Raw genomic sequence first — 72,089 nt, 5'->3', positions numbered from 1 at the left:
TACACAACCTTCTTCTTGTAGACGTTGCTGGGCCTGCAAGTGCACAGGTTTGTAGGACAATAGCAAATTTCCCTCAAGTGGATGACCTAAGGTTTATTAATCCATGGGTGGTGTAGGATGAAGATGGTTTCTCTCAAACAGCCCTGCAACCAAATAACAAAGAGTCTCTTGTGTCCCCAACACACCCAATACAATGGTAAATTGTATAGGTGCACTAGTTCAGCGAAGACATAGTGATACAAGTGCAATAAGGATGGTAGATATAGGTTTTTGTAATCTAAAATAATAAAACCAGAAAGGTAACTAATGATAGAAGTGAGCGTAAATGGTATTGCAATGATAGGAAACAAGGCCTAGGGTTCATACTTTCACTAGTGCAAGTTCTCTCAACAATAATAACATAGATAGATCATATAACAAGCCCTCAACATGCAACAAAGAGTCACTCCAAAGCCACTAATAGCAGAGAACAAACGTAGAGATTATGGTAGGGTACGAAACCACCTCAAAGTTATTCTTTCGGATCAATCTATTCAAGAGTTCGTACTAGAATAACACCTTAAGACACAAATCAACCAAAACCCTAATGTCACCTAGATACTCCATTTTCACCTCAAGTATCCCTGGGCATGATTATACGATATGCATCACACAATCTCAGATTCATCCAACCAACACAAAGTACTTCAAAGAGTGCCCCAAAGTTTCTTCCGGAAATTTAAGAAAATGTGTGCCAACCCTTATGCATAGGTTCATGGGCGGAACCCGCAAGTTGGTCACCAAAACATACATCAAGTGGCACGTGATATCCCATTGTCACCACAGATAAACACGGCAAGACATACATCAAGAGTTCTCAAATTAAAGACTCAATCCGATAAGATAACTTCAAGAGGGAAACTCAATTCATCACAAGAGAGTAGAGGGGGAGAAACATCATAAGATCTAACTATAATAGCAAAGCTCGCGATACATCAAGATTGCATGAAGTCGAGAACACGAGAGAGAGATAGAGATCAAACACATAGCTACTGGTACATACCCTCAGCCCCGAGGGTGAACTACTCCCTCCTCATCATGGATAGCGCCGGGATGATGAAGATGTCCACCGGTGATGGGTTCCCCCTCCGGCAGGGTGCCGGAACGGACTCCTGAGAGGTTTTTGGTGGCTACAGAGGGTTGCGTCGGCAGAACTCCCGATCTACTATGATATTCGATGTTTTTAGGGTACGTAGGCTTATATAGGCGAAATAAGTCGGTCGGGAGGTGCTCGAGGGGCCCACAAGGCAGGGGGCGCGCCCTATAGGGGGGGGGGGTGCCCCCAATCTCCTGGCCTCCTCGAGGGTCTTCTGACGTGAACTCCATGTCTCCAGGATGATATTCTTCCCAAAAATAACGCTGCCGAAGGTTTCATTCCGTTTGGACACCGTTTGATATTCCTTTTCTTCAAAATACTGAAGCAGGCAATAAAACAACAATATGGGCTGGGCCTCCGGTTAATGGGTTAGTCCCAAAAGTAATATAAAAGTGTATAATAAAGCCCGTAAGCATTCAAAACACATAATAAAATAGCATGAATGCTTCATAAATTATAGATACGTTGGAGACGTATCAGCATCCCCAAGCTTAATTCCTACTCGTCCTCGAGTAGGTAAATGATAAAAGAAAGAATTTATGAAGTGTGAATGCTAGAAGGTGCACAAGTTTGATCAATGATAATTTGAATCACTTTTTCTAGCATGATAGTATGTCATAATAGTAGTTCATCTCATAAAACTTCTCACGATAAAGTAACAAGCAATTCACATGTTTAAAGCATAGACCATAAACTTTCATGAAAAGTAGCAAACTTCATTCTCAGTCATCAAACAATTGCAATTCATCTTATTTTCAGGAATAGCAAACTCCACATACTCAACTATCATATAGTCTTCTACAATTGCTAACACTCACGCAATACTAATGGTTATGGAGTTTCAATCGGACACTGAGAAAGATAGGGGCTTATAGTGTTGCCTCCCAACGTATTCACCTTTGGGTGATGTCAACAATAATAGTTCATGCTAACTTACATCCAATTGGATATATATATCAGGATCTTCCCAACACGAGGTGCTTGCCAAAGGATAAATCGAAAAAGGGAAAGGTGAAGATCACCTTGACTCTTGCATAAAGTAAAAGACATAAAGTAAAAGATAGGCCCTTCTCAGAGGGAAGGAGAGGTTGTCATGTGCTTTTAGGGTTGGATACACAAAATCTTAATGCGAAAGAACATCACTTTATATTGCCACTTGCATGTGCACCTTTATTATATAGTTCGTCGCTTTTATTGCTTCCATAACAAGATCGTACAAAGCTTATTTTCTCCGCACTAATAAGTCATGCGTATTTAGAGAGCAATTTTTATTGCTTGCACCGATGACAACTTACTCGAAGGATCTTACTCAATCCATAGGTAGGTATGGTGGACTCTCATGGCAAAACTGGGTTTAAGGATATTTGGAAGCATAAGTCGTATCTCTACTTGGTGCAAGGAATTTTGGCTAGCGTGTGGGGGAAAGGCAAGCTCAACATGTTTGAATGATCCATGAAAATATACTTTAACTGAGATGTCAGAAAACATAAACCATTACGTTGTCTTCCTTGTCCAACATAAACTCTTGAGCATGTCATACTTAATGAATGCTCCCCATTATAAAAGATGTCTAGGATAATATATTATATGTGGAATCTCTCTTCCTTCAATATTCTTTCATGAATTGTTCAAATGACCAATAGAATGCTTGCTAACCTTCAATAAATTTACAACCTCTACTCATATGTGAAGTCATAACTCCCCATGGGATAAGCAAATGAGACATATATAATTTCAGATTTATGACATTCAACTCATTCAACCTTTTACTCATAGGATATAAGTGAAGCACACGAGTAAATGAGAAACTACTCCAAAAAGATATAAGTGAAGATCAATGAGTAGCTAAATAATTATGTAACAATGCGAAGACTCTCTCTCATTAAGAATTTCAGATCTTGGTACTCTAATCAAACAGCAAGCAAAACAAAATAAAATGACATTGCAAGGATAGCACAACTCATGTGGAGAAGCAAAAACTTAGGCTCAACCGATACTAACCGATAGTTGTTGCAGAAGAAAGGTGGGATGCCTACCGGGGCATCCCCAAGCTTAGATGCTTGAGACTTCTTGAAATATTATCTTGGGGTTCCTTGGGCATCCCCAAGCTTGAACTTTTGTGTCTCCTTAATTCCTCTCATATCATCGTTTCTCTTTTTACCAAAAGCTTCATCCACAACAAACTCAACAAGAACTTGTGAGATAGGTTAGTATAAACCAATGCAAAACCTTATCATTTTCTAGTGTGAAAAATCACTAAAATTATTATTCAACATTTAATACTAAATGCCTCTGCATATTTAATACTCCTATCCCCAAATAGAATCATTAAACAAGCAAACATATGCAAACAATGCAAACATAACAGCAATCTGCCAAAACAGTACAGTCTGTAAAGAATGCAAGAATATCAATACTTCCCTAACTCCAACAATTATGAGAAAAATACTACGCTGTATAATATTTATCAGAGCTCAATATGCAAAAAGTTTCAACATTATACCATTCTCTGACTTTTCTAGGGAATTTTTGCAACAACGGTAAACTTTCTGTTTTCAAACAGCAACATGTATACTAGCAAAATAAGCATGGTAAAGGCTATCCTTGACATTTTTATTGAAAATATAGATGCAAAACACTATTCTAAATATCAGCAAGAAATACTAAAAAATAAAATGACGCTCCAAGCAAAACACATATGATGTGGTGAATAAAAATATAGCTCCAAGTAAAGTTACCGATGAAAGAAGACGAAAGAGGAGATGCCTTCCGGGACATCCCCAAGCTTAGGCTCTTGGTTGTCCTTGAATATAACCTTGGGGTGCCTTGAGCATCCCCAAGCTTAGGCTCTTGCCACTCCTTATTCCATAGTCCATCAAAGCTTTACCCAAAACTTGAAAACTTCACAACACAAAACTCAACTGGAAATCTTATAAGCTCTGTTAGTGAAAGAAAACAAAACCACCACATAAGGTACTGTAATGAACTCATTCTTTATTTATTTTGTGTTAAACCTACTGTATTCCAACTTCTCTATGGTTCATACTCTCCGATACTACTCATAGATTCATCAAAATAAGCAAACAACACATAGAAAACAAAATCTGTCAAAAACAGAACAATCTGTAGTAATCTGTATCAAACGTATACTTCTGGAACTCCAAAAATCCTACCAAATTAGGAAGATCTAAGAAATTTGTGTACCAATCCAGATCAAAAAGAATCAGATCATAAGCACGTTTCTGTGAATTAACAACACTAATTTACTGGGTGCAAAAGTTTCTTATTTTCAGCAGGATCAACACAACTATCACCGTAAGCTATCCTAAAGGTCTTACTTGGCACTTTATTGAAACAAAACCTATAAAACATGATTATTACAGTAGCATAATCATGTGTACACACAAAAACAGTAAGGATAGATATTGGGTTGTCTCCTAACAAGCGCTTTTCTTTAATGCCTTTCTAGCTAGGCATGATGATGACAATGATGCTCACGTAAAAGATAAGAATTGAAACACAACGGGAGCATCATGAAGCATATGACTAGAACATTTAAGCCTAACCCACTTCCTATGCATAGGGATTTTTTGAGCAAACAACTTATGGGGACAATAATCAACAAGCATAGGAAGGTAAAACAAGCATAGCTTCAAAATTCTCAACACATAGAGAGGAAACTTGACATTATTGCAATTCCTACAAGCATATATACCTCCCTCATAATAATTTTCATTAGCATCATGAATGAATTCAACAATATAACCAGCACCTAAATCATTCTTTTCATGATCTACTTGCATAGAAAATTTACTACTCTCCACATAAGCAAATTTCTTCTCATGAATAATAGTGGGAGAAAACTCAACAAAATAATTATCATGTGAGGCATAATCCAATTGAAAACTAAAATCATGATGAAAAGTTTCATGGTTATCATTATTCCTAATAGTATACAAGTCATCAAAATAATCATCATAGATAGCAACTTTGTTCTCATAATCAATTGGAACCTCTTCCGAAATAGTGGAATCATCACTAAATAAAGTTGACACTCTTCCAAATCCACTTTCATGTTCATCACAATAAGATTCAATATCCTCCAAAATAGTGGGATTACTACTACCTAAAGTTGACACTCTTCCAAACCCACTTTCATCAATATAATCATCATAAATAGGAGGCATCCTATCATCAAAATAAATTTGCTCATCAAAGCTTGGGGGACAAAATATATCATATTCATCAAACATAGCTTCCCCAAGCTTGTGGCTTTGCATATCATTAGCATCATGGATATTCAAGGAATTCATACTAACAACATTGCAATCATGCTCATCATTCAAAGATTTAGTACCAAGCATTTTAATGCACTCTTTTTCTAGCACTTGAGCACAATTTTCCTTTCCATCAAACTCACGAAAGATATTAAAAAGACGAAGCGTAAGAGACAAACTTAACTCCATTTTTTATAGTTTTCTTTTATAAACTAAACTAGTGATAAAACAAGAAACAAAAAGATTCGATTGCAAGATCTAAAGACATACCTTCAAGCACTCACCTCCCCGGCAACGGCGCCAGAAAAGAGCTTGATGTCTACTACACAACCTTCTTCTTGTAGACGTTGTTGAGCCTGCTAGTGCACAGGTTTGTAGGACAGTAGCAAATTTCCCTCAAGTGGATGACCTAGGGTTTATCAATCTGTGGGAGGCGTAGGATGAAGATGGTCTCTCTCAAACAACCCTGCAACCAAATAACAAAGAGTCTCTTGTGTCCCGAACACACCCAATACAATGGTAAATTCTATAGGTGCACTAGTTCGACGAAGAGATAGTGATACGCGTGCAATATGGATGGTAGATATAGGCTTTTGTAATCTGAAATAATAAAAACAGCAAGGTAACTAATGATAGAAGTGAGCATAAATGATATTGCAATGATAGGAAACAAGGCCTAGGGTTCATACTTTCACTAGTGCAAGTTCTCTCAACAATAATAACATAGATAGTTCATATAACAAGCCCTCAACATGCAACAAAGAGTCACTCCAAAGCCACTAATAGCAGAGAACAAACGTAGAGATTATGGTAGGGTACGAAACCACCTCAAAGTTATTCTTTCGGATCAATCTATTCAAGAGTTCGTACTAGAATAACACCTTAAGACACAAATCAACCAAAACCCTAATGTCACCTAGATAATCCATTGTCACCTCGAGTATCCGTGGGCATGATTATACGATATGCATCACACAATCTCAGATTCATCCAACCAACACAAAGTACTTCAAAGAGTGCCCCAAAATTTCTACCGGAGAGTCAAGAAAACATGGGCGGAACCCGCAAGTTGGTCACCAAAACATACATCAAGTGGCACGTGATATCCCATTGTCACCACAGATAAACACGGCAAGACATACGTCAAGTGTTCTCAAATCAAAGACTCAATCCGATAAGATAACTTCAAGAGGGAAACTCAATTCACCACAAGAGAGTAGAGGGGGAGAAACATCATAAGATCCAACTATAATAGCAAACTCGTGATACATCAAGATCGTGTGAAGTCGAGAACACGAGAGAGAGAGATCAAACACATAGCTACTGGTACATACCCTCAGCCCCGAGGGTGAACTACTCCCTCCTCGTCATGGATAGCGCTGGGGTGATGAAGATGGCCACCGGTGATGGGTTCCCCCTCTGGCATGGTGCCGGAATGGACTCCCGAGAGGTTTTTGGTGGCTATAGAGGCTTGCGGAGGCAGAACTCCTGATCTACTGTGATATTGGATGGTTTTAGGGTACGTAGGCTTATATAGGCGAAAGAAGTTGGTCGAGAGGTGCTCGAGGGGCCCACGAGACAGGGGGCACACCCTATAGGTGGGGGGGGGGGCACCCTGTCTCCTGGCCTCCTCGAGGGTCTTCTGACAAGAACTCCAAGTCTCCAGGATGATATTCTTCCCAAAAATAACGCCGCCGAAGGTTTCATTCCGTTTGGACTCCGTCTGATATTCCTTTTCTTCGAAATACTGAAACAGACAATAAAACAACAATATGGGGTGGGCCTCCGGTTAATAGGTTAGTCCCAAAAGTAATATAAAAGTGTATAATAAAGCCCGTAAACATTCAAAACACATAATAAAATCGCATGAATGCTTCATAAATTATAGATACATTGGAGACGTATCATCGTACATTTTGATCTTCCATCATATATGAACATTTTACTCCACCATGTGAACATATATATTGTCGTCTACCATATGGACTAATTCGAATCAATTTTCCTTATTTGAATACGATTTTTGTCAAGTTATATAATAATTTAAATATTATCTTGATAACAAAAAACATGCATATAGCAGTAATCATATTTCACTATGAACTAGATGTACCATACACTCTCCAATTCAAATATTTGTATGCATTTTATGTTAATTCAAATCATAGTACATTATTGGTCTAGGTAGAGAGATCTTCGGGATAATCTAAACCCTGTTTTCATATGTATAATTTTTTGCTGAATTGGGACAAGTTTGGGTATAAGCTTCTTGCAAAACCGGAGATTCTCTCAACAAGCCTCATGGTTCCGAGAGGGAACGTGTCACCTTTGTGTGCGACACGATATACGCTGCCTCCCCCTTGATTTTCTTTACAGAGGCAACATAGAACTATGTGAGTTCCCTGTTAAATTTTGGAATTATTTCTGGTTCGTTTGGCCTTTTTATACATTAATTGAGTTTCTGGACTTTTAATGTGCATAATCTAAATATGAACTACATGCACATGCTCCGGTGCACCAAAGTTGGTTGAAAAATAATTTGTGTGTCCTTGGTTGAATTTCTAGGTCCCATGGAAGAAATGAGAATGAAATTCAAACATCCGGGCATCGTGACTCGGCCGAGAACATCGAGAAACTTAGATTTTAAATTCATGTAAATCCAAAACTCGCCTGGAAATCATGAAACTTGGCATGGTGTCATGTCATGGCACTAACATGTTGTGGTAAAAAATTGGGTCGATTTGGAAGCTCGTGGTTCTAAGAGGGAACGTGCCACCTTTGAGTGTGAAACGATATACGCTGCCCCCCCCCCCCCCCGTTGAATTTCTTAACAAAGGCAACATAGAACTACATGAGTGCCCTGTTAAATTTTGGAATTATTCCGGGCTTGTTTGTCATTTTTATACATTAATTGAGTTTCTGGTCATTTAATGTTCATAAGTCAAATTTGAACTACAAGCACATGCTCTTGTGCGCCAAAGTTGGTTGAAAAATCACATCTGTGTCCTCGGGTGAATTTCTAGGTCCCATGCAAGAAATGAGAATAAAATTCAAACATCTTGGCATCGTGGCTCGGCCGAGAACATTGAGAAACTTGGTTTTAAAATTCTTGTAAATCCAAAACACGCCTGAAAATCATGAAACTTGGCATGGGTGTCATGTCATGGTACTACCATGCCATGGTAAAAAAATTAGCCGAATAGGAACAGATTTTGGTATAAGCTTCTTGCAAACCGAAGCTTCTCTCAAGAAGGCTCGTGGTTCTGAGAGGGAACGTGCCACCTTTGAGTGCGAAACGATATACGCTGTTCCCCTTGAGTTTATTTACAAAGGCAACATACAACTACACGAGTGCCTTGTTAAATTTGGAATTATTGCGGCTTCGTTTGGCCTTTTTTACAAATTAATTGAGTTTTTGGTCATTTAATGTGCATAATTCAAATTTGAACTACAAGCACATGCTACCGTGCACCAAAGTTGGTTGAAAAATCACATTTGTGTCCTCGGGTGAATTTCTTGGTCCCATGCAAAAAATGAGAATAAAATTCAAACATCTGGAAATCATGGCTCGGTCGAGAATATTTAGAAACTTGGTTTTAAAATCATGAAACTTGGCATGGTGTCATGTCATGGTAGTACCATGCCGTGGTAAAAAAATTGGCCGAATATGAACAAATTTTGGTGTAAGCTTCTTGCAAATCGGAGCTTCTCTCAAGAAGGCTCGTGGTTTTGAGAGGGAACGTGTCACCTTTGTGTGCATAATTCAAATTTGAAATACAAGAACATGTTCCAGTGCACCAAAGTTGGTTGAAAAATCACATGTGTATCCTCGGGTAAATTTCTAGGTTCCATGCTAGAAATGGGAATGAAATTCAAAATTCTGGGCGTCGTGGCTGGGCTGGAAACATTGAGAAACTTAGTTTTTTAATTCTTGTAATTCCAAAACACGCATGAAAATAATGAAACTTGGCTTGGTGCCATGACATGGCACCAACATGTTGTGGTAATTTTGCAGTCCGATTTGCGATGGCGCACACATTAACAATCAACAAAGTCATTTTGGAACAAGTGTTGTCACGTTACAATCGGAAACACAAGTATTATTGAAACCGTGGGCGTTCTATTTACTACCATTTACGTGCCGCCACACATCCTCATTTTTTATTAGCTAGGAGGCACCATGCAAGGTAGCTATTTGAGTACGAGAGGCGTGCGATCAGACCCCTGCACGTGCTTATCGGGAGGAGAGCCCTTTGACCTCCATCTATCGTCCACCTCTCTCCCAAGGTCTCCATTAATGGAGCCCGAGCCTCTGTTTAATGGCGTGGATATGTCTCACTCGACTGATATTTAAGAGAGAAAAAAGATAATGTGAAAGCACAGATCTTGATGTAAGATTCGACAGACCTATATAGCATCTACTGCGACTTATAGCAAGACTGACGAATATATAAGGATGATTAATTGTCTTACATAATTATAAAGATAATTAAAAGCCACATGCGGCTACGCCCAAAATACACAAGGGCAAAAGAAGAAGGATGACAAGGATCTGGCTCGCTGATCTCTACTTTCTTGATGCGTTGCTACAGGCCGCGGGAACTAGTCTCCGCGGCGAGCGGCGATGAGCTCATTTGTGTCCTCAAGACGCTGCTTGAGATAATCCACAGATTCCTCCACCAGCCTTTGGCTCTCGATGCGGAGCATGTCATTCTCGTCCATAAGTTTCTTGACGTTGACGCCGGTCCTCTTCAACAAGGCATTGGTCTCCTCCTGCTGGTCTGCACTTCGGACGATCTTCGCCCTCAGCAGGTCGCGCTCGTCCTGGAGCCTCTCATTGCCCTCCCTTAGTTGCCGGATGACGCCGGTAGCCTATTCAAACGAGGCTTTCAAGTCGTCCTGCAACCTTGCACAGCCGGAGATCCGATCCACCTGGCTACGGATGATCGCATGCATGCGCCTATAACAGTCGTCGCTGGCCCGCGAGAAATTTTTCCAGGCCACCACGGTGCGGCGGGACATCTCTGCTGCATTCGCGGCGCGGCGGGACATCTCTACTGCTTCCGCGGCACGGCCGGGCTAGTCTGCTGCATCAACGGCGCGACGGGACCTCCGTGCTGCTTCAGCAGCGCGGCAGGACCTCTGTGCTGCTACTTCCGTGCGGTAGGACATGTTGGCTGCTTTCGCAGCGAGGCAGGACATCTCTCATGCTTCCGCTTCCATGCTCGCCTCTCCCTGGTGGCAATCTCTTGACCCAGAACTCACGCTGGCCATGGCAGACACAAGGGAAGGATGCTGAATGACTTGTTTGTTTTTGTGGATGAGGAGTTGAGGAGGAATGTGCAGTCATCTTGGCATACTAGTATTTATAACCGAGTACTAATACGCTCCTAAGTGGGAAACCGTTTAGGTTGTGATCAATGTGAACATGTTTGCAATTCAATATAGCGTGGTACTAATACGCTCCTAAGTGGGAAACCGTTTATGTTTTGATAGGTGTGAACAGGTTTGCAATTCAATATAGCATGGAGTAATTTGGAATGTGAGGAGACGCAAGCTCAATATTTATTGACGGTTCTAGTTTCGAAGTGCGGCACTATTCCCGGATGGCGTTACATGGGCATGTGTTCTCGGCTATGGTAGTTCTTTTTTCTACTACTGTGTACGTGCAATAACTGGCACCGTCGTATACATATCTTACAGTTAATGGGGCGTTCGACAGGAATAGCCGCGTGGCATGTTCACAAAAAAGGAACAGCCGCGTGGCGAGCTATAGGCTAGTCTTTTTTCAGACGCATTAAACCTATCTCTCGGCAATTCTCGCATGCACCATCATGCCACCCACAAAAACTTGTGCTCTAAGTTTAATATGTTATACATTAAGAGAAGAGGTGCACGCACGCACTCGTCCTCTCACACACGCATATTTTTTTCTCGAAAACGAGGATGATGACCCTCAGCCTCTGCATCTGGGAGTCACACACGCATCTGTAGCTACGAATTGTAGTGTTCTCAACCATCCGATTGGCTCTATCATGGATGTACCTATATACTAAAACATGTCTAGATACATCTATATTTTGACAAATGGAAGGCATGTATTGTGGAACGGAGGGAGTGCTTGTCATCAAAATGGATAAAAAGGGACGTATCTAGAACTAAAATATGTCTACCTACATCTCCTTTTATCCATTTTAATGTCAAGTAGTACTTCTTACCCAAAGGGACTTTATATCCAACAGACACAAAATATTCGTTCGACTGTTGGAAATTACTGATCTGATGTCGAAGTAATTGCTGCATCACCACCAAAACTCACCATTTCTTAAGCTAAAGTAGACCGAGGTAATCCCTGTATTAGCATATTACTAAGATAAACAGAAGGCACTGTAGAAACATTTAGGACATGAGCTTGTCAATGTGAATGTGGAGGGACACCAGCTTAGCCCCATCCAGCAGCTTGGGTGGAACTGTGAAGAAGGTTAGCTCCTGCACGGCGACGTCGCCAGCATCCTTGCTGCTTGTCACCTCCATTTCCACCTAGACGGAGTCGGTCGTGCCTTTAGGCTCCCCCGGCGGGCCGTTCGCCCATAGCTTGGCCATGTAGTGCGGCAGTGGGGACGCCCCCGCTCTGATGCAGATGACCGACACGGCGATAGGCGCACCGATGTCGAGCACGCCGCCGACCAAGAAAAATGCACGACCGTCCTCCTCCGCGAACAACAAGAGTCGTGGCTCCGACAGTGGCACTTGCAGCTGGAGCACCTTGCTATACTGGATCATGTGCACGTGCATGGGATGCGCGGTGCTAATGTGGTGGTAGAGCGCCGGCGGCGGGCCTTCGTAGCTGCAGACGGGCATGCGGCATTTGCAAGGAGCGAGTTGACACACGCTCTGGTGATCGGCGAGCTTGTGGTAAGTGATGTAGAGCCCACAACCTTCGTGCGGGCACAACACCCTCACCAACGAAAGGACGGCGTCCACCGCGGTGTTCCACACGTCAAAGCCACCACCGCGCTGGCACTTCTGGCACTGCCGCTGGTTCTCGGGGCGCTCGACGCGGCAGCCCGCGCAGGCCAGGTGCCCTTCCTTGCACTGCAGAAATCAATCGAACAACACATCAATCAAGAAACCTGCACCTTGCTCAATCAGCCGAACGGACGAGGTGTATTCGAACCTCATACACTGGAGGCATCAAGGGGCGGAGGCACAAGGGGCAGTGGAGCACGGTGTGGTCCATCTAGACCTTAGAGAGCTCCATCGCCGGGTCCTTTTGCGTCTGCATGATCTCGCCCTCCTTGTGCACAACCATCTCTTGCTTGGGCCGGGGCATTACAAAGCTTTACTGTCACATATTTTATACTACTTCAAGGTGCATTAAATCAACACATGCAAGTATCAAAAGGAGATTCACGTCATGCATGCATGCGTTGTAATTAATGCATCGGTAAACACAAATTATTGAAATATATCGAGTGTAGTGCTTTGATGTGTTGCATCAACTCATACATCAATGAGAAGTTTGATTATCCTCTCCCTCGCGGACTTAGCTGTACCTGCCTTTGGCTGTATGACAAGTTGGCCACCCACTAGTCGGGCCCACCTGTCATACACGCAAAGGCAGGAGCGTCCCTCCCTCGCCAATGAGCATGGTGGCTGGCAAGACTAGGAGAAGCTTTCGCTACACGCTGTCCCTCCCGCACGCGGTGGACATGCAGCAGTTCAATCAGTGTCAGATGGCCAGAAGCGTACTGTAGTACTCCTCTAGTGGAGTAGTACTCCATCATTTTTCGACTTCTCGAAGAGGCGTAGAGCTAATCGCAGCCCAGACGCTCGTGTGGCAGTTTCATGTGTAGTGTAGTCTAGGATAGCGTGTACCGTGCCTGTAAGCTTAAAATCGTTGGGGTCGGCTCCATGCTATGTGGCCGTCTCGAAGTTTAAAAAAAAATTAAAATAGTCTTCTGGCCCTACCTGTCACCCTGGTTATTGTAGTTTGCACGCTCATCTGGTCAAGACAGGAATATATATTTTAATTTGTGGTGGGTAAATGTTAGAGGTTGCAGCAAATATATTGTACACTTCGGGTCTTTCAGCCAAGTTTAGAGGCAAGCATGTCGGGCCAGTTCTATGATGTGTCGCGTCAACTCGTACAACGAGGAGAAGCTTGATTTTACTACTACACGCCTTCTCCCTCGCCCATGCGCGTGGTTGCTCGCAAACGAGGACAGGGTTTTGCTTATAGTACTTCTACAACAAGTTATCCCTCCCACTCGCGGTGGACTGATATGCAGTGTAATGCCCCGATTCCGATGCTCTAGATGCCTTCCTTATTTTAGTTGTTGTCGTGTGATTTTTATGTTGGTACTTTGTCATGATTGTTTTGCATATTTATTCCAATATGTTTATGCCATGATCATGATTAGTGTCATTGTCATATTTTGCTTCTTGCATCGTTCATCTTTTATTATATTGCATTGTGCCATCCTTGTTTGCTTGCCATGGTCATCTCACTTGCTTTGTTCTATGCTTCATGATGTGATTTTGCCTATGTCATTTTGTTGCATTTGCATCATGATCATCCTTGTAGTGTGCATATTCATCGTGTGCACATTTGTTGTGTGCTTGTTATCTTTGTGAACTCCTTCTCCTCATCTTCTTTGTTGTTCCATCTTGCCCTTCCATCTAAACCATCATCAAGTGCAACACCCCATCACTAGCCTCTTCCTTTCAATTTTCACACATTTATTGCAAGTGTCATTTTCCTGTCGTAGTAAAAATGTTCACTTATTTTCTGTAAATCTTACATCATGCCTGCACCCTCTCTGCCAAGTTGCAGCTCTTTGTAAGTTGTTTTGGTTGGGCTAGAATTTAACTCAAGTTTGAATGAAATTCAAACTTGTTTTAAATTTCTGTCTGTAAAAATATCCTAACAAATTTTACTTAATTATCCATTGTACCAGCAGTCCATAAATATTTTCATCTTGGCCACTACCCTATCCAAACTCCCTGCATTTTTCTCTCTTCTTTTCTGTTTGAAAAATAGGGAAGAAGGTGAGGAAACCAGCAGCCCAGCGCAGCTGCAGCGCAGCCCAACGTCACCCGCAGCCCGGCTGGGCCTCCCCTCCTCTAGGCCAGCCTAACTCCCTCTCCCTCACGGCCACCTTCTCCCTTCCTAACACCGTCATCCTCCTCCAGAGACAGAGCGCTCGCGCCGTTGCCGTGAGCTTCACGGACGCCGAGGTCATACCGTCTGCCCCCTCCCCTATATAACCCCCTCGGCGTCCGCACCCACCCTAGGGTTTCCTCATTGCCGCCGCCACCTAGGGGTCTCTCCCCTACCCTCCTTCTCCTTCCTCGTGAGCACCCAAGCGAAACAGAGAGCGCCGTCTTGCTCACCGGTGCGCTCTCGGTCAAGTCCAGCCGCAGCCAAGGCCACGACGCCTGCATCCTCTCCTTTCTCTGCTTCGTCTTCTTCAGGGACCAAGCAACATTGCCTCGATCAGCGCCGTCCCCTTCGTCTTCTTCCTCTACGGCAGGAGCTCATCGCCGTCGGTCATCCCCAAGCTCAATCTACTCCACCAACCAACCCTATGTGAGCACGATCACCTCCCATGCATGGTCCTCCTCTCGTTTGCCTGCTATAGCCGATCCACCGTAGCAGCCCGAGGCGCACCACCGCGGAACCCCGTCGTCGGCGAGGAATCCGTCCACTTCCCGTTGCATTCTTGGTACGAATGGGTTCGCCCCGTTGCGTAGCTTCCATCCGCGCCCTCCGTCGCGTGTTTTGGTTGCCGGAACAGCTCCGACGAGCTCCTCCGCCGTCCTATGACCCCCAGCGCCGACACTTCCTCTGTTATGCTCTTGCCTGAGCACGTGCATGCTCACGACTCCAGCAAGAAGCAGCTGCTCGCTCACATGCTCCCACGCAGTTTCCACACCCTCACCTATTTCCGCACCCCCGTTGTCGGCCTGTGGTCGCGAAGGTCGCCGTCTTGCTCGCCGTTGTCGTCATCCAGTTCCTCTGTGATCCACGAAGAAGAGGGCCTGGCCTTTGATTCGGTTCAAGTTCACGCACGCCCTTGTTTTGCATCAACAAGTAGCAGCATCGCAATGGTTAGCGCTCTGCTCCTCTATCCAGGAGGTCGTGGGTTTGAGTCCCAGGCGCGGCACCCTCTTTTGATGTGTTCTTTTATTTCTTTTGCACACACCACAGCCACATGGGCCGAATCCTCATCTGGGCCGCTGCACAGTGCTGCTTCGGGCCCGTGCATATTTTTTTACCAGCCTGTGTATTTTAGCATTTTTTCAATGCATTCTTATTTACAGAAAATGCCCCTGTTTTGAATTGTTAATAACTAAATATGCATGCATCCGAATTATACAAATTATATATGTAAAATGCTTAGAATTTTATGTGGTTTCACAATATGCAACTTTCATCCTTGTTAAAATATTTAAAATTTATGTTTGCATTAATTTGCATAAATGCCATGTTAAAATGGTTTATTTCATAACTAAATAACCGTAGCTCGGTTTTAAATGTTCTTTATATGTAAATGGGCTAGAAAAATGCCTAGTTTAACCTACTGCACTTCATTTTCCTGTTTAACAACAATGAAAATTGTTTTAGGGCAGAACAGTACCAAATTCGAAATATGCGTATGGGGATTTTCCAGAATTGTTGTTTGTTGTTCCGGCCTCATTTAAACTTGCCTAGATAGGTAGTTTTATTATGCTTCACCTCTTGCCATGTTAACAACATTTAATATTGTTGGGTAGCATAAACGAGAGCGAATTAAATAATTAGATGTGGTGTTTCGTCAATATGCAACTCGTTGCATATTGAGCTCCACTTAAATTGTAGTATTGTTTGTTGCACTTTGCCATGCCATGACTCATTAAACCGGACATGCATCATACTTGACTGTGCATCATGTCATGGTTATGCTTGCGTGTTTACTCTGTTGTTTGCCTCTTTCTGGTTGTGCTTCTTCTTGATAGTTCCTGTTTCATTGCGATCGTGAGGATTCGTTCGTCTACGCTTGGTTCGGCTTCATCCGTTCGTCTTCTTCATGGACTCGTTCTTCTTCCTTGCGGGATCTCAGGAAAGATGATCGTCACCATAGATCTCACTACTATCATTGCTATGCTAGTTGCTTCGTTCTATCGCTATGATGCGCTACCTATCACTTGTTCTTCAAGCCTCCCAATTTGCCATGTTAGCCTCTAACCTTTTTCACCCTGCCTAGCAAAACGTTGCATCGCTATGTTACCGCTTTGCTCAGCCCCTCTTATAGCATTGTTAGTTGCAGGTGAAGTTGAAGATTGCTCCATGGTGGACAAGATTATGTTGGGATATCACAATATCTCTAATTTAATTAATGCATCTACATACTTGGTAAAGGGTGGAAGGATCGGCCTTATGCCTAGTGTTTTGCTCCACTCTTGCCACCCTAGTTTCCGTCATACCGGTGTTATGTTCCCGGATTTTGCGTTCCTTACGCGGTTGGGTGATTTATGGGACCCCCTTGACAGTTTGCTTTGAATAAAACTCCTCCAGCAAGGCCCAAACTTGATTTTACCATTTGCCTCACCACCACCTATGCCTTTCCCTTGGGTCGGCCAACCCGAGGGTCATCTTTATTTTAGCCCCCCCCCCGGGCGATGTCCGGCGCCCCCTGGGCAACAAGGGTCTATGCCAACCCGACGACTGGCTCATCCGGTGTGCCCTGAGAACGAGATATGTGCAGCTCCGATCGGGATTTGTCAGCACATCCTAGCGGCTTTGCTGGTCTTGTTTTACTATTGTCGAAATGTCTTGTAAACCGGGATTCGGAGACTGATCGGGTCTTCCTGGGAGAAGGAATATCCTTCATTGATCGCGAGAGCTTATCATGGGTTAAGTTGGGACACCCTTGTAGGGTATAAACTTTCGAGAGCCGTGCCCGCGGTTATGTGGCAGATGGGAACGTGTTAATGTCCGGTTGTAGATAACTTGACACTTGACTTAAGTAAAATGCATCAACCGCATGTGCAGCCGTGATGGTCTCTTTTCGGCGGAGTCCGGGAAGTGAACACGGTTTTGGGTTAAGTTTGACATAAGCAGGAGTTCAGGATCACCTCTTGATCATTGTTAGCTTCACGACCGTTCTGTTGCTTCTCTTCTCGCTCTCATTTGCGTATGTTAGCCACCATAAATGCTTAGTCGCTGCTGCAACCTCACCACTTTACCCCTTCCTTTCCCTTTGAGCTTTGCTAGTCTTGATACCCATGGTAATGGGATTGCTGAGTCCTCATGGCTCACAGATTACTACAACAACAGTTGCTGGTACAGGTTATGCAATGATCATGACGCGAGAGCGATGTTACTTGTTTTGGAGTTTCTTCTTCTGCTTCTTCTTTGATTAGGGGATAGGTTCCAGGTCGGCAGCTTGGGCTAGCAGGGTGGATGTCGTTTGATCTTCTGTTTGTGTTTCATCCATAGTCGGATGTTGGTCTTATGTATGATGTATTGTTGTATTCGTGTGGCATTATATGCCTCTTGTATGTATCCCTATCTATTATGTAATGTTGATGTAATGATATCCACCTTGCAAAAGCGTACCAATATGCGGTTATTTCCTTGGTGGGACCTTCGAGTCTCTTTAGGATAGTATCACATATTGGGCGTGACATGCAGCAGCGGATTCGACACTGTAGAAGCAGTAGTAGTAACATCATTGTTCGTCTTCTCAAAGAGGCGAAGAGCCAAGCGCAACCCGAACGTGGCAGTTGCGAACATTGGAGCACGCATATTGCCTGGCTCTTGCATGAGACAAAATTGCTATGTGAGCCTACTATTGTACTAGTACGTACTCCCTCCGTCCTTTAAAGAGTGTACTTCCAACTTTGTTGGAAAGTCAAACTTTTTTATGTTTGACCGTATTTATATAATAATAAATCAACATTTATGCCATCCAATTAGTAGCATTAGATTCATGATAAAGTATACTTTCATCATATACCTATTTGGTTTCACAAATATTGATATATTTTTGCACAAACTCGGACAAACTTTGAGATAGTTGACCATCCAACAAAGTTGGAAGTACACTCTTTGAAGGACGGAGGGAGTACGACTACTTGCTAGTATAGCCCTGTAAACTAGAAAGGAGCATTTGCCTTTCTAGAGATTTCAACAAGTGACTGGACTACACCAAGACAGAGTACATATGGAGCAAACTGAGTGAATCTGCACCGTAAATAAATACGTAGTTCTATCGTTTTCCTCTCCGAGGTGCACAATATTGAGTATACTGACTAGTCTCTTTTTGACACGCATTTACGTTTTTTTGACACAATACAGACGCAAGCGCTCATATACATGCGCATACACTCACCCCTATGAATGCACACACGCACGACACTATCATCTTGAAATTTACAAAGTCACCATAGCCACCTCGTCGTCGACGGGAACGTCTCCTGACACGCGATAGACGCGAGTGGCAGTCGCCTCCATAGGTGCTTGAATGCCAAGGAGGGAGAGGGTAGCGGTTCTCGACACGTTGAACCATCAATGATGCATCCTCAATTACATGCAGTGGGAATTAATTGGAGAAGCAGAATAGAGCCAGCACGATGTGAATGCAACAGAGTTTGGACTCTCATATAAAGGCGCCCCACCACTCCAATCCATCTACTCCCAAGTCTTTGCGCAACACTGCTCACTCCAATCCAAGACCAAGTGAACAAAAGCCACAAGCACCTATTGAGGCGATGGACGCCAGCGGCAGTTGGCTGTGCCAAATCATCCAAGGTGCCGGCCTGCGGCCCCGCACCGCGCAACATTTCCAGATGGTGCTGGCGACCGCCGGCATCGTAGGCCTCGTCGACGCCGGCTTCGCCTCTCGCATGGACGATATGATGGTCAACTCCGTCCGCAAGTTCACCGCTGTCAAGAAGCACGCGGACAACCTTGCCATACCGCTCCAGCCCGCGCGCCCGGGCTCCTCATTGCCTGCCACCCTCATTGGCCTCCATGACGACGAACTCTTTCAAGCCCTGGTGGCCCTGCAGGTGCCGGAGATCGCGGCGAAGAATGTGCACCTCGAGGCCACGCTCGCCATGCAAGAAACCATTGACCTGCACATCCACGTCTATGAGAAAATCGTCTACATAGGCCACAACAAGGCAAGCGAGGACAGAAAGACGTTGGCCTTCTTCCAGTGGCTGGAATCGTTGGACGCCATTGTTCAGAAGCACGTCGACCTGGCCACGAAAGCTGCTGCTACTTAGGCGCCGTTCGGTGGGCCAGCGCCCTGAGTCGAGGAGGTGGACGTCGTCGATGGATGCATCTCTTCTTCTTGCCTCCTGTAACCAGCACTGCATCGCTTTGTGGCCTTAATGTTTTATTAGTATAGTACTCCCTCCGTTCCCAAATATAAGTCTTTCTAAAGATTCCAGCAAGTGACTACTACATACGGAGCAAAATGAGTGAATCTACACTTTAAACTATGTCTACATACATCTGTATGCTGTATTCCATTTGAAATAGTATCTAAAAAGGCTTATATTTAGGAACGGAGGGAGTATATGGCATTTTTATTACAGTCGTAACGTTTTCACTGTGAGGTGAGGCCGCAGTTGAGCAAACCCACCCCACCCATCGGGCGTCGGTCGAGTTTAGAATTAGAAGAGAGAAATGAGGGAGGAGAGCTAGCTGTAGCACGGACGCTATTGTCAGATGGGACTCGTGTTGATAAATAGGAGTACTGAGCACTCGTGCCTCTTCTTTTTTGAGGGAAAAATTAGTCATATGTCTAGTACCACTAGTTGGGTGCGTGCGACCTATAGCTGTCATCACTTTAGGTCTCCTTTTCAAACCGCAGCTACGCTTCATAGTACATATTTTTTCACGCATTTATCCTCCTATATGTACTCCTAGGCTATTTCCACGTGCTCCCATTTGCTGACATGTGGGACATAGAGCATCTGGGTCATAGTGCATGCACGACTCGGAGCATATGCCCGGTTACTTTACATTTCAGACCTCACGAATTACATGCAAACCCCCCATAGAAGAATAAATAAATGAATGAATTACTACATGAAACCGGATTATTTTCGTAGAAACTGGAGCACGTTTATTAAACTTTGGACATAACATGTTTATAAGAAATGACCAGACCTAAACCAGTCTAAGGGCCTCTTTGATTTTTCCCGCAAAAAAGGGCCTCTTTGATTCACATGATACTGAGAACACAGGAATGGGGAAAGTATGATGTCGATGAACCGAGACAAGGAGAACTCTAACTCAGTTAGAGGTTAGAGTTAGATTCTAACCCTGAACTAACTCTAAACCAAAGAGGTGTATGGATGCCAGGGTTAGATTAACAATAAATTCTCTTTCTCAATCATTTGACTACTTTGGACCCTATTTCCTGCCGGATTTGGTGTGGCCGGCTCTTCTGTGGCCTCCTCCCGCTCACAATTGACATAAACGAACCATCTTTACAAATCAAGCATGCAAAACATGATAATTTTTACTTTGTCCATACAAATGAGATATCCCACTTAAACTTACAAGTCGTCAATCAAGCTTCACAATAAAAACACTCCATGAAACAAAGCATGAGCTAACTCATCACGGAAGTCATTCACGATAGGGAGGGAGCCCGGAGCCCCTCACGCGCCGAGGGAGGAGCTCGCCATTGTTGCTCTGGAGGAAGGCTCTATAGAGCCCAAGCTCCGGGAACCCCTCCAACGCTGGCCCTTGCGAGTTAAGGTCGACACCAGCATGGGTAGCAGGGCAGCTTGCCGCCGACTGGGAACTTAATCTCTGGGCCTCTAGAAATAATGCAAGCCTGAAACTAAAATACCCAGAAAGGTGAACTGAATTTTTGGGCCTCTAGAAATAATGCCAGCCTGAAAATGAAATACCTAGAAAGGTGAACTGAAACTTTGGGCCTCTAGAAATAATGCAAGCCTGAAACTGAAATACCTAGAAAGGTGAACTAAATCTTTGGGCCTCTAGAAATATTTGTTACCTCCTCAAGCAGCATCAAACAATTCCATGTGTGCACCACAAATCTATACCAAGTTTGATCAAGATTAGCGCTAGAGCGAGCAAGATCAATGATAAGGCTGTGAGACAGAGAAGGAACGAACAAACTCACCCCTCTCACGACCTCCCTGGTAGATGTGCCACCGCCGCGCACGACAGAGGGAGAAAAACGACCAGTGAAGGGGGAGCAGGGCAACCTTCGAAGGCCGGAGGGAGAGGGCGGCCGGAGTAGGGAGGCGGAGGCCAGAAGGAGAGGGCGGCCAGAGGAGAGAGAGGACAAGCGGCGGTTGGGTGGGCAGCCCTATGGGGAAAAGAGAGGAGACGTGCGAGAGGGGGGGAGCGATCTGGTGCGGGTAGCAGAGATTTTTTTAGTTCTCTTTTAGTGGGCCCAAGGATAACTAGCCAATTAGAACCTCTCCACCGGGCTACTTTTTTTAGCTGGGTTAGAGCAAACTAGCTCAAACTAACCCCTCGTGTTTCGGTAATTTGAGGCTATTTCAACCCAAACTAGCCCTAGCTCTAACTCAGGCATCCAAACAAAGAGGAGTGGTACTGTACATGCTACAGTGTGGACCGTAGCACATTGTTTTTTATGGCCATATCACCACATTGTTTTTTACTGCATGTTCACTTGGCTACCGTGGTTCGCACTGCTGGTTCACTAGGCTGCCATAGTTCACACTCCTCCGGCCTGAGTAGTAGTAGTAGTATATACCGCATCATTCTTTGCTCCTTCTTACTACTCCGACATGTGGGAGAGCCAGCATTCGGGTCGACGTGTCATGCACCAGAATAGGGCGCGAAACGGAACGGGGGCATCACCCCGGTTGGAGCGGCAGTAATTCATGACTATAGTGAGTGGTCATATCACAAGTGTTTCCAGCTGTAAAGCACCGTCAAATCGCACAGCCCGACCTTTCCAGCAGTATGTTTGAGAATCTGCCACTTGCTCACCCTCCTCGCCTCTCTATCAAACCGCCTTCCCGAAAACTACCGCGCGTACTGCCCTGGAAAAGCCCCGCCCTCAACTTTTAACTACGCAAAAATAGTTCGAGCTTGTTTGTTCTATATTAATACTTACTGTATGTTTATTCACCCATGGGGTTGTTCAATGAATGGAGGGGCAGGGAGCACAAGTGAACTACACTAGTACTACTAGTAGTAAGTAGCAGTCGTAGAGTAGTCACCTTAAATAGAGAGTTTATTTTCTTTAATGCCACGTACATAAATTGAAACGCTTGTTGTGGAGAGAAAAAGATAATCACTCCACTATATATGTATGCAGGGGCCTACGCGCTTGCTTTACTAGGGTTGCTCTCTTCATTCTCTCATCCTCTCCAGATCTAAACAAGACAGCGGTAGTGACATTTTCTCTCTGCTCACCGCTGGTCACAGATCCGGCCGTATCCCTTTGACCGGTGTGTGTAGAGGACTAAAAGGTGCATCGTTCATGTGGTCATCACCGCCGAGGGAGGAAACCCATAGCTGTCGGTGGGGCCCGATCCTCTGCACGTGCTGTTCTCTCCGACACATCGCCGTCTCATGAGGTCCTCCGACCCTTCTTCCTCCCTATCGTATTGTGCGCAGATCGGACCTGCTGCCGTCGACATCGCGACGAACCTCAGGTACAAGTTCTTCTAAAATGGCCTTGCTCTACTGCCCCAGCTCCCAACGTGTCAGCATGTGCATCTTTTTCTTCTTCCATCAGCTCTTCCAAATCCACCTAAATTTTGTATTATTAGAGGTAAAGCTACTTCATGCATTCGAATATAGGACTTGATTCAAACAATAAAGAAAGGGGGGAAAGTCGTAGCATGAATCTAGAACTTGATTCAAAGAGGAAATAACAGGGGGAAAGTAGTAGAGACCAGGTACCCAACCGGTCTCTTGGTTGAAAAGGGAAATAATGGGAAAACTACCCGGTCTCTTGGTTGAAAAGGGAAATGATGGGAGAACTCAGTACAAACTGGATAAGGAATAGATCTATTATTGGTTGAAAAATGGACAAAAAGTGGCGGTTGGTGGACAAGTCAATAGAGTATGTCCATGATTAGATTAGCTGCCCTCACATAGTAAAAGGTCTCCAGGATTAGATTTGCTGCCCTCACATAGTAAAAGGTCTCCAAGATTAGATTTGCTGCCCTCACATAGTAAAAGTTCTCCAGTATTAGATTTGCTGCCCTCACATAGTAAAAGTTCTCAAGGATTAGATTTGCTGCCCTCACAGAGCATGAACAAACTCAGCATCACCACTTTATGCCTCTTTGTAGGTACATAGTGATGATGCGTCCACTGTTGCATGTCCTTATACCAACCATTTGCTGTTGTTAATGTAAGGGCGCATGTAAAATGAAGCGATCACACTATTACCTTAAGGACATGTCTAAACAGTGTTATTGTTAATCTAATGCCTCTAGTGATATGATGCAATTAAACTGTGTTAACAAATGGTACTCCTGCTATTTTCCCAAGTATGATAAGTAAGTTGCTTCTTTAGGCTGGTGAGTGACCTGGTGTCCCCATGGTCCCATGCCCTTAAACCAACTCTTTAGCTGCTATTGATTTACTGTATCTGGTAAACAAGCAATGCCACAATTAAAGTAATCCCATATTTGACGAATGTCATAGTTGATCGTAATGCTTCCGGTAACATGAAGCATTACTAACGTTTTAATTTTTTTACTATCCTTGCGTGATTGCCATGAACATAATTAATATGCTTCTTTTCATTTCGTGTATGTTTCGTATATTCTTATTGACCAGCAACTGTTTACTTTCTATCTTTTTGTATAGATAGGGATATCCATTTCACCTTGTTGCTATTGTGACCTTTTGGTGAACTGCACAAAACACTTTTTTTTGGAATGAGTGTCTTGCGTAGTTCAACTAAAATGTCAGGTGGGCAACATCTCTCAATTTTGGTGGAACTGCACAAAATGGTGACTGGAATTCCCAAAATCTCCGTCAAATTCTGTTGGTAATCTCGTGCAACATTTTATTAGCCTTTGCAAGATGAGTCATCACTGTCACAATAATGGCACTTTATTTTAGTGGAACTGCACAAAAGGATAAGCAAATTATAGTTGCACCTTACATGAGCAGGATAGACAACCTTAATGTTGCTCAATTTTAGTGCAACTACTAAAGAAGAACCTGCCAGTTCACGAGAGCAAGTACTTATTGCTAGCTAAATGATGCAATCTTTGCTTCATTTTAGGTGAACTGCAGAAAAAGGCGCATGAATTGAATCATGGAGCTGGAGGTTGACCTCATCCGAGTGGCGTTGCAGGTTCACCAGATCGAGTCGTGGCAGCATAGGGCCCCTCACACTGGTCAGTACTGTCCTTTATCAACATGATTGTGCTTTGTCATGTTGTGCCAATGTTGTTTTTTTAAATAAAGCTATTCTATCGCAATATTTTCTCGTTTTGGAAATAAAGTTTGCTTTTAACTAGTGCCACTATTATAGTAATTTCAAGGGATGCATCAAAGATTGATGCCTCAGGAACATAGATAGAATTGGTGACCAAAAGAAAAGGCCAATGTTTGTACAACCATCTCTACGGCTGCTAGAGTCCTAAACCCATGCTCTTTCTTATCTGTGCAAATAGGAATACTCTACTACAGATGTTGTGATGGTCAAGAGCATTCGCCAAGTTCTTGGGTTGTATGACACGGCTAGCCAAGATGGATTTAATCCCGATATTCACTTTATCAAAAGGCTCTAATGGGTTGGTTCTAAATCTTGCAAGCTGGGAATCAATGAGATGTGTAGGCATCTTTGTTGTACTTATTATTTGAATCTTATTTGTTGGTTCTGAACTTGGAAGCTGGGAATCAATGAGATGTGTAGGAATCTTTGTTGTACTTATTATTTGAATCTTATTTGTTGGTTCTGAATCTTGCAAGCTGGGAAACATGAAAAGATGATGCAGAGGACAACAACCATAACAAACTGTTCAAACTTGGTAGTATTGTCTGTGTGAAAGTGCGGCCAATGTGCTGATCATGTGCGTCCTGAGGATAATAATTCTAATTGTTGTGCATGTTGATCCTATGGCACTGATAGAATGAGCCAGTGCATTGCTTGTTTTAAGAATACATTTTAATTAAAGCTAATTAAATTTAAGTAAACTGACCACTAACACTTGTTATTACAGTACCAATACAGACTCGCTCGTGAACCGACGTGTGTGGCCGGGACAGGTTTCTTAATGGAGGCATTTGAATGCGCCGAGGGTGCATATTATGTAGGGCGTGTAGTGTGTGAGGGAGGGGTCATAACTGTTTTGGCCTGTACACACTCAGTTTACTATTGAATCCTGTTCCCCAAGAGCTGAAAAACTAACTGCTACTGTCGCCTACTCACTCGTTCACTTGAAGAGACTCCAATGGCGATCCGAGGGGTGAACCTGCTGGATATGGACTTCAGCAAGGAGTTCACCTCTGAGTTCGCCGTTCAGTCCCATGGCGGCACCAAGTTGAATGTGATGTACACCAACGATCCGGACTTGATGGAGCTCTGCCTCGACGAGTTCAAGCAGTACCTATAGGACGAGAAAGCACAAGGTCACAAGACTAGACCTTGTGCCCATCCATTCATCTCCTGATAGGGACAAGCGGATCGCGGTTGCCCAGGTATGCATGTGGGACGAGGTTCTTGTCTACCACTAATGTAGGGCCATTAGAGGTTCTGGAGCATTCGCTCGTTTCATCGGCAACACCGACTGCACCTTCGCTACGATGGAGAGAAGAAAGAACGCGATGATTTGGCCATCTGGTGTAGCAAGCTTGTCGACATCCAGAAGCAATACAAGATCATCGGCAACAGGAAGGAGAAGGACTCCGTGGTTGACCTCGTCGAGACCATCATCAAACCCTGCTACGCCAACATGAAAGAAGACAACAATACCAAGGAGCTCCACCTGCCACCCTGCATCCGAACAAGTCAACCCTCATACTCCCCTCCGCCTGCGTCTTCCCCCGCTCTGGTTCTGGTTCGTTCGGTCCACGGTCTCGACATTGTCCTCCACTTTGCTACTGTCGCCGTGGCGCCGCCATCTATCTTTCCCAACATGGTCAACAAAATAAGAGGAATCGGGAGACAACTGGTCGTCGAGAGGCTGACAGTCCCAGGCCCACCGGGTCCATGGCCTAGGTTTTGTTGTTTAACATGGGCAGCCCATGAGGACGGGCCGTCGACCCGTTGGCTGGGCAGCTTGAGGTTGCTGCTAGCCCACCCGAGTTCAAGTCCTTAGGTTGGTCTCATTTTTTTTAACATGGGCAGTCCACAACATGTTTCAACGTTTTTTGGATCTAGCGGCCTCTGGGCCTCCCAACCTAGCTTGTCTATAACATCAGCAGCCCAAGTTATGTTTTTTTTTCAAGACGACACAGAGCTCAGTTCTTTTTTTCTATAAGAATGCAAACCTGAACCTATGTTTTCCCTTCAATAATATATATATATATATCTTATTTTATTACATATATGTATGTAACATAAGGTCCCATTAAACCTGTCGTTCGTCCGACCATTTTATAGACCTTCCCACTTCCTTTATTTTTTTGTTTTCATTAATCCTATATCCGAATTTTCTTCCTCTTTGTTTTTCGGTGTAAACTAAGTTTTCTCTCAGTACATTTCCCTAGAACCAACTCAATTGCCCCATGTCTAGCCTAAAAAATAATAATACCCCACGTCCTATTAACTCATCAAATTAAAATGATATTTTATTTCGTAAATTGAAAGTTCTTACAAAATAATAATAATAATTGTTTATATATAACTTGGCAAGTTAACTCCTAGTGATTGCGTACATAAGCTTGCAAAGATTTTACTGACCAATGAAGTAATAGACGTGCAATCATGTGTTTATGTTTTTATAACATTTGTCCGTCCATCCCAACATGATATTTTCACCCAGCCCAGCAAGTCGCGGATTTCGAGAAAAATGCAAATGTGCTTTAAATTCTACCATATATATAAATGGGCTGCATAGATGCTACATCATTGTTTCACCCAGCCCACCAAATGGACTAAAACATAAATGGACTGGCTGACATGTGGGCCAGTAGGTCGAAGCCTAAGCAAGGCGTTGGATTTACATCCAACAGCTGGCATTCTTCTTCAATCTCTCGTCTTCTTCCCCCAGTGTTGTTGGGACCGCCTGCTCCAGCCTCCGGCGTCCAGTGGTGTTGTTTTGCGCGCCTCGCAGCGAAACGCTACCCCGCCGATGGCCAGACCATCCCTCCACTCTGCATCTCCTGTTATTCTCTGTCGAGTGTAGGCCCACCCCGCACCTGAACCAGTGAAGTTTCCCACTCCTCTCCATCTGCGACTCCACTGCCACGTCTACCCCATCTCTGGGTCGTTCTAGTCTGGGGCCTCGCCGTCGTCCATCGCCTCGCTGCGCTCGGCGCTGCATGGTCAACAAACAAGAGTCACCAGAAGAGGACTGTACATGAGAGCCGGACGGCTGGAATGCACGAGGTCCATGGTCGCACGCAAGGAAAGTTCCTCATTATTAAGTTGTTTCCTTCCCCTGACAGCTGGGACCCACAGGCTATATCTTTGCACGGAAGGAAGTGCATCCTTGTTATGTGAAAAACTATTCCTTCTGATGACAGCTCGGACCCAACAGATTTGGTGGCTGACTTGTGGACCCACCATATTTCGCGAAAAAAACGTTCCCCCCGCTGTTAGCTCGGACCCACCAAAAGTGCCTCCTTATTATGCACAAAAAAATGAATACTCCCCCTGCTAGCTGGGACCCACCTTGGTGGGAGGCTGACTTGTGGGCCTACTACCTTGGCGGGGACGGAGGGTTTGTCAACTTAGTCAATATGAACGATTCTAGCTCTAGTGACCATACGATGTCCATCCAATGACCGCAGTGCTTCTTCAACCTCTGGTCTTCTTGCTCTAGCCATCCAAAGCAGCGCCGGTCGTGCCGCATGCTCCTACCTTCCGTGGCTGGCTATGCTGCTGCGGAGGCCTCACCGCCCCCTACTATTCCCACCGCTGGCCAGGCCCTGCGATGATGGCAGCCTCACACGGCAGCCGAACCAGTGAACCCCCGTACTCCTCTCCATGCTGGCTTCCACTACCGCGTCTTCCTTGGCTCCGCGTTGTCCCCTTACTAGGCCTCGCCGTCGTCCACTGCCCTGGTGCTCTCCACGCGGCATGGTCAACGTGGTCAAGGAACGACTTCTATCGAAGTACTATACGTGGAGAGGCTGACAGCTGGGTCCACGGCGGCCGCAAGGAAGTGTCTCCTTATTACGCACAAAATAAGTATTCCTCCACCTGACAGCAGGGACCCATCGAACGGGCCACCATATTTTGTGAAAAAAATGATTCGCCCTCTGACTGCTGGGACCCACCAGCTGCATCTTCGCACGCAAGTACGTGCTCCCGGGCAACAAAAAAAATGATTCACCCCCCTGACTACTAGGAACCACCAGCTACATCTTCGCACGCAAGGAAGTGCCTAACCGTTGGGACCCAGCTGGTCGAAGCGTACATAGCGTTGTCATTCTGGTCGCGAACGTGTACGTACATACTGGCCGATGTAGAGGCGCGCACGTGTCGTAGTAGAGGCGCGCACGTAGAATGTACACGTACGTACAGCGGCCAGTATGCAAGAAAGAAAATACGGCCACGTAGGTACAGACGGGCGGGGTCTCGAACACCTACTCGCGCATACGTATGGCCAGGGCTCGTGTAGATGGTTGGTTCGGAACAGAGAAACATCATCGTCGTCGTGTTCATGGGGAGCCAACCGGCTGGGTCGAAACGGAATGCAACGTCGTGTTCACCAGGAGGGCTTGGATGGAACAGGCGATGGAAACGAGGCCTGGCGTACCGCAGAACGGAGGACACAACCTTGTGTTCGACCGGCCACGTTCGAAACAGGATCCTATTCATCGGGAGGGGTCTTGTGTACAGCAAAACGGAGGAAACGAACTTGTGTTGGACCGCGTACGGTCGAAACGGGGTCCTGTTGATCGGGAGGGGTGTGGCATACCGCAAAACGGACGAAACGTACTTGTGTTGGAGCGCTACAATCAAAACGGGGGTCCTGTTCATCGGGAGGGGTGTGGCATACTGCAAAACGGGACTCCACAGGATACTGTTCATCTCCACCGTCGACCTCCTCCAGCGTCCACGGGCAACTATTCATCCACCATCGATCTCCTCTAGCCTCCACCTGTGATTTTTCATCCACGGGCTCCTGTTCATCCAGCCTCCACTGTGCGCTACTCCACCGGCTACTATTCAACCACCACTCTCCACGGTCTCCTGTTCAACCACCCCATCCACGGGCTACTGTTCATCCACCCCTCCACTGCCTACTATTCATCCAACCCTCCACGGGGTTGTCTTGTTCATGCAGCCCTCCACAGGGTCCTGTTCATCCACCCCCACCGCACACTGTTCATCCACCCCCCCCCCCCCCCGCAACACTCACTATTCATCTAGAGGCAGCATCGACCGGCTTCAGTTAGTAGTAGTTGTGAAGGAATCGCTCGATTGGGTTCAGTTAACAGCCATCGATCAATCGCTCGGGTTAAGTAACGCGTAGCCTGCAGTGCAATAGCTCATGTTCAGTTAGATCCCAACGCCTCACTCAGGTTCAATTAGAGCCAACGCCTCGCACACACATGCGTACGTGTACGAGAGAAATGTGCATCGCTCGGCCCCCGCTTCTACCACGGTTTTTTCCATCATGGACGACCCAAAGAATGTCATGCACCTGAGTCTCCAGCCCGCCCAGGACGAAACGCCCATTTTCTGTCATGATTTTTTGTCATTGAAGTCGGAGCCCACCACATCTATGATGATACCGGATTTTGTCACAATTATCATCATAGAAGTGTCATAAGTATGACACAATTTTTTTTGTTCGGCCCAAAATGTCACGGATGTGTCTTTTTTTTGTAGTGTGATCAACAACGGGTTTAGCATCAGGTTCCATATTAATCTTGTGCTGACATATAGTGGGACTAATGCCCTTAAGATCATCAAGAGTATATCCAATAGCAGCTATGTGCTTCTTCAGAATCTTCAATAATCTTTCTTCTTCATGTTCTGAAAGGTTAGCACTAATAATAACAGGATATATCTTCTTTTCATCAAGATAGGCATATATCAGAGTGTCTGGCAATTGTTTTAATTCAAACACAGGGTCACCTTTAGGTGGAGGAGGACCTTCAAGAGTTTCAATAGGTAAATTGTGTTTAAGCAGAGGACATTGTTCAAAGAAAATCGTATCTAGTTCATTTCTTTCATGCATATGTAAATCATTTTCATGGTCTAGCAAATATTGTTCTAAAGGATCAGTAGGAGGTACATCAATAGATGAAAGACCAATAATTTCATCCTCACTAGTCAATTCTTTTTTATGGGGTTTTCTAATAAACTTTGAAAAATTAAACTCATGAGACTCATCACCAAAGCTGACATCGACAGTTTGTTTCTCACAATCTATTCTAGCATTGATAGTGTTCAAGAAAGCTCTACCAAATATTATGGGGCAAACATAATCTTGTGGGGAACCAAGAACAAGAAAATCAGTGGGGTATTTTATTTTCCCACACAAGACTTCAACATCTCTAACAATCCCAAGTGGTGTGATGGTGCCTCTATTAGCAAGTTTGATAGTAACATCTATGTTTTCTATCTCTGCGGGTGCTATATCATCCATAATTTCTTGATATAAGGTAAAAGGAATAGCACTCACGCTAGCACCCATGTCACATAAACAATGATAACAATAATCTCCTATTTTAACTGAGACAACGGGCATGCCAAAAATGGTTCTATGTTTATCTTTTTCATCAGGTTTAGCAATTCTAGCGGCTTCATCACAGAAGTAAATAACATGCCCATCTATATTATCGACCAAGAGATCCTTAACCATAGCAACACTAGGTTCTACCTTGATTTTTTTCAGCTAGTTTAGGTGTTCTAATATAGCTTTTGTTGACCACAATTCAAACTTTAGCGTGTTCTTTCATCCTAACATGGAAAGGTGGTTTCTCAATATAAGTAGTGGGGATAACTGGATCAGCATTATAAATAATATCTTCATCTTTAGCTATCGCTGGTTCTTTAATTTCTTCTTTAATAGGTGGGTGATATTTGAACCAATTCTCTATATGGAGATCAACATGAGTAGCAAAAGATTCACAAAAGGAGGCTACTATCTCAGAATCTAGTCCTTATTAAGTGCTAAACTTCTGTAAGGCATCAGTATTCAGAAAAGATTTAACACAATAAAACTTAAGCTTAATACCTTACGCTTTACCTTTGTTGAGTTCCCAATCTTCAGAGTTGCGTTTAATTCTTTATAAAAGATCCCACCGGAATTCAATAGTCCTCTTCATAAATGAACCAATACAAGAAGTATCGAGCATGGATTGATCATTGTGAGAAAGCCGTGCATAAAATTTCTGAATAATAACTTCTCTTGAGAGCTCATGGTTGGGGCATGAATATAAAATTGACTTAAGCCTCCCCTAAGCTAGAGCGATACTTTCTCCTTCACAAGGCCAAAAATTATATACATAATTCTGATCACGATGAACTAGATGCATAGGATATTTTTTTGGTGAAACTCCAACTTTAATTGATTCCAATTCCAAGATCCAATATCATCGCATAACCTATACCATGCCAATTCTTTCCCTTCAAAGATAAAGGGAAAACCTTATTCTTAGCTTCATCTCTAGGTAAACCTGCAAGCTTAAACAATCCACAAATTTCTTCCACATATATCAAGTGCATATTACGATGTTCAGTTCCATCTCCTACATAAGGATTAGCTAGCAGTTGTTCTATCATACCCGAAGGAATTTCATATTAAATATTTTCAGTAGGTGCAGTAGGTTGAGGGGAAACCAATTGTGGTTCTGGTCAAGGTCGGGATACCCGATCAAAACCCTCAAAGGATTATTCTCCATAGTAACAAGTGACAATAAATTTCAGCACATAGTTAAAATTTTTCCTTCCCAACTTCCACTTACCAAGAGCGCTTCACTCCCCGGCAACGGCGCCAGAAAAGAGCAACGATGACCCACAAGTATATGGGATCAATTGCAGTCTTTTGAATAAGTAAGAGTGTCGAATCCAACAAGGAGCAGAAGGAAATGATAAGCAGTTTTTAGTAAGGTAATGTCTGCAAGTGCTAAAATTGTAAGTAGCAAGTAGTTTGATAGCAAGGTATTTTGTAATGAGGAAGTAACAATAGTATTAACAAAAGTGCAGAAAGGTATCCCAATCCTTTGGAGGCAAAGGACAGGCCAAAATGATCTCTTATAAGCAAAGCATTCTTGAGGGTACACAGGAATTTCATCTAGCCACTTTCACCATGTTGGCTTAATTTGTGTTATCTACCTTGATAACTTGATATGTGGGTGGACCGATGCTTAGGTGCTATTCTTACTTGAACAAGCCTCCTACTTATGATTAACCCACTCGCAAGCATCCGCAACTAAGATAAAAGTATTAAGATATATTCTAACCATACTAAGGGAGTCCTGGACTAGGGGGTGTCCGAACAGCTGGACTATCATCGTCCGCCGGACTCCAACACCACGAAGATACAAGATTGAAGACTCCGTCCCGTGTCCGGATGGGAATTTCCTTGGCGTGGAAGGCAAGCTTGGCAATACGGATATGTAGATCTCCTACCATTGTAACCGACTCTGTGTAACCCTAGCCCTCTCCGGTGTCTATATAAACCGGAGGGCTTTAGTCCGTAGGACATAACCTCCATTACAACAATCATACCATAGGCTAGCTTTTAGGGTTTAGCCTCCTTGATCTCGTGGTAGATCCACTCTTGTACTGCCCATATCATCAATATTAATCAAGCAGGACGTAGGGTTTTACCTCCATCAAGAGGGCCTGAACCTGGGTAAAACATCGTGTCCCTTGTCTCCTGTTACCATCCGCCTAGACGCACAGTTCGGGACCCCCTACCCGAGATCCGCCGGTTTTGACACCGACATTGGTGCTTTCATTGAGAGTTCCTCTGTGTCGTCACCGATAGGCTTGATGGCTCCTTCAATCAACAACAACGCCGTCCAGGGTGAGACTTTTCTCCCCGGACAGATCTTCGTATTCGGCAGCTTCGCACTGCGGGCCAATTTGCATGGCCATCTGGAGCAGATCGAAAGCTACGCCCCTGGCCATCAGATCAGGTTCAGAAGCCTAAACTTCACGGTCGACATCCGCGGGGATTTGATCTTCGACGGGCTCGATCCACAGCCGAGCGTGCCGCGCTGTCACGATGGGCATGATTTAGCTCTGCCGCCACATCTTCCAACACTCACCCTTTGGCGACATCCTAAATTCGCTAAAGCATCTCTCGCTATCCGAAGAGCCCTGGCCGGATTATGGCCAGGATGGTTGGGATGCGGAGGACGAAGAAATTCAAAACCCACCCACCTCCCACTTTGTAGCCACTGTCGACGATCTAACCGACATGCTAGACTATGAGTCCGATGACATCGACGGTATGGACGACGATGCCGGAGACGAACAAGAACCAGCGCCTACAGGGCACTGGAAGACCACCTCGTCATATGATATATAGATGGTGGACACCCCAAAAGATGGGGACGGCGAAGAAGCAGCGGAGGCAGATTCCTTAAGGAAACAGCCCAAGTGCCGACGACAGCGGCGCCACTCTAAATCCCGCCATAGCAAGAATGAAGAATCCGGCACAGGAGATAATAATACCCCAGATAGTGCCGAAGACAACCCCCTCCAGTAGGATTCAGCACAGGAGGATGCAGAAGCAAGCCCTCGCGAGAAAGCGGCAGACGAAGAGGTCGAGGATGATAATTACATGCCTCCCTCCGGAGACGAGGCAAGCCTCAATGATGACGAATTTGTCGTACCAGAGGATCCCGTCAAACAAGAGCGTCTTAATCGCAGGCTTATCGCCACGGCATATAGCCTAGAGAAAAAGCAGCAGCAGCTTCAAGCTGATCAAGACCTGCTGGCCGACAGATGGACTGAGGTCCTAGCGGCCGAAGAGTACGAACTCGATCGTCCCTCCAAGAGTTACCCAAAACGCAAGTTGCTCCCCCGATTAGAGGAAGAAGCATACATACCTTCATCACCAGCGCACAATACGGCCGACCGACCAACCCGTGTCGGTGTACTAAAGTAGGGGTACCTTAGTATCCCGAACTTGTGCACGGGCAGTCGCAGCGCCCAGCGGCAAGGCTTGCCGGGCGTCCGCCAAGATCCTCCGTGGCTCATATTTGTGCCATTCAAGAACAAAGTGTTTTGACTAAAAAGACGAGACTCCGGCAAGAGTAGCTCGCCGGGAAGAGCAAGGCCCCGGCAAGAGGAGCTTGCCGGGAAGACCAACCAAGGCACTGCGAAGAACTTGCCGCGACGCGCCGTGCGTCCCGGCAGAGCCCGACGAGCGGCAAGCTCTCGGGTGCGGCAAGACAGCGACCACGGCAAGGCGCTTGCCGCGGCGAAGCCACCACCCTGCGCCCACGCTCCAGCGCATTTGTCGACGTGTCGCCGCGGGACCATCCCAGGAGCATGTGGCGGGGCGCTGTGCATCCAAGCAGTGCGAGGTGGCAAGTGGAGATGACGAGAAGGCCATCGTGGCGATCGGTGGCACCCCTAACGGTCGTTTCCTGCACTGTTTGGGCGACCAGACGGGCATTAAATGCCCTTGTCCCCTGCCGTCAGAGTTAGCTAGGGGGCACTGTAGATAGCGGTTGTACCAACCCCTCTTTTTACTTTTTTACCCCTGTCTGCGTTGCCACCTGTCGATGACCCCTTTAGCCTATAAAAGGAGGCCCATGCGCAACGTAGAGGGGGTTCGACTCCTTCGAAAACACAGAACGCTCACACTCTTGAGCAAGAACATAATACCACCACAAAGCAGCAGTAGGAGTTTTATCTCTCCGGAGAGCTCCGAAGCTGGGTAAAATCCCTCGCGTGTTTCGCCTCGATCTGCTCTTCGTGCGCCCTCCGCTCCCTTGCTGGACCGAAAGGGGCCCTGCCCCATAGGTGTTCGTTACCCACGACATCTTTGGCGCGCCAGGTAGGGGAGCGTCGAAGTTGTGCGAACCTGATCCGGTGTTCGCGCGCGCTACATGAACACCTTCATCGACATGCCACCGAAGAAGAAGACTTCGGAGGTGGTTGGTCCGTCCGCGTCGATCCCACCACCACCGGAGCAAGCGGGCGGTGGAGTAGACACCGGCGGAGGAACGGGCGCCGACGGGTGGACTCACATCGTCACCAGGTCCAAGGACAAGGCCCCGCAAGCTTCGGCGTCCGTACATACACCGCACCCCTCCTAGGAGGTGCGAGATAGACAACACCATGGTGCTCCTAGCACCGTACTCGCGTTGGAACAAGGCCAAGCTGGTGGATCGCGGGACGCTCAAGGCCAACATGTGCGTCAACATGTTGGCACGAGCGCAGTACTGTCGCCTGGATGAGATGTTGCTCCTTCTAACACTGTTAGAAGTTTGAGCATATCCCGCTCCTCGCGCAGTTCGCCACCGCTGCCCAAGACTCCAGAGGAAGCGTTGGCCCGAGCCCAACTACTTATAGATTACCCTCTAGCGCCAGACAAGATCGACGATTGGAGGGCCACCATTCAGAGCCTCATCGGCTTCGCCAACGGCGACAAGCCCCGGCAACCGAGCACGTCGAAGCCCCGGCAAGACGCCCAGGCGCAAGCCGACGCCGACAAGACCGGTGGGGGTGCCACCACCATGCACTCCCCACCCCGAAGGCCAAGATCGCCGACTCGCCGGGCTAACCTCGACACCGACTCCACCGCGTCGTCGGACCCGCGAGCTCGCCGTGATCAGCGCCAAGTTCTCCAAGAACAACGACAAGAAGACGCTCATACCCGCATCGAGCGTCGAAGGGAAGCGCGGTGTCAGTCAGACCAGCGCGCTGGGCCCGCTGTTGATATGCATGCGCCAGGGGAACCAAGCGACTTGCCGTACGCAGTAGGTTGCCCTGCGTTCACTCGTGAGCTGCGGCAGGTCCAGTGGCCCAGTACCAAGAACTTCAAGCCAGATGTACCCGAGAAGTACGATGGCAGGATACATCTGTCAGAGTTCCTTAGCATCTACACCATCGCGGTGCAGGCTGCCGGGTGGCGCGACGAGAAGATCCTCGCCCACTACTTCCCGCTGGTGCTCAAGCCCAACGTCAGATCTTGGCTCATGCACTTGCCAGACAACTCCATCTCTTCATGGGCAGATCTGTGCCATCAGTTTGTCGGTGCCTTCATAGGCGGCCACAAGCCCCATGGCCAGAAGAGCGATCTTCATCTGCTCACTCAGAAAGAAGGAGAACCCCTGCGCAAGTACATTCAAAGATTCAGCCAAGTGCAGCGCTACATCCCAGACGTCCACCCCGCCGCGGTTATCAGCGCGTTCCATCAGAACGTGCGTAACCGCAGGATGAGGGAGGAGATGGCGATGTGCAAAATCTGAGATGTCAGCGAGCTATATGCTCTGGCCGACAAATGCGCACGTGCTGAGGAGGGGAGGAAACTCCCCGGAGAGAACGCAGGAGCAGAAGGATCTGACAGTGAGGATGCCGCCCCGGCAAAGAAGAACCGGAGGCGAAATAACAGAAAGAGGAAAGCTAAGGATGTGCTAGTTGTCGAGCAGTCCGGCAATGGAGGTGGCGCCGAGAAGGCCAAAGCTAGTGACTCCGGCGAGGCTGTGGGAGCCGCCGACAAGCACGATGGCTCCGGCAAGCAGTACTGCAAGATCCACCGCACCAAGGGCCATGATCTCCAGACTTGCAAGAAGGTTGAGCAGCTTGTTGAGCTACAGAAGGCTGAATACGAGCGCCGCGATAAGGAGAAGGCCCAAGAAGGTGGTGGAGGATCCGGCAAGAAGCGTCCCGCCCGGGGAGGGCGCCGCGGCAAGGACAAGCAGCGGTAAGGAGACAGACCTCCCCTCGGCCGCGACAAGGACGAGGACGAAGATGAGGATGAAGAGATGGATGAAGATGAGACCGACGAGCAGGAGTTTCAGAAGGAAACAGAGGTTTTGTGCGTCGACGGCGGTGCTTCTCTGCATACTTCGCACCGCCAGCTCAAACAGTGGGTGCGTGAAGTTAATGCAGCAGAACCATCAGTTGAGTCGCGCAAGCCTCTGAAGTGGTCCAGCACGCCCATCATCTTTGATGTTGAGGATCACCCTGATTGCATAACTGCGGTCGGGTGCTTGCCGATGTTGGTTTCGCCAACTATCTGCAACCTCAAGGTCACAAAGATGCTGGTTGACGGCGGGGCCGGCTTGAATCTGATCTCCTCCGTGGTGCTCAAGAAGCTCCAGATCCCCGACAGCGAGCTCGAAGAAACTGGTACCTTTCAAGGAATCAATCCGGGAAGGAGCAAGCCGAAGGGGAAGATCCCACTGCCAGTAACATTTGGCAGCGAGCTGAACTTCAGGACAGAGAAGGTCACCTTTGATGTTGCTGATTTCCCATTGCCCTACAATGGGATACTTGGCCGTCCAGCGCTCGCCAAGTTCATGGCAGCCTCTCACTACGCCTACAACGTGCTCAAGATGCCCAGTCCGATAAGTGTCATTTCTGTCCCTAGCGACAAGAAAGATGCCCTTATCTGTACCGACAAGATCTACCGGGAAGCAGCAGCCGCAGCAGATCGCAAGACACTTGCCGCTGAAGCTCCCGGGGGGAAGAAGAAGACCAAGTCCGGCAAGAACAGCTCTGATGCCCACTCCGGCAAGCGCACCTCTTCGGAGTGCTGCGCTACCGTCGAGGACGCACCATCGAGCTCCACCGGCAAGTGCAAGAAGGCAAAGACAGCTTCACCAGAGACCAAGAAAGTGGCCGCCAAGGAGGACGGCACTGGTGGTACCTTCACCATCAGTGCCACGCTTGACCCTAAATAGGAAAGCGTGCTCGTTGCTTTCCTGCGGGCGAATGTCGATGTGTTTGCATGGCAACCGTCTGACATCCCCGGTGTTCCCAGGAAAGTAATTGAGCACCACCTTGCCGTCTGCCCTCACGCGCGGCCCGTCAAGCAGAGAGTTAGGAAGCAAGCAGTGGAGCGTCAAGAATTCATTGCAGAAGAGATCAAGAAGTTGGAAGCGGCAGGCCTTGTCAAAGGATTGCTCCATCCTACGTGGTTGGCCAATCCTGTAGTCGTGCGCAAGGCGAATGGGAAGTGGAGGCTTTGTATTGACTTCACTGATGTTAATAAAGCTTGTCCCAAAGATCCATTTCCCTTGCCGCGCATTGACCAGATTGTCGACTCCAGGGCAGGATGTGATTTGCTTTCATTTCTTGATGCATACTCAGGGTATCATCAGATCTTCATGGCAGAAGAGGATGAAGAGAAGACCGCATTCATTACTCCATGTGGCACGTACTGCTTTGTACGGATGCCTTTCGGACTAAAGAATGCCGGTTCAACATTTGCAAGAGTAGTCAGTCATGCTTTTGAGCCACAGTTGCACAGAAATGTAGAAGCTTACATGGATGATATAGTGGTCAAGAGCAAAGACAGAGCAACTCTGATCCAAGATTTGGACGAGACCTTTACAAATCTGCGCAAGATTTGAACCCCGAGAAGTGTGTGTTTGGAGTTCCCTCCGGCAAGCTTCTCGGGTTCTTTGTGTCTCAGAGGGGGATTGAAGCCAATCCCGACAAGATTAAGGCCATCGAGCAGATCGAAGCACCGAAGCGCGTCAAGGATGTGCGAAGGCTTGCCGGCTGCGTTGCTGCTCTCAGCAGGTTCATCTCCAAGTCTGCTGAGCGCGCCTTGCCATTTTTCAAAATTTTGAAAAAGGCAGGTCCAATGAAATGGACTCCGGAAGCGGAGGCTGCGCTGCAGGACTTGAAGAGATACTTGTCCTCCACTCCAATACTTGTCGCACCTAAGCCACAAGAGAAGTTGCTGCTATATCTAGCGGCAACCAATCAAGTGGTTAGTGCTGCGTTAGTAGCGGAAAGAGAGGTAGATGATGAGCCAACAACCACGGCAAGCGAGTTCGGCGACAAGCAGGGGGCTTCCCCGACAAGCTCTGGTCTCGACAAGGATGGATCTGTGCAGCCACAGGAAGAGAGACAAAAGAAGATGGTGCAGCGCCCAGTTTATTTCGTCAGTTCCCTTCTCCAGGGGGCTAGGTCAAGATACTCTAGAGTGCAGAAGTTGCTTTTCGGCCTTCTCATGGCCTCGAGGAAGCTGCGCCATTACTTTCAAGCACATGAAATCACAGTTGTCACTCGCTTCCCGTTGAAGAGGATACTGCAGAATCCAGAAGCAACAGGCAGGATTGTCGAGTGGGCTCTGGAATTGTCAAGCTTTGGCCTCAAGTTTGAGAGTACTTCAACTATCCAGAGCCGAGCATTGGCAGAATTCATAGCAGAGTGGACGCCAACACCTGATGAAGAAACTCCGGAGATGAGCATCCCCGTCAAGGAAGCAAACAAGGAATGGGTCATGTACTTTGATGGTGCCTTCTCGCTGCAAGGCGCCGGTGCGGGCGTACTACTTGTCGCACCCACCGGAGAGCACCTCAAGTATGTGGTTCAGATGCACTTTCCCAAGGAACAAGCGACAAACAATACTACAGAGTATGAAGGCTTGCTTGCCGGACTCAGGATCGCGGCAGACCTTGGGATCAAGAAGCTTATTGTCAGGGGTGACTCGCAGCTTGTCGTCTGCCAAGTTAACAAAGATTATCAGAGACCGTTGATGGAAGCCTACATTGATGAAGTGAGGAAGTTGGAACAACATTTTGAAGGCCTGCAAATGGAACATGTTCCAAGAGCCCAGAACGATGTTGTCGACGGCCTGTCGAAATGTGCCGCACTCAAGTTGCCTGTGGAACCAGGGATCTTTGTGCTCAAGCTGACTCAACCATCCGTAACACCATCAACTAGACAGAGCAAGAAGAGGAAGTTGGTTTCTGGTGACTACTTTCCGGCTGAGCTCCCCGAGGCCGCCGTCAAGAAGGTCCCCAAGACCAACACAAAGAATGCTGAGGAGCAGTCTGCTCCGACAAGCCCTAGGGTTTGTTTCGTTGAAGCAAACGCTCCCGACAAGTTTTGCTCCGGCAGGCTTGCCGGGGAACATCAAGCTCCGGCTGAATCGCAGATTCTTGCCATGGAAGCAGATGTTCCCACAGCAGCATTTGCGCCTTTAGTCCTTATCGTCGAGCCACAAGCTCCGGCATGGGCACAGCTGATCGTCCGTTTCCTTCAAACAGGAGAACTTCCCGAAGAGCAAGAAGAAGCCGAGAGAGTAGCCCGGCAATCAAGTATGTACCAGTTTGTCGATGACATACTATTCAGAAGAAGATTCAACGGAGTGAAATTGAAGTGCATTTCCCGGGAAGAAGGACAAGAGCTGTTGGCAGAGATACATGGAGGCATATGTGGTCACCACATTGGCGCAAGAGCACTTGCCGGCAAGGCTTTCCGGCAAGGTTTCTTCTAGCCAACAGCCCTCCAGGATGCAACTGCACAAGTAACCATGTGTGAAGCATGCCAGTTCCACTCCAAACACATACATCAACCAGCTCAAGCTCTCCAAACAATCCCTTTGTCCTGGCCATTTTCGGTCTGGGGGCTCGACATCCTCGGCCCCTTTCCCCGAGCTGTCGGGGACTTCGAGTACTTGTACGTGGCGATCGACAAGTTCACGAAGTGGCCGGAGGTGGAAGCAGTGAGGAAGGTGACAGCACAGTCAGCAGTCAAGTTCTTCAGGTCAATTGTTTGCCGCTTCGGAGTCCCTAACAGGATCATCACCGACAATGGCACACAATTCACGAGCTGCACCTTCATGCAGTACGTCCAAGATCTTGGCGCCAAGATCTGCTTCGCTTCTGTTGCTCACCCGAGAAGCAACGGTCAAGCGGAGAGGGCAAACGCTGAAGTGCTGCGCGGGCTCAAGACCAGAACTTTCGACAGGCTGCACAAGTGCGGAAGAAATTGGATCGAGGAGCTGCCAGTGGTTCTTTGGTCGATCAGGACGACACCAAATCGAGCCACTGGCCAGACACATTTTGCTCTAGTCTACGGAGCAGAGGCAGTTCTCCCCACGGAACTCGTATACGGATCGCCTCGAGTGCTCGCTTATGATGAGCTTGAGCAAGAGCAGTTGTGGCAAGATGACGTGCTGCTCCTTGAGGAAGATCGTCTTCAGGCTGCTGTATGAGCTGCTCGATACCAGCAAGCTTTGCATCGCTACCATAGCCGCAAAGTTAATGCCAGAAGTTTCGAGGAAGGCGACCTTGTTCTTCGGCGCGTTCAATCCGCCAAGAATTCCAACAAGTTGACGCCGAAGTGGGAAGGCCCTTATTGGGTGAAACGAGTCACTAGGCCCGGCGCTGTCCGCCTTGAGACCGAACATGTCTTTCCGGTGAGCAACTCCTGGAACATAGAGCATCTTCGTAAGTTTTACCCCTAAGGCGCGGTTGCCGGAACCTGCTGTTCCGACAACCACCTTTTGTACAAGCCTTGCCGCTGTTGCATGTAACCCTTTGTACAAAGCCGGGCGCAGATCCCGTGCATAAATAAAGCTCTCGTGCTTTGCACATCTTGTCAAATTTTATGCATTTTTCTCTTTTTGCATTTATTATCTGACACTTTGTGCAGCACTTACCCCCGGTAAGCAATAACGAGCCTTGAGGCTCCATATCATTATTTTCTCTTCTTTCTTTTCCTCAAAAGGAAGGTTCCTTCGCCCACAAGTTCACCGGGGGGGGGGGAGGAGAAGATAAGAAGATAATGGTGTGGACTAGGAGTCGTTCAAAGAAGTTTTGGCCTTGCCGGGGCACAGACGACAAAAAGAAAAAGCTAAGTCGCCAAAGTCTGAGCATGATCGGTTTTTAAAATTTTAAGTTATCTTCCTTGAACGACCGTGCTTTGTATGGAAAACCTGTGCGCGGAGGAACCTCCTCGTAGCTAGTTGCGCCCTTACTTTGTTTCGAGTCCGCTCAACAACTTAAGTGTGCTGCAACTAGTTGCGGCAAGGTTTCTTGCCGGAGCCGGCACCGCCAGCGGGCTGCTGATGTTCCGCACTCAGCGCTCGCGGCAAGCGTGACTGCACCGGCTAGTTCCCTAAAAGCGTAGGGTAAAAACATACAAAGAAAGGAATCAAGTAAAGGAGATAACATAGCAAGCATTGCCCGGGATAAAGTTATATTACAAAAGTAACTTGTTGCGGCACTGACTAAATTGTTCTCATAACTTAAATAACAGCGACAAGGAAGGGAGAAGAAGGGTGCTCTAATCCACACGCTCGCCGTCGATCCTCCTGACTTCATTCACCTTGTCCACAATGGGTGCGACAATGGCTTTGAGCTCTTCAAGATCAGCACCCGCCGGCAGCTTCTTGAGGACGCGGGTGAGGTCGAGGCCCGGATTGCGGAAGAGTATCTTCACCAACACCTTCTCCAAGACCTTGGCGCAGATTGCGCGCGACTCGTCAGCCAGCTTCTTTGGGATCCTTTCCCGGAGCTGCTGGAGAGCCGTCGCCACACCCTTGAAGAAAAGGGTAAGCTTGGCGCTGGGCTGGAGGTTCTCGTCGGAGGAGTACCCGAAGCCCGCCAAGTCCAGTTCCGCCAGCTCTTCGTCGATGACTGCAGCGATGTTGACAAGGCCCTCCGTCCAGAGCTCCACCGTAGCCTTGAAGGTGTTTTGAGTCTCGGCGGCCCTCGTTAGCAGCTCCTCGTTGGCCTTGATCTCTTTCTTCAAATCCTCCTCTCGCTTCTTGGCGCCGCCCAGCGTCTTCGTCAGCGTGGCTAGCTTTAGCTCCGGATCAGCATTTGAGTCCTTGACGACGCTCAGTTCCTTGCCCTTGTCGGCGAGTTGGACTTGCAGATCACCATGAGCAAGAGCATCCTTCTCGCGTTCGCGCTGGAGCACGGCAAGCTCTTCATCCTTCCCCTTCAGATCAGCCTCCAGCTGCGTCATCTTCACTTCCAATTCCTTCTTGGCGGCCTCAGTAGCTGCGGCAGTGTCCTTTGCTTCTTTGAGTGCCCCGCCAAGTGATTGCTCGCGTGCTGCGAGCTCCTCCTCGTAGCTGTCCAGATTGACTTTCCGCTATGTCAGTTCACCTTCCCGGGTGGACAACTCTTCAGCGGCAAGCCTCTGCTGCTCCTCGGCTTCAGCCTTCTCGAGGAGGAAAGCCTTCCGCGCCTCGACAAGCTGCGCCCTCTCCTCCGCAATGGACCGGAGGTCCTCTTGGTTACGGCTCTGGAGTTCCTCTGCATGCTTCTCTATGTATATTCCCGCCCGTACGACAAGCGCCTCCCGGGACTCCAGCTTCGCTTGCCGGGCGCGGTAGAGCGACACCAACTTCCGGAGCAACTGCTCCGCTTCGGACTCGCCACTGCTGCTGCTTGGCGCGTCAACTAGTGTCAACCCTGCAGAGGCGAGCACCTCTCCATCAAAAGCTTCTCCCTCAACCGGCATCCTGGAGCTCGACGCCCAGGGAAGCTTGATGAAGACACCCTCACCGGCCTTCAAGTAGGCACCGGGCTGGGGCTCTTCGGAGCCCGGTGCTGTGTCAGCGGCGGAAGGATGAACGCCTTCTTCGCCTCGACAAGCTGCGCCCTCTCCTCCGCGATGGACCGGAGGGCCTCTTGGTTGCGGCTCTGGAGCTCCTCCGCATGCTTCTTTATGTCAACTCCTGCCTGAGCGACAAGCGCTTCCCGGGACTCCAGCTTCGCTTGTCGGGCGCGGTAGAGCGACACCAACTTCCGGAGCAGCTGCTCCTCTTCAGATTCGCCACTGCTGCTACTTGGCGCGTCAACCATCGTCAGCCCAGCGGAGGCGAGTACTTCTCCGTCGAAAGTCTCTCCTTCGACCGGCGCCCTGGAGCTCGACGCCCAGGGGAGCCTGATGAAGATACCTTCGCCGGCCTTCAAGTAGGCGCCGGGCTGGGGCTCTTCGGGGCCTGGCGCTGCGTCAGCGGCGGAGGGATCGGCGTTATGTGTAGCGCCCTGCGCTCCTGCGGCCCCCGGGTCGTGAGTACGGTCGCCGGATCCCTCGCCAGCTCCAGCGCCAGTAGCCTTGGCGGCTTCTTCATCGGCGGGGTCATTAGCGCTGGCCTCCTCTTCAGTAGCAGCGGCGTCCCCAGTATCGCCGCGCATGTTCTCCTCGCCGGTGGCCTCGGTCTCCATTGGCTCCGCGGAGGGAGGATCTGAAGGCAGGAAAAGGGGGGAGGAGAAGATAAGCAAATATCCAGAAAAAAGAATATCAAAAGAAGAAGAAACCAAGGAGAAATTTCCGACAAGGAGGGCTACTTGTGCTGGGCTCTGCGGCCATGGGCTCCACCACCAAAGGCTCGCTGGTTCCACCCCTTGCCGGGGATCTCTCCCTTTCCGGGGAGCGCTCCCTTGTCGGAGAATCGCCCTTTGGCGGCGTAGTTGAAGCAGATTGCGCCTCCGGAGCGGCTTCTGGTTGCTCCCGATGGGCCTGTTCTGCTCCTACACAAGCAAGTCAACAATCAAGATATCAACAAGGAAAGGCACCCATGCGCGCCCCACAACAGCAAGTAAACAAGTACTTACGCTGGGGGCTTTGCTGGGGGCTGCTTCGAGGAGACGGTACCGGGTCCGTCAAGGTAGTCTCAGACGTGTCCTCTGCCATCACTGTGGGATCGTCCTCGATGAAAACCACAGGGACCTTGGCCCTCTTCGCCGCTCTCTCGGCCAGAGTCCTGAAATGGAACAAGGTTCAGAGGGAAGCAGATCAGATACAAGACAAGAGATAGCAAGAATCAAAGAAACATAAGTACAGCGAGAAGAAAGTCATACTCCTCCTCTTCTTCTTCCTCCTCGTCGGAGCACAGTGCGGAGAGGTCGAAGTCCGGCACCCTTTCCACACGATGAGGTGGAGGAGTAGACTCCCTTGGACGCTTGGCGGGAGCTGCGGCAGGATCAGGAGTAGCGGCTCGAGAAGATCCCGCCCCAGTTGCCGGTGCGGCATGAGACGCTCCCGCAGCAATGGTGCTTGTCACGGTAGAGCGTGTCCCGCGGCGCTGCGGCTGTTGGCCCGCCTGCCACCCTGCTGTGTCCCCAATCTTGCGGAGGCGCCTTCTCGGTTGAGCTGGGGGCTGCACCGAGGCCCCCGTCTGCGGCAAGTTGCTTGAAGATGGCTGGCCACTTGCGCCCCCGGCAGGCTCGCCCGTTTAGGCTTCGGGCTCCCCCTCGCCAACGACCTCCCCGCCAAGGTCCTCCCGGTCGGCAAGTCTTGCCGCCTCGGCCGCCTCTGCCTCCTCCAGCGTAAAACCAAACTCACCCGCGGCGGCGGCCGCCACCGCCTCTTCCGCCCTGGTGGCGATGTACCGCATCTCGTCATTAGTGGTGTCACGGGTGAGGAGCCTCTGCTCGTCGGCACGGTTCGCCACCTCCACCAAGTTGTCGAAGAAGTTCTGCACGACATCGTCGGCAGGCTCCTGCCACGTTGGGATAATCCCATGCGAGTCGCACTCCGGCATCATTGCGCGGATGCGATCGAGCTGGGAGTTATTGCACAACGGCACGACACCCCGCAGCAGCCTGAACCACTCCGGATGGTTGGAGTCGTACTTGAACAACTCCTTGAGCATCCCATCCAACTCCAAGACTGTGAAATTAAAATTGAGGCCTGGACACAGCCTCAAGATATCTGCCGGGCCCCCGAACAGCCAGGCGGGCCTCTTCCTCTCCTGCAGAGGGGCGATGCGGCGGCGAAGGAAGTCCATGCCAACGGCCCCTACAGTAAGCCCGGCAAGCCTGAGCCGCAGAATCCGCGTGGTGGCGATCTTCAATCTGGCGTCGTCCGCCGCCAGGGAGCTCCAGTCGCCGCCGCGCACCACTCGGGCTTGACGCAGGCTGGTGAATGGCTGCGGATCCGTGTCAACAATCCAGCACCACTCCGCCCTCCACTCATCCCACTTGCTGCGGAGCTCGCCCTCCAGATAAACCTCCTTCATGACGACCCTCGAGATCCAGGCGATCCCGCCAGCTAAGGGCTCTCCCTTCTCGGCCCGGGGTATGAAGTAGTGGCGAAAGAGGGCGACATTTGGGTGGATTCCAATGAAGTTCTCGTAGAGTTGTGCGAAAACCGCCATTGTCAGAACGGCGTTGGGGGTGAAGTCAAGAAGATGAAACCCGTAGGTATTCATGATATCACAGAAGAAATCGGAAAAAGGTGGGCAAAGCCCGCAATAGAAGAACAGGGGGAAGAAATAGTATCCTCTGGGACACTTTTTTGAAGTGGAAGCTTCGGTGGAGAGTACCTGCGTGCGCGGATGCGCCCGCGTCTCCGTCGACCAGAAGAGATAGAACTCCTCCCGCAGCGCCTTCGGGGTGAGCTCGGGGGGGAAAAGTTCTTGTTCCTTGCGCAGCGCCTCAAGCCGCAGGGCCTCGGCCGACTTCACGCTCTTCCCGGTCTTCGGAGCCATGGCGGAAGCGGTGGAGGAGGTTGGCGGCGACGGCGGCGATGGCGGCGGCGAGGGCGGAGCACTGCTCTCTTTCGGCTTGGGAAGCGGAGGGGAGCGGTGGAGCTTTCTGAGGAAGCAACCGCAAGTGGCGAAGGTGGGGGAACGGCCCCTGCTTCCTCTGCTTATAAAGAGGAGAGGCGAATGTTACGCCTTTCCTGATTAAAGAATTGCCCACGATCTCTCCCACGACGCCGCGTTTGACGCGTGCCGTTACGGGAGGGCGCGGTGGATACGGAGTTAGATTTGGTATGGACCCAGGCCGCGCGTGCCCGTGCCCTGTTTTGGGCCTGGCCCAACAGCGCTCGGCACCATGTGTGGCCCAGGCCCGGGGGCTCCTGTCAGTGTACTAAAGTAGGGGTACCTTAGTATCCCGAACTTGTGCACGGGCAGTCGCAGCGCCCAGCGGCAAGGCTTGCCGGGCGTCCGCCAAGATCCTCCGTGGCTCATATTTGTGCCATTCAAGAACAAAGTGTTTTGACTAAAAAGACGAGACTCCGGCAAGAGTAGCTCGCTGGGAAGATCAAGGCCCCGGCAAGAGGAGCTTGCCGGGAAGACCAACCAAGGCACTGCGAAGAACTTGCCACGATGCGCCGCGCGTCCCGGCAGAGCCCGACGAGCGGCAAGCTCTCGGGTGCGGCAAGACAGCGACCGCGGCAAGGCGCTTGCCGCGGCGAAGCCACCACCCTGCGCCCACGCTCCAGCGCATTCGTCGACCTATCACCGTGGGACCATCCCAGGAGCACGTGGCGGGGCGCTGTGCAGCCAAGCGGTGCGAGGTGGCAAGTGGAGATGACGAGAAGGCCGTCATGTCGATCGGTGGCGCCCCTAACGTTCGTTTCCTGCACTGTTTGGGCGAGCAGACGGGCATTAAATGTCCTTGTCCCCTGCCGTTAGAGTTAGGTAGGGGGCACTATAGATAGCGGTTGTACCAACCCCTCTTTTTACTTTTTTACCCCTGTCTGCGTTGCCACCTGTCGGTGACCCCTTTAGCCTATAAAAGGAGGCCCATGCGCAATGTAGAGGGGGTTCGACTCCTTCGAAAACACAGAACGCTCACGCTCTTGAGGAAGAACATAATACCACCACAAAGCAGCAGTAGGAGTTTTATCTCTCCGGAGAGCTCCGAAGCTGGGTAAAATCCCTCGCGTGTTTCACCTCGATCTGCTCTTCGTGCGCCCTCCGCTCCCTTGCCGGACCGAAAGGGGCCCTGCCCCATAGGTGTTCGTTACCCACGACACCCCTTGGCCGCGACAGAGAGGCATCCAGGCCCTCCACCAAGACCATACCCCGGCATCGCTCCAAAAGTACGAAGCCAAGAGGGAACGCGCCGGACTTGCGAGATGTATTGGAGGACAAATCAAGGCAATCCAGATCCATCTATGGATCACGTGGGCGCCCAACGACCCACGATGAATACCGTCGCGCCGGATACAACAACTCCGGCCGGGCCGAACACAGCAGACAGCGCTCCCTCGAGCTACGTCATGATATTGCTCAATACAGAGGCGCCGCACACCCGCTATGCTTCACTGACGAAGTAATGGATCATCAAATCCCTGAAGGGTTTAAACCCGTAAACATTGAATCCTACGATGGCACAACAGACCCCGCGGTTTGGATCAAAGATTATCTCCTTCACATCCATATGGCCCGCGGCGATGATCTCCACGCCATCAAGTATCTCCCACTCAAGCTTAAAGGACCAGCTCGGCATTGGCTTAACAGCCTGCCCGCAGAGTCAATTGGGTGTTGGGAAGACCTGGAAGCCGCATTCCTCGACAACTTCCAGGGCACATATGTGCGACCACCAGACGCCGATGACCTAAGCCACATAATTCAGCAGCCAGATGAATCGGCCAGACAGTTCTGGACACGGTTCTTAACAAAAAAAATCAAATCGTCGACTGTCCGGATGTAGAGGCCCTCGCAGCCTTCAAACATAACATCCGCGACGAGTAGCTAGCCCGGCACCTAGGGCAGGAAAAGCCGAAATCCATGGCAGCCCTCACATCACTAATGACCCGCTTCTGTGCGGGAGAGGATAGCTGGCTAGCTCGCAGCAACAACCTCAGCAAAAATGCTGGTAGTCCGGACACTAAGGACCACAATGGTAGGTCGCGTCGAAGCAAAAATAAACGCTGCGTTAATGGCGACGACAAGGAGGACACGGCAGTCAACGCCGGATTCCGAGGCTCTAAACCCGGTCAGCGGAAGAAGCCATTTAAAAGAACAACTCCGGGTCCGTCCAATTTGGACCGAATACTCGACCGCTCATGTCAGATACATGGCACCCCCGAAAAGCCAGCTAACCACACCAACAGAGATTGTTGGGTATTCAAGCAGGCAGGCAAGTTAATTGCCGAAAACAATGACAAGGGGCTGCATAGCGATGACGAGGAAGACACCCGGCCGCCGAACAGTAGAGGACAGAAGGGTTTCCCCCCACAAGTGCAGACGGTAAACATGATATACGCAACCCATACACCCAAGAGGGAGCGGAAGCGTGCACTAAGGGACGTATATGCGATGGAGCCAGTCGCCCCGAAGTTCAATCCATGGTCCTCTTGTCCGATCACTTTCGATCGAAGAGACCATCCGACCAGCATCTGCCATGGCGGATTCGCCGCACTTGTTTTAGACCCAATCGTCGATGGATTTCACCTCACAAGAGTCCTGATGGACGGTGGCAGTAGCCTGAACCTGCTTTATCAGGATACAGTACGCAAGATGGGCATAGACCCCTCAAGGATTAAACCTACAAAGACGACCTTCAAAGGCGTCATACCAGGCGTTTAGGCCAATTGTACAGGCTCAGTCACACTGGAAGTGGTCTTCGGATCCCCGGATAATTTCCGAAGCAAGGAGTTAATCTTCGACATAGTCCCATTCCGCAGCGGGTATCACGCTCTGCTCGGACGAACCGCGTTTGCAAAGTTCAACACGGTGCCGCATTATGCATACCTCAAGCTCAAGATGCCAAGCCCTCGTGGAGTCATCACGGTCAACTCGGAAATACAGAACGCTCCCTCCGAACGGAGGAACATACAGCGGCTCTCGCGGCAGAAGTACAGAGCAGCCTTTTAAGGCAATATTCGAGTCCGGCCGTTAAACGGCCGGATACGGCCAAACGCGCCCGAAGCAACATCAACCAAGACCACCTGGCATGATCCGAGCACACGTAGCAATGCGGCCCTGACTCCAGCCCTCGCATGATTGCAAGACCAACCCTCCGCGTACATCATTATGCTCAGGAGATACCATGGGCGTAGGGGAGGGGCACGACCACAACAGACCCAGAGTGCGGCTCAACCACACCAGGGGCTCACAAGTGTGTCACTCTTTTTATTATTATTTTCCTTCTCTGTATACACAGGACTCCGTTAACCAGAGGCCCTGTCCGGTGGTGAACCTGCCGAACTCACGATACAACAGCCAGGGAAGAAAGAAGGCTGCGACGAACACTCAGGTGGTCTCCATTACGAGCATTAAATTTGATTATATACACCAGTCCGCAGCCCACCCCCTGGAGGGGGACATGTTTAATTAGTCCAATCCCTCGCTTACCGCACTATTTGTATCCCTCCGCACTCATAGCAGACTTCCTTTAATAAATAATGTAGCACTTTTCAACTGCAATTACATTACTTTATATATATATGTTCATTACAGGACATCTTGCACCCGTATATTTTGGTACGGTCTAATACACCAGGGGCTTATGTTCCCCACATTATGGTGTGACAAGTCCGAACACTTTCATAAGTGCGGCACCCCGAACTTATAACATTATATGAATCGGCTCCGAATCATGTCTTGGGTCAATAGTTGGGTTTGCCCGGCTCCCACGTTTTGGTGCCTTACGTTCCGTTCTGTCGGCTAAGGTGGCACTAGGAGAACCACTGCGACTGCGCCCCGGTTGAGCTGGGTGAGCGCCTCAGTGGAGAAAGCTAAAACTGAATGGCATGATAAGGCGAGAGACCGGTCGCTATTCGAGAGGTCTTTTCGGGTCCCTAAAGACTTATGCCGCTTCGAGCGAAGTACCGAATAATGTCCGACGAAGGCGTGGATAGCGCCCCGAATTCGGTCTTCCGAATACTAGGGGCTTCGCCGAATTTTAAAATTATAGAATTCTATGGCTAAGTGAGAGTGTTCAAGCATTATAAGTCCGGTTGCCTTGTTCGTCGTGTTGAGTGCCTCCCTCGATGGACCCAAAAATGGGAACAAGAGTGCTCAAGTTTATCCCGAACACCCCAGCACTCGCGGCTTGGGGGCTGAAGCCAACGACTTGCCATCTCTCAGATCTTATAAACGGCCGCACAGAAGGTAATATTTTAAATTAAACAAGTGTTTCTTAGCGCATATGAACAAAGTTTTCAGCGCACAGGATAATACATAGCGAGTTTTACTCAAAAATTACATCTCTGGGGCACTCATCTGCAATATTGCGGGCACCCTTCAGGACAGTCTTAAAGTACATTTCGGGCGTACGATACTCCTTGCCCGCTAGCGGCGGGTCAGTAAGAAGCCTCTCCGCATCCAGCCTGCCCCAGTGCACCTTTGTGCGGGCAAGGGCCCGACGAGCACCTTCAATACAGGCGGAGCGCTTGATGACATCCACCCAGGGGCATGCATCCACCAGCCGCCGCATGAGGCCGAAGTAGCTCCCAGGCATGGCCTGTCCAGGCCACAGCCGGACTATAAGGCCCTTCATGGCCTCCTCAGCTACCTTGTGGAGCTCGACCAGCTGCTTCAGCTGGTCGCTATGGGGCACCGGATGGCCGGCCTCAGCATACTGAGACCAGAAGACCTTCTCCGTTGAGCTCCCCTCCTCGCCTTGGTAGAATGCGGCGGCATCGGATACACTGCGAGGCAGATCTGCAAACGCCCCTGGAGAGCTCCGAATTCGGGTAAGTGTCAGGTAGTTTACATTAACATGCTGCTTTGCATGAAAGATGCCTTACCCGCCGCTATTTTCTTCATATCCTCAACCTCCTGAAGGGCCTTACGGGCTTCGGCCTTGGCAGACTTGGCACTTTTGAGAGCCGAGGCGAGCTCGGACTCTCGAGTCTTTGAGTCGCGCTCTAAACTCTCATGCTTCTCCATGAGAGCCTGGAGCTCTTGCTGCACCTCCGCCACCCGCGCCTCCTGCTTCTCTCGCTCTGCCCGTTCCGCGGCCGCATTGCGTTCGGCCGCGGACACAGCCTCCTTCAGGGTTGCCACCTCGTTCGTGGCCCCTGCAGTGCCCATGTTATCCTCGTAATTTTTTTTTGCAACCTAAATCCTTTTCTGTAAGGTGATTATTCAAAGTGGTGTTACTCACCTTCTTTGTCCTCGAGCTGCTTTTTGGCACGGCCGAGCTCTTGCTCAGACCGCTCGAGATCCTGCTTCAATGCACTGACCTCCGCAGTCAGTGCGGCAGAGGTCAGCAGCGCAGCCTGCAAACCCATATTGACATACTTTTTAGCAACCCTGCGTATATCTATTTAGATCCTCAGTCCGGCTTTTCTTTTCGAACACCGAACTAAGCATCAGGGGCTACTGTCTATGCGGTATTACATTACATAAATTTAACTCCTTACCTCAAAGCCTGTTATAAGGCTACTGCAGGCTTCAGTCAGCCCGCTCTTGGCGAGCTGAACCTTCTGAATCACCACACTCATAACAGTGCGGTGTTCTTCCTCAATGGAGGTGCTTTGGAGCGCCTCCAACAAGTTGTCCGGCGCCTCTGGTTGGACGGGGGCCGCCGGTGTCGCGGTCTTGCCCGCTCAATGCCTGGTGCTGTCCCGGATCGAACTCCCACGGATTGAATGCCCGTTCTTAGCATGGGAGAATCCGGTGAACGAGCATGACTTGGACCATGTTAACCAGCCTGAGCTTCTTGTTCACCAGCTTCTGGATACAGGCTTGGAGTCCCATCAGCTCCTTCGAATTACCCCATAGCAAGCCCTTCTCTTTCCCGGAGGTGAGCTACATAGGGATGCCAGATCTGAACTCGGGGGCCGCCGCCCACGTAGGGTCGCGCGGCTCGGTGATATAGAACCACCCCGACTGCCACCCCTTGACGGATTCCACGAAGGCCCCTTCGAACCAAAGGACGTTGGGCATCTTGCCCAACATGGCGCCTCCGCACTCCGCTTGAGTGCCCTTCACAACCTTCGGCTTGACATTGAAGGTCTTGAGCCACAAGCCGAAGTGGGGCTGGATGCAGAGGAAGGCCTCGCACACGACGATAAACGCCGAGATGTTGAGGATGAAGTTCGGTGCCAGATCATGGAAATCCAGGCCGTAGTAGAACATGAGCCCCCGGACAAAGGGGTGAAGTGGAAAGCCCAGTCCGCGGAGGAAGTGGGGAAGGAAAACGACCCTCTCATGGGGCCCGGGGGTGAGGATGAGCTGCCCCTCGTCGGGCAACCGATGCGCGATGTCGCCGGAAAGGTATCCGGCGCTGCGCAGCTTTGTGATGTGCTCCTCCTTAATGGTGGAGGCCAACCACTTGCCTCCTGCTCCGGACATGGTCGGAGAAGGTTGAGACGAGATCCGGGAACTTGGGCGCTGGAGCTCGAGTGCGCGGAGGTGGATAAGCAAAGGAGAAAGAAGGCGTGGGTGAAAAGGTGAATCCTTATCCCTTATATAGGCGGACGAAGACTATACGTCCCCACCGGCCTGGTAAAACTCGCTTATCTCCCAAGCGCCACCATCAATGGCGCGGTTGGGTTACCCACGTCCGTATTGATGAGAATCCCGAAATAAGGGGAACATGATCTCTGCTTCTACAAGACGTGCCAAGGAAACCACGTCGCTAAACGCGCTAAGGCGGTATAATAAAAACGATTCAAGTAAAGGCTTGGTAGTGGTGTGACGCCACGCCGCAAAATACGTCAGCAGATTGAACTTGTGTACATTTTATTCTCTCTACGATGGAATGTGGAATTTATTTTGCAGAGTCGGACACTGTCCTGGTGTTCACAATCTTTTCTGGATTATTCAAAGGAGGATCCCGCCTTGCAATGCCGAACATTATGCACACCGGACTCATCGTCATTGAAGCCAGGTTCAGGGGCTACTGAGGGAGTCCTGGACTAGGGGGTGTCCGGACAGCCGGACTATCATCGTCCGCCGGACTCCAAGACCACGAAGATACAAGATTGAAGACTCCGTCCCTTGTCCAGATGGGACTTTCCTTGGCGTGGAAGGCAAGCTTGGCGATACGGATATGTAGATCTCCTACCATTGTAACCGACTCTGTTTAACTCTAGCCCTCTCCGGTGTCTATATAAACCGGAGGGCTTTAGTCCGTAGGACATAACCTCCATTACAACAATCATACCATAGGCTAGCTTTTAGGGTTTAGCCTCCTTGATCTCGTGGTAGATCCACTCTTGTACTGCCCATATCATCAATATTAATCAAGCAGGACGTAGGGTTTTACCTCCATCAAGAGGGCCCGAACCTGGGTAAAACATCGTGTCCCTTGTCTCCTGTTACCATCCGCCTAGACGCACAGTTCGGGACCCCCTACCCGAGATCCGCCGGTTTTGACACCGACACATACCATTAAACTTTTGGATCCAATCGGTCCCTTACGGAATAGCACATAAACTAGGGTTTAAGCTTCTGTTACTCTCGCAACCCATCGTCTAATAACTAATCCACAATGCATTCCCTTAGGCCCAGATATGGTAAAGTGTCATGTAGTCTGTGTTCACATGAAACCACTAAGGGAATCACAACATACATACTATCAAAATATCGAACACGTATCAAGTTCACATGATTACTTGCAACATGATTTCTCCCGTGACCTCGAGAACAAAAGTAACTAGTCACAAATGATAATCATGCTCAAGATCAGAGGGGTATTAAATAGCATATTGGATCTGAACATATGATCTTCCACCAAAGAGACCATATAGTAATCAACTACGAGATGTAATCAACACTACTAGTCACCCAAAAGCAACAATCTGAGGTTCCGATACAAAGATTGAACTCAAGAGATGAACTAGGGTTTGACAGGAGTTAGTGATGTTGAAGATGTTGATGGAGATTGCCCTGCCTATTGGGGATATAACTAATGAGTATGACCCACCCAGAAGGGGCCGGGTCATGCCATTGGCGACTTAAAGGTAAAGAGTTTGATAAGTCCCAGGACATGAATACGACGGCTCATAAAGGCGAGCCCATTGAGGGCCCAAGACCTATAGAGAAGTCAAGGCCAAAGGGTGTGAGCCACCTTATGTTTAACTTGTGCCTTAAGGCAGGTTTAGTTAGAAAGCGAGCCGGTCACGTGTGTGTGAGCCGGCTGGGACTATGTAAGCCACCGGGCGTTAACCTGTGTATATAAAGGGGTGACCCGATGACGGGTTAATTTAAGAAACAACTGATCGAGAACTAGATCAAGCGTATTCGCTCCCTTGTTATCTAAATCCAAGCAATTAAACTACAAGAAGGAGTAGGCTTTTACCTCATTGAGAGGGGCCGAACCTGGGTAAACCCTTTGTGTCTCTTGTTCCCATTCAACCCCTTTAAGCTAACCTAGTTGCGATGGCTCCACACCTAAGTCCTTTCACTAGGGCATTTGCCATGACAATTCCACTATAGTTGGCGCCCACCATGGGGCCAATGCACGGTGGTTTCGAGTTCTTGAAGGGAAGCTTCTCAGGGATCAAGGGATATGTCGTGGGCTGGATGACCAAGAGCCGGCGCGGCAAGATCTACATCGACAATGTTGGCTGGGGTCCTGAGGCAGACTCAATCGAGTATGGGTACAGGGTCCCCTTCGGCGGGATTCATGGCTTCATCGGCAAGATTGGTGAGTCAGAGCCTGAGTCGGAAATTTGCTTCAGCGTTGTTGAGACGACCCGACGCACTTAACCTGCCAAGGTTCAACCCACCTGGAAGCACATCTTTGTGGGATGTGTGCATGGAATGGATCTGGATGAAGGATTTATGTTTGGTGGAGAGACAACCATCTACTTAGGGGATCGGTCCTCAACCGGTGAGACCAATTCAATGTATCAATTGCAAGATCACGGGCTTGGGGTCTACTTTGATCGTGACAATATTCAGGACCCCTATGAGCCGCCGAGCAGGGCTGCTGTGTTCATGGCAGGTACTCAGCAGGTGTTAGGATCATAAACCACGGCGGCGATGACTTTCGGCTCAACGGGCGCAGCAGCGGCTGGGGCTGCCGGCTGAGCCCGCCCGCCGGCTCAAGTTTTGACTGAGCTCTTCGACGCTTTGATGACTTTATTGGCTGTGGAGGTGACACCGGAGACTCAGACGCAACATAATGCAGAGGTGGCAAAGACGTGGGATGATATAGCTCAGGCTAGGGCGACGCTCGACGCTGAGATGGCGGCATTAGAGGCAGAGTCACAATGGATTCAAGAAGAGGCTTTCCAGTTAAGCTTGGATTAGGCCGCTTCAAACGCTGTTCCTCATAGGAGGCACCAGAGCCGTCTACCTCCGGAGTATGATGTGAGGAATCTTTTCAATACCCCTGGAGTAGGACCAAGCAACCCGCCAGAGGTAAACCAGGCAGTTGAGGTACCCGCGCACGGGGCGATCGCTCTACCACATGTTGTAGACCCTTCTCGCTTGAATTTAACTTCACCTCAGCAAATGAAAGCACTGTCGGGTCATTTTTCTAACCCTCTAGATATCATGATTGCTGCGGCATCATGGCTGGTGGCTCTTACTCAGACGAGTCTCCCACAACGGTTGAAGCTCGGAAGGCTGTGGAACTTACTCAGACGGTGATGGCTGAGCAGGCGGCTTATTCATACAGCCACGAGCAGATTCATTTAACTCTACGCACCAGTCGGAGCTATAATAGACACATTGAGTCGTCGGCGGTCTCGAGCAGTGAGCGGCACCGTAATCAGCCCCGTGTGCATGACCTTCCATGTGCTGATAACCCGGCTCAGGCTTTGGTGGATCAGGCCATAGCACGTTGGGAGGCGGAACTAGTGGCTTAGTTGGCGGCTCAACAGCAACCCCAACATAACCCATCAGTGTCTGTGGAGGCTTGGATTACCTCTAGGACCGTGGTTGTGTCGTGCTTAGTATCGGCTTTGCGTAATGAGCACTTGACAAAGGATTTTAAGGGTCACCGGAAGGTGCCCAATTACACAGCGGATCAGCCCCCGAGGCCTGGATTGAGAGCTATGAGATGGCCATGGAGATTTTGGACGTTAGTGCCGCTGCGTGCCTAAGTATTTTACCATGATGTTGGATGTGCTGACACGTACATGGCTAAAGGGATTGCCCCGTAATTCCATCAGATCATGGGCTCACTAGAAAAAGCGTTTTATTCAGAATTTCAAGGACACGTGCAAGCAACCTATGTCAATTTTTGATTTAGAGACTTGTGTACAGGGCGAGGGCGAGTCAACAACCCATTGGGTGCACCGGGTCTCGTCCATTATCCACTCGTCGGACAGTATCAATGCTGGTTCAGCCGTCCTAATATTGGAGAAGAATTGCCAGTTCCTTCCCCTCAAATAGAAGCTGGGGAGGCTTAAGCGCCACTACAATGATATGGGGGATCTCATGCCGGCTCTTGTCAAATATGCCGACTGTGATAGTACTAAGGACCCTGAGTCTGATGAGGAGAAGGTTGGCAAGGGGAAGAAGAACGACAATGCAAAGTGACAACAACACAATACGGTGGGTCAAGGTAATAACGGCAAGCGCAAGGCTGATGGCAGTTCAGACTTCGTGGCTAACACCAACACGCAGAATATAATCAACATCATAAGGGGAAGTCATCCGCACACCTGTTTGTGGCGATGATGAATCAGCCTTGCCCAAAGCACGGTCCTTGGGATAAGCCGACAACCCATCTGAGGAAAGATTGCTTCATCATGAGGGAGTATAGAAATTCCGCGTTTTTCAAAACAATCATGGCCCGCATGGCTGGTCAGGATCCGGCTCTCAAGGGCCCGGCTTTGGAGGTGGTGGTTCAAACTTTGGATTTCAGGGCCAAGGCAATCATGGTGGTTTCGATCAGCAACCTAATCAAGGTAATCAACAGCAGCAGTCTAGCTATCAGGGTAATCCAAAACATTTGAATAGTGGTCAATACCATGTGTTTACCACGAGCTTGTGCAAGCGAGACCAGAAGGTTCATAAGCGGGTGGTGAATGCGGTTGAGCCGGTAGTCCCTTGATACTTGCAATGGTATGAAGAACCTATTGTATGGAGCAGGAAGGATCACCCGCCGAGGGGTGACAATCCGGGTTAATTGGCTTTGGTGGTTGCTCCTCAGGTCGGAGGATACAAGTTTACAAAAGTGCTATGGATGGAGGCAGCAGTATCAATATCCTTTACTATGATACTTTTCCCTGCATGAACTTGACTAGCAAAGATCTTAAGCCATCTTCTACTATTTTTCATGGGGTAGTGCCTGGTAAGTCGGCGTATCCAGTGGGTAAGAAAGCCTTGGAAGTGTCTTTTCGCGATGAGCATGATTTTAGAGCTGAAACATTGACTTTTGAGGTGGTCAAGATCAAGAGCCTTTATCACCCCCTGTTTGGACGACCGGCTTACGCCAAGTTCATGGCGCGGCCCTGTTATGTTTATCTGCAGCTCAAGATGTCGGGTTACAAAAATACAATCACAGTTCATGGTAACAGGAAGATAGCTCTCGAATGTGAAGAGGGTGATGCGGCTTATGCTGAGAGTGCATGTGCTACGGAAGAATTGAAGTTTCATAAAGATAATGTTGACCCGGCAAACATGGCCCCTTGAAAATCCGAACACAGATCATGACCTTGTGTTGAAATTTAAGTCCGCAGATGACACTAAGCAGGTTGATTTTGTCCCTGGCGATTCATCCCAACTGTTTGTTATAAGTGCCAACATGGATCCGAATTAGGAAGGCGCGCTCATCGAGTTCATCCGTGAGAATCAGAACATCTTTGCATGAAAACCTTTTGACATGCCAGGTTACCAAGGGAACTCGCTGATCACACTCTCAATATTGATCCAAAGTTTAAACCGGTCAAGTAATTCCTTCGTTCTTTTAATGAAGAAAGGCGGAGGGCCGTTGGTGAAGAGGTGGCCTGGCTCTTGGTAGCAGGGTTCATTGTTGAAGTTTTTCATCCTGATTGGATGGTTAACTCAGTGCCGGTCCTTAAGAAAAATGACACTTGGCGAATGTGTGTGGATTACACAGATCTTAATAAGGCTTGTCCAGCTAATCCTTTTGCTCTCCGCCATATTGATCAGATCATCGATGCTACGGCGGGTTGTGAGCATTTGAGTTTTTTAGATGCTTATTATGGTTATCATCAAATCAAGATGGCTATTAAAGACCAGGAGAAGACATCTTTCGTCACTCCCTTTGGAGCTTTCTGCTATGTATCTATGCCTTTTGGACTCAAAACTGCCCAGGTGACTTATCAGCGTTGCATTCAGAATTGCCACCAGAGCCAAATTGGGCGCAATGTGCATGCTTATGTGGATGATATCATTGTGAAATCCAGGAAGAAGGAGACCTTGCTAGATGATCTGAAGGAGACATTTGGCAACCTCCGGGTCCACAAGATGATGCTTAACCCAGCCAAATGTGTGTTTGATTTGCCGACTGTTAAGATCTTGGATTTTTTGGTCTCGGAGAGAGGCATCAATGCTAACTCGGAAAGCATCAAGGCAGTTACTTCATTTGCTAAGCCGGCCTGTATTAATGATGTTCAGCGCTTGGCAGGTTGTATTGCAGCATTGAGACGGTTTAGAAGCCGCCTGGAAGAGAAGGCCATCCCTCTATATTAGATGATGAAGAAAACTGATCACTTTTTCAGGAGTGATGCTACTAATGAGATGTTTGAGGCGCTTGAAAAACAGTTGACTGAGCCGCTAGTCCTTGCAGCTCCCATTGAGAAGGAGCCCTTGCTCTTATATGTCGGTGCTAACAGTCGAGCTGTTAGCGTAGCGATTATTTTGGAAAGAAATGAGATGGGAAATGAATACCAAGTTCAGAGGCAGGTTTATTACGTCAGATTGAGTCTAAGCAGAGGTAAGCACATTGGCAGGAGCTGGTATATGGGGTGTTCATGGATAGTCGCAAACTGAAGCATTATTTTCTTGGTTATCCTGTTACTGTGCTCAGTTCTGCTCCTTTAGAGATATCATTCAAAACAGGGAGGCCACAGGCCGTCTGGCCAAGTGGGCTATTGAGCTTGGTCCTCATGGGTAAAGTATATGCCTCGGGCGGCTATCAAGTCTCAAGCTCTTGTGGATTTCATCAATGACTGGACAGAATTGCAGATACCTGAGGAGAAGCCTGATAATACGTATTGGACTATTCATTTTGATGGGTCCAGACAGTTGGAAAGCTCAGGGGCTGGAGTAGTTTTGACTTCACCACGAGGTGATAAATTTTGTTATGTGTTAAGACTAATGTTTCCTTGCACCAATAATGCAGCTAAGTATGAAGTCTTGCTCCATGGTCTTCGGATGGCCAAGGAAATGAACTTAAGACAGGTCAGGTGTTTTGGCGATTCAGATATGGTGGCTCAGCAAATCTGAGGAACTTTGGATTCCAAAGACCCGCTCATGGCGGCTTCTCGCCGGGCGGTTGATGCTATTGCTGACCATTATAAAGGTTATCAAGTGGAACATGTTGATCGCATGAAAAATGAGGCGGCTGCTGCTTTAAGTCGGCTGGGTTCTTAGCGTAAGCCGGTGCCACCTAATATATTTCTTGATGTTCTGAATGATCCTTCAGTTAAGTTGCCAACAGGGGAGGATCTTGATATTGCTGACTCGAAAGCATAGTTGGTGGCGGCTCTTCATGCTATTCCTGATTGGATAATTCCGTATTTGGCTTATATGACCCGGGGTGAGTTGCCTGACAATGAAATCTTGGACAGGAAAATTACTCGATGATATATAAGTCAGTGACCATTGTCAATGGCGACTTACACCAATGCAGTGTTACAAGGGTGTTTTAGCGATGTATTTCTCCTGAAGAGGGCCGTGAAATTCTAAGGGAGATTAATGAAGGAGATTGTGGCCATCATGATGGCTCTAAGTCTCTTGTGGCTAAGGCCTTTAGTCATGGGTTTTATTGGCTGGCGTCTCATGCTGATGCAGAGAATCTGGTTAGCAAGTGCGACAGTTGTTAGAAATTTTCCAAACGAGCACATGTGCCTGCTCAAGAATTGAGGATGATTCCAATTAATTAGCCGTTTGCAGTCTAGGGGCTGGATATGGTCGGGCCTTTCAAGAGATCCAGGGATTAAAAGACCCACCTGTTGGTGGCGGTTGACAAATTTACCAAATTGTTTGAGGCAGAGCCGATCAACAATTGTGATGAGGCAACGGCGGTTTGATTCTTCAAAAAGTTGATCTTTCGTTTTGGCTACCCTCATAGCATCATAACTGATAATTGTACTAATCTGTCCAACGGTGCTATAAAAGAATTCTGCCAACAAGAGCATATTTGTCTTGACGTCTCATCAGTGGCTTACCCCCAGTCAATGGTCAAGCCAAAAGGGCCAATCAAGAAATCTTGAAAGGCATAAAGCCCGGCTTATGGTACCTTTACAGAGGACGCCGAGTTGTTGGGTTGAGGAGTTGTGCTCAATGCTTTGGAGTATAAATACTACCCCCAATAGATCCACGGGTTACACGCCCTTCTTCATGGTTTACGGAGCAGAGGCAGTTCTTCCAAGTGACATCCATCACGAGTCGCCCCATGTGGCAGCTTATGTTGAAGTTGATAGTGAACAAGCACGTCAGGATGATCATGACCTCCTAGATGAGGAGCGTGACCTTGCGGCAGTTCGTTTAGCGATTTACCAGCAAGATCTGCGTCGTTATCATAACCGACGGGTTAAAACTTGGACCTTTCAGGAAGGTGACTTGGTGCTCCGGCTCATCCAAGATCAAACAGACATGCACAAGTTATCCCCACCTTTGGAAGGGCCTTTTATGCTCAGCAAAAACTTGAACAACTGGTCGTACTACCTCATTGATATTCGAGATCACAAGGACTCACGCACATTTGAGGAGGAGACCCGCCAGCCTTGGAACATTACTCATCTTCGGCCTTATTACACTTGAGCCACTGGCTCTTGGGTTGTACATAATTTCATCAAGGTATATATTATGATCAAGCATAATAAAGCCGACATCCCTAATAATTCAAGGCCTCTATCATTTCATTTCTGAGTATGTGAGTCTTTATTGTCAGTTCATAAGATCACTTGGGGGCTTCCTGCTCATTGAGCAGAGCTGTGACTATCCTCTTAATCCGGCTTGCACGCCTTGTTATAAACTACATGGGGGCTTCCTGCTCATTGAGCATAGCTATGACTACCCTACTGGTTCGGCTTATATGCCATTATTGCAAATCACTTGGGGGCTTGTTAACCGAGTCAAAGGTTACCAAAGATAACTTGTTGCAATGCGCACTTCAAACATATGTATCCTGCCTTGAAGGCTCATTATATGTCACTTGGGGGCTTCCTGTTCCATGAACATACCTTTATTTACCCTTTTGATCGGCTTGTACGCCAGGTGTACAAACCAAATTCTAGTTTATCCTGCCTTGTATGTCTACCACTCCGCCCAGGTAATCCTGGAATGACTCGCTGTACTCTTGACAGTCAATCTTATATAGACCCTGAACTTGTCAAAAGTTAAAACGGCAGTTGGTCATGCGAGGCCCGACTTACATGTTTGACTGAAGGATTAACTTAGTGGCTGTGTGGTCCATGAACAACACTTGATATTGAGGCTTGGCAGCCTATGAAAGCCTTGTTTTGCTAATTTATTATTTTCTATGAACATTGTTTAGGTTCATATCCTCATGCCATTTTAACATATGGTTGAATTTTATTTAGGCCATGTAGCCTTAATCCTCATGACTCATATTTGAGCATGTCCGGGGTTTTGATAACCCGGTCTGGCTTTGGACGTTAAGTCGCCAGCATACTTTAACTATGCACTTAGAGTTATGCGCTCTAAGTTTTCGGGCTGTCTTCCTTATTGGATATGGCGATGTAAGCCAGCAGTATGAAACAATATCACAGGTATGTTTTTACTTGTTACCATCTATAGTCTTTATTTGGTGACCCACCCTGGTTATAAACTTTTGAAGTCGCCAGGCAATATTTTGTTGGGCATGTGACCCACCCTAGTGTAAACTGGCAGAGCATGTGTTGTTTAGTATATGTGCAGGAACATTGCAAAATAATATAGTCTTCCTTGCAGATTTATCAAGGCATACTGAATGCATCAGCAGTTTGAGGCTTAAACATGCACGGTGGCATGACAGATCATGGTTTTCAAACTAGCCTATTACAAAGCTCTCCAAGGCCCAAGTTGACCAAATTGTTTTTCAACAGAAAGCGTTGAAGTCGCCATTCAAGAATCATCCCTTAGGTTAGTTGTTCTGGGCTTGGGGTGTTGAAGATTCCGGGTGATCTTGCACCGGCTCTTCTTCTTATTCTTCACCTGTTGGCTAGAAGTCAGATGTGGACCAATTGATCCCAGTCAAAGCTTTAAATACAACCTCATCGTCTATAAGGGTTGACAGGTCAATATCAGGGGCGCAGGTGTGCTTACGTATTGGCGGGATGAGATCCTAGGATTCATAAACCGGCGCTGCTACTTTTGAGTTTTCTTTGGAGTAAGTCGCCTGATATTTTCACAAATCAGTCTCTTCAGCGAGCTTACTTGCCAAAGGGCGCATTTCCCTTACACACTTGGTGAAATCTGCTGCTTCAAAGGGAAACCCGTCCTCTTTCAAACATGGGCAGCCGGTGGCCAATTCTTTCAGGTCGAGTTCTGCTTGCCATGCCTTTGCCCGGCTCAGCGCGGTGATGGAACCGACTCTAGCGGCTGATCGCTTTAGCTCTTCAACTCTTTGGGGAAGCACTGAAAATTTCTCCAACACTTCATTGATGAGTGATGGTGGTGGCTTTTTACATGAAACAACGGATGTTGCCCGTTGAGCATCGGTGTATAACTACTCCACAAGGGTATGTGCAGCTTTAAGCTTTACATGCATATTTTGACCAGTTTGGAACTTATGGAGCCTATGTCAACAATGATATTGGTAAACTGGCCATCGAGTTTATATATTGATGACAAAAGAGTCAAGTACATCGTTACTTACCAAAGATGGCCACTGTCATGCTATCAGATTTGATGCTTTAAGCCGGATAACTCTTCAGTCACCGGCTTAAGAGCAGCCTCCGCCTCTTCTGCTCTCTTTAGCAGAGCTGATTTCTGAGTCTCCTAGTTGTTTCTTTCATCATTGAAGTCCTTCAATTTTTTAGTGTCTTCTAAGGCAGTTTTTAGTACAGACTTGGCCTTCGAAGTCTTTGATTCTTGGGTCTTGATATTTTGCCGAAGATCGACAACCTGAGATTCTTTCATGTTTAATTCATCTTGCAATATACAAAAATAGCAGTATGATCATCATCTCACTTAAAGTCCCAAGCACAATACATGTATTTTACTTGGTACTTGGGGGCTATTGCATGTGACTATTTTTCAAGACATTATGACCCGACTAAGTTTCTTCGACTACAGCTGGCTCATGGTGGCTACATATAACGATTTGATCATACATATGGTGATAAGTCCTGGCTTAGCTATGCAGCTTAAATCAGCACTTGGGGGCTACATAATGATGATTTTAGTATGACAGTATGAAGTCCTAGTTTAACCTTCCTGTTTAAGGCGGCCCTTGAGGGCTACTCATTTTGATTCAGCAGATGTAAAAAGCTATGACATAGTCACAAGACCAAAGAGGCTATCTAACTCTACAGCATATTCACTCCATTTATATTCAATAGACTTGGTGGCCAACATTTATATATATGAGAAGATTTTTCAATATTTACCTCAGAACTCTCTTTCATCAGATTGACTAAGCCGGCTTCAAAGTGATGGCTTGTGTGAAGGCGGTTAAGATAACTTGAGTGAATCTCGTGAGCGTTGTATTGGGCATAATCTTCTAAATCCCGTTTCCATTTTCCTTTGTCATCAATGGAGAATTCTTCATTGGCGTTATGCTTTGACAAGACAGTGGGGTTTCCTGGCTTTGTATAACCAAGCCCAGTAAGGACAACGTCTTCAGCCTTTTCTTCAGTAGGCTTGATGGGACTTGGCGGCTTAGCAATGGCCGGTTCAGCATCCATAGAGTCTATGGTAGCATTGTATTCCTCGCGGTAGTGGGTAGTTGTGGCCTCATGAGTCTGCTGGGAGGATTCTAATGTTTGCTTCTCTGGCTTGGTGGGGGCAGGATCTTCAGCCGGCTTACTTATTTTTGACTTCTTGCTGGGTTTGGTTATGCCACTGACAATGCAAATACAAGATGATATCAGTGTATCAATTAGTATGAAATTAGAGAGTCAAGATGTTAAATGTTCTTACCTAGGGGCAAAAAACAGGAATTTGGGTTCCAGTTGAGTCACCGGAAGAGGAGTGAGATGTTCCCTGATAATTTAAATCAGACGGGTTAAGCGGTTGACGAATAAGACCCGCTTTTGGAAAGGATAAGATTGAATTCTGTGGCACCTCATTCCGACGCTTTCTTGGAGCCAGGGTGTATGCTAAACTAGAGGAAAGATTTCCGCCTCCGCTGTTCTTGGCTGTGCGGTGAAGTTCATGATGCTGTTTCTTCAAAAGAAAGTTGGGACCAAGTAATCTAACAGGTGAGAAAATCTTCTTTTCCGGCTTGCTTGTCGAGTTTTCTGTCTCAGCAGAGGTTCTGAGCCGAAGGAGAGAGTAATTACCTCTTCATCATCTGCACGGCTGGCCTCCGCGTCATCCTGACAGTGATCATTGTCAATAAGATATACAAAAAAAGGAGCCAAGGCAGTCAAGTTCTACCTCTGACTCATCATCATCCAGATCAAATAGTTCGGAGGGGTTGGTTTTCTTCTTGGCAGGCTTTTTGGGAGCCTTGTTATTTGTCCGGGTCTTCTTGTCTGGCTTATCCTGCAGCTTCTTATTCCAGAAAGGAGAATCAGCCTGTGGAAATTAAATGACTGTAAGAAGGCAATTTAAGTGAATAAATGAGTAAACCGGAAATTGTTTAAAATACTTACAGCTGGAGGCTTGTTAAGGGTGCAAAAAGGATTTAAGCCTGTCTTGCTACAATCTTCCAAGCTCTCGCTCAGCAGACTCTTGGTCATATTATTAATGTCCTCATCATCCAGATCTATCTGGCAGTGGCGTTGGGGATCTTTCACATCGCTGGTGTACTCACACATTAAGACGGGTCGGCGGCTTAAGGGCAAAATTCTCCATGTGAGCCAACATCAGACTAGGTCGATGCCGGTTAAGCCGTTAGCCATTAAGGCTCCGATGTTTGAAAAAATGGGCATATATTTGGCCCATTCTTCTGTGCTGATCTATTCTGGGAGATGGTGTCGGTTGCTAAGCCAGTGTTCACGGTAACCCGACAGGGGATTTTCACCCTCAGGAGATGTGTATTGACAATAAAACCAAGTCTGATTCCAGTCCTTAGGATGACTGGGAGGCTTGGCAGCGAAAAGAGTAGCTTCTTTCCGCCTTTGAATAGAAATACCACCAAATTCTAGGCTGGGCCCGTGAGTGAACTCGGTCTGGCGGTTCAGGTAGTAGAATTCCCTGAATAGTGCTAAAGTGGGCTCTTGTCGAAGATACACTTTGCTAAAAACTTGGAAGTTGCTGATGTTTGATACAGATTTGGGCCCAATATCTTGAGGATGGAGTTGGAAAAAGTACAGCACATCATGAATTTTTTTGATCCGGGTGGAGTGAAACCCCGGATCATGTTATCAGTGAAGATTATAACTTCGCCTTCTTTGGGCTCAGGGGTGGTCTTAGTTCTAGGGACTCTCCAATGGATAACGTCCTTCACGGCTAAAACACCTACTTGAACATGTTCATTCAACATCTGCTCGGTAACCCGGGAGGTGACCCAGTTGCATGAGGTGACATTTTTGGCTTTGGACATTTTTAGCTACAAAGGAAAATATTGTCGGGTTAAGGATTATGTGGCTAAGACGGCCAGTGATTAAAAAGTAATGTGCGTTATGCAAGGCTAATTCGTATGCAGAAGCATAAATGTCATAAAAGTCAGCATGGTTAAACTAGAACACAATGCCCGGTTATATAGATTGTGAATGTACATTGGCGGCTTAAGAAGGGGACTAATGCTATATGGTGGGTCACGGTTTGTCATATAAGCCGCTCGCATGATTGAAGTGTGATAGATCTATGAGTGATATTTTGCTAATTGGACAGACAGATTCCACATATTGGTTCTAAGGTTTTGGATCTACGATAGTTCAAAAAACAAAATAAATTTTGAACCTAAGGTCATGGCAGCGGAAGAACTCATGTGCTCTGATGGGATCTTATACAGAAAAAGTATATTCTATGATTGGAAAGGGATGCTAAACCACTACCGCACGACTTCGACATCATGTTTAGATCAAAACTATGAAGTCTAGAGAGGAAGAAGAAGAACGATGAAGACCACCGATGAACAACAAAAACCCTAGTGCAGATCTGTTAAACGAGGATATGAGTACTCACTGATGCTGCTGAACAGCGGAGGCATGCCCAGTTCTCTGGTCCGTTTAGGTTGATGCAGTGGCCGGAGTTCATGCAGTTGATGGAGGTCGACAGCGACGGAGCTCGGGCTTGCAGAGACATCACGAGGAGGAAGATGAAGATGAGGAGGCAAGCATGAAAGTGAAAGGAAAGACCGGAGTCCCTATTTATAAGTAAATGACTAGATGGCGAGCGCGTGAATCGAGGAGACCGAAAAGTGATTATGTGGCTATGTGGACGCCTCGGTTTTCGGGAAGTCCATTAATATAAAGATCTATTGAGATATCCTAGGCTCTGTGAGAAGTTAATGCGCAAGTGTCATGGCGGCTTAGCATGATTCTGAGATATGACATCATGGTGGGTTACAAGAATTGATAAAGGAAGATTTTGCTGAGACAAGTGGTGAAGATTGATGTGAACCAGTTCAAATGAACCTAGGGCCTAATGTTGGGGATATAACTATTGAGTATGACCCACCCAGAAGAGGCCGGGTCATGCCATTGGCGACTTAAAGGTAAAGATGTTGATAAGGCCCAGGACATGAGACGACGGCTCATAAAGGTGAGCACATTGAGGGCCCAAGACCCGCAGACGACTCAAGGCCCAAGGGTGTGAGCCGCCTTATGTTTAATTTGTGTCGTAAGGCAGGTTTAGTTAGAAACCAAGCCTGTCACGTGTCTGTGAGCTGGCCGGGACTCTGTAAGCCGTCGGGGGTCAACCTGTGTATATAAAGGGGTGACCCGGTGGCGGGTTAACTTAAGAAACAATTGATCAAGAACTAGGTCAAGCATATTCGCTCCCTTGTTATCCAAACCCAAGCAATACAACTACAAGCAGGAGTAGCTTTTACCTCATTGAGAGGGGCCAAACCTGCGTAAACCCTTTGTGTATCTTGTTCCCATTCAACCCCTTTAATCTAACCTAGTTGTGATGGCTCCACACCTAACTCCCTTCCTTAGGGCATCTGCCGTGACAATTTCACGGCACTCCCCAAGATGGGAGAGTTGTTGGTGATGATGATGATGATGATTTCCCCGTTCGAGAGGGAAGTTCCCTGGTAGAGTTCCTCCGCTGGAGGGCAAAAGTGCTGCTGCCCAAGTTCCGCCTCGAGACGGCGATGCTTCGTCCCAAAAGTCCTCCTCTTATTTTTTGCTAGGTCAAAATGACTTACATACAAGAAGATAGGCACCAGAGGTGGGCTGGGCTAAGAACAGCCCACCAAAGCGCGCCTTGGGGCCCTGGCGCGCCCTGGTGTCTCGTGCTCACTAGGTGGCCCCCTTCGGTAACTATTCGCTCCGGTACTTATTATATATTCCACAAAAATTCACCGTGAAGTTTCAGATCATTTGGAGTTGTGCAAAATAGGTAGCCTGACATAGCTTTTTCAGGTCCAGATTTCCATCTGCCGGAATTCTCCCTCTTTGAGTGAAGCTTGCATATTATGACAGAAAAGGCATTAGAATTACTCCAAAAAGCAATATTATGCAATAAAATAATTTAAATAACAATAAGAAAACATGATTTAAAATGGACGTATCACGCGTAAGTTGTGGAGGAAGATTGGAAATTGTTCTTTGTCTCTGGTATAATATTTCCATCAAATAAAGGTGCACACAAAGTTCTTGACAACAATATATGCTTCGTCTTGGAAACTGGGAAGAAGTGGAACAGGAGTCCTATCTGCTACGATTGGGGCTCTCTCTCGTTCAATAAGGGATTTGGAAACTGGATTTGGTGTACTATTTCCTGGAATGGGCATTTTGTGTCGTAGAGCTGGTGCTATGTCAACTGGCATCATCATACTGTTTGCGGTAGTTGGGGTCTACTGAGTTGCGGCATCAGAGATGGCCAGTGTAGTAGGGCTAGAGTCTGCTAGAGTTGTGTCCGTGTTTGCTAGGGCTATTTGATTTATCAGGTGTCACTACCTTTTCCAAATACTTTGTTCGTGCTCCTCCACGATCAGGAATCATCCTCTTCCTTTTGAATGTCTATTACACAAGAACAACACTTGAATGGATAAATATGGTATGATGACAGATGGAATATGTACTAAAAATGTATAGGTAGGGCGTATTCACATACACAATGTGTAAACTAAGCTAATGGCAGTGCAACAAAGTAGAGGCAATGAAAAGCATCAGTTGCAAGATATGTGCGACCAATTTAACCTTGGAAAGTTAGACCAAGCACCTTGATGGGTGAAAAAGATAGGGCATCTGCCTCTGACTCCTCCACTAGGGAGCTGCATTGACTTAGGTCTCCCTCTAACTGAGAATCACTGCTAGGATCATATTCAGAGCATGGATCTGTAGGTGGAGAGCGTTTGCATTACATTGCATCCAGACTTGATTTCAGTCCCTTAATGTCAAGTTCGACAGCCATGGCATTGCCCTGCTTTATTCTTTTCATGCGTGCAAGCTCAAAATCATTGTGATGATGTTCAGTATCTAAGATTCATGAAAACATAATAAGTAGTCAGATTATCTATGGAATGCATTACGTATTCCACTCAAAGCGTGTCTCCCTATAAACCCCTGCATATGCAAAGTTCACCCCCAACCGTGTTGACCAGACCGCAAACAGAAATACAAACCTCTTATGTCTCTATAGCAGGCAGGCACACATTTCAAAATTGAAGTAGGAATATTAGAATCATATCAAATTCGTATTTGAACAAATAAACTAAGGAATTATGAGTGGCATAATGTTTAGCTTCAAGGGTGGAGTGCTGGTAGTGCGACACAAAGCAAGTAGGCAGATTGTATTCCATGTAAAAGATTGTAGTCTATGTAAAAGGTGGAAATGACACTTTCTTTCTATAATTATTTTTCTTGAGGGTCAAACGACAGTTGGAGAGGCTCCCACTGACCTTGTATTAAATCATGTCACAAACTTACTTACATATAGGGGTGGGGTTATGGCCGCCAAGCCATGTCTAAGGGTCTACCAAGCAAGATTACAACTCAGGGTGGGGTAGCACAAAGACATGCCCACACATGATGGAAGAGATCACACAGAGAAATACTATTCACTCATGTCTGCGATTCCAATATATTGAAACAGGGTGGTCCACCCTAAAAGAATATTGACAATAAATATGACAAGGCAAGCATAGAGGTAGTGAATCAATCTTTACTTGTGAGCTTACTAGGACAAGTATGCAGAATTGTAACTACAGTAAGAGACCGTAAAAAATATGAATCAAGAAGTTGGTCTAGCACTTATTGTTTGCAACTAATCGACGTGAATAATTGGATATCATATTGAATGAGTAAGAAAGACAAGTAAAATTGTGAACAAACCTGGATTGTAGTAGTAATCTGGGTTGATGTCACTATGACCAACAATCCAAAATGACCAGCATCTCTTCCTAGGGCTGGAATTTGGAAACCCTGTGAACTTTACAGGTACTAAAGATTACTGAAATACATCTAAACCATTAAGGTAGCACTCAGTACATAACAAACCCTAATGATAGTCCTGCCTAATGAGTAATGAATCAACTAGAAAATGGGTGATGAGGAGTGGCTGCTGAGTGTTGAGGACGTATCTCAGGAAAAATTGGGTTGTCTTAGTGGTTGCTGCACGTCTGAGCCCTGAACAGACTGGGAAGGTAGGCACAGCGGCGCGCCTGGATAGCAGTGACGCTGTTGGGCAAACAGCTCCTGGCCTCCTGTTAGTCCGGCGTCTCCTCCGAGAGTCATGTCATTCAGGGATGACAAGTCGTTGGCGAGGCAGGCGACTGGGGGCGAGTAGAGATCGGAACAGCAGTAGAACAGAGGGGAATCGGGGCCTGGACCGACCCAAAATCCTAGTGTGGGCCGCGGCCCACCGTGGGCACCCTATTGATAGACACCCGAGCAGCATACGTGCATTTTTGAAACTAAATTAGGAACATTTAGCTGACCAATTAAACGACTCCGTTTTAATAATATCGTATTCGTATTGGCACAACTAAGCTTGTTTAGCTTGATGGGTGGAGGAGTGCTATAATGACACGAAGCACATATGCTGATCGTATAGTGATCGTAAAAGGGGGAAACCCTAAGCATGTTTTTAGCAAAAGAGGGTTTCCCCTCCAATTTCTATTAAAGAAACCACCACGGAGCCAACACTATTAATTAAACCCTAAGCATGATCAATTAAACCCTATTATGACTGTGCCATGGCAGATTTAAAGCTGCAAACTGCAGAAATGCTATTTAGCACCCATTGTTTGCTTCGAACTAAGAACTAAATTCTAAGAGATGAAAAGAAAGTGCAATAACCAAGTTACGATCTATTCTCCAGTTGAGATCAAAAAGTTGAGCAGATATGAAGTACCACCTCTCTTGCGGTGTCGTGTAGGCATCGGGGGTGCGATGGCTATGGGTGGCGTTGAAGCAGATCTGCCATGGTAGACGGGTGCATCAGGGGATAAGTCCCATTGCGGTGGACGAGAAGGTCGTGTGAGCGGCCCCGGCAAAGAGGACGACGAAGCCAATGAAGCGAGAGGACACGATCCAAGGCTCCTGGTCCATCGCCGTGGATGAGAAACATCCATCTCTAGAAGTGGACGACGCAGTCTTGGTAGGTGCTCC

The sequence above is a fragment of the Triticum aestivum genome, chromosome 6B, assembly GCF_018294505.1.
Source record: "Triticum aestivum cultivar Chinese Spring chromosome 6B, IWGSC CS RefSeq v2.1, whole genome shotgun sequence".
In the NCBI taxonomy this organism is placed as follows: domain Eukaryota; kingdom Viridiplantae; phylum Streptophyta; class Magnoliopsida; order Poales; family Poaceae; genus Triticum; species Triticum aestivum.
The sequence above is the reverse complement of the archived record's forward strand: the minus strand, read 5'-3'. Positions refer to the sequence as shown.